Genomic DNA, 62874 nt, shown 5'->3' with positions numbered 1-62874 from the left:
TGTCTGGCGTTATTTTGATTATTTGGCTATATGGTTTAACATGTCGGCAAGATAAATTCGTTGTAGAAGCATCTCTCGGGGTATATGGCTTTTTATGTACCCTCTGTGTGCTCTTTTACCCCCTCGCCTTCGGCTCGGGGTAAAAGAACACACAGAGGGTACATAAAAAGCCATATACCCCTCGTGATGCTTCTACAACTTATATTGTTATGCTTATGTATATCGGATAAATAGCTACAGACTAATAGATACCACAAATAATCCTTACATGATTTCACGAATGGATGAACTAACGAATGATGAATGGATGAATAAACAAGTGAATAAACTGATGAGTAAACGAATGAAGGAGTGGATGAATGAACGAAAGTATGAATGAATGAACGAACAAACGATCGAATGAATGAATGAACGAACGAACGAATTAATGAATTAAAGGATGAATGAGAGAATGAATGAATGAATGAACGAACGAATTAATGAATGAAGGAATTAATTAATGGATGAATGAGTGAATGAATGAATGAATGAACGTATGAATTAATTAAAGGAGGAATGAATGATGCATGACTGGGTGAAATGTTATTGTTATTTTGTTGGTACTACCTGGATCCATTAATCAAGCGTCATACATTATGAATGATTATCGACTGGTTTGGCCTGCAGTAAGACGTTAGTAGCCGAGGTGAGTGAAGCATTGATTGATAGGCTAGACAATTGATTGTACACTCACATTGGTTCAATACCACGCGTGTTAAAGACACGGGGTGTCCGGGGGTCAAATTTGCAGATTTGAGAAGGTGAAAAAAAGTCGAAATATGTTCTGTTTAACAACTCCACTAGAGAACATTGATTAATTAATCATCGGTTATTGGTAACTGTGACCCGTAGTCCTCGGAGAAAACACGCTACGTGTTTCTATTAGTAGCAAGGGTTGGGTTTTTGTTTTATCTATGCACCATCTAACAGACCGGATAGCACACACCACGGCTTTTGATATACCAGTCGTGGTGCACTGGGTTCAACTAGAAATAGTCAAATGATCCCACTGACGACGCGTGATAAAGACACGGTATATCTACGGGTGGGGGGGGGGGGGGGGGGGTCGCTAGCGGCAGATTTGAGAAGGTAAAACAAGTTAATAATATTTTCTGTTTAACAACACCACTAGAGCACATTCGTCAATTAATCATCGGTTACTGGATGACAAACACTGGTAATATTTATTCGTACTCTTAGAAAACCCGCTACTTTTTTATTTTTCCATTAGCAGCAAGGGGTCTTTTGTATGCACTTTCCCACAGACAGGACAGCCAGTAAATTGCACAGCCTTTGATATGCCAGTCATGTTTAAGACATACGACTGCCTGCTCCTAAGTGATAACCAGGTCACCAATGCCATACGTCCAATAAAAAGCAAGCACGGTGGAAATCGATTAGACTCTGACGTATAGTTAACCTGACAATCATGTGTCTGTGATGCGTAAGTCAGCTACAAGTGCAACGGCTGTAAATAACGTTTAGCCAAAAAAAGATGTTAAAATTTGCTTAAAACCTGGTTTTTGAGGATATGTAACGAATAGAAGAATACATTCGTGTCCGTTAGATACCATTTATCTCGTTTTCGCTCGTTAAATACATTTTAAAACAACTCTTTGTGAGATAAATGGTATCTAACGGCCAATCATAGCCAGGAGTGACTGACACCAAAACCCTCAAGCCATAGTGAGGGCTGAACGTAGCTCAGTGGTAAAGTACTCGCTTGATGTGCGGTCGGTTTGGGATCGACCCCCGTCGGTGGGACCATTGTGCTATTTCTCGTTCCTGTCAGTGCACCACGACTGGTATATCAAAGGCCGTGGTATGTACCATCTTGTCCCTTGCTACTAATCGAAAAATGCAGCGGGTTTTCTCTCTAAGACTATATGTCAAAATTACCAAATGTTTGACATCCAATAGTCGATGATTAATAAATCACGGTGCTCTAGTGATGCCGTTAAACAAAACAAACTTTAAAGGCATACTGTCACAGATTTAAGGACCTTATTTCTCCAAAAGTAGACAACAAATGAAAATTACATAAATGTTTAAAAACCAAATCTGACTATTGAATCACCTTAACTAAACCATGATGGAGTGAAATCCGTGTCAATCCTCTTGACAATATTAATTTAAAAATTATGGACCATTGCCATAATTCAATAAAAATGTTTACGAAATAGCATTAATAAGTAGAGTATGGTGGTTACGTAGATTGTTGAATAAAGTACATTTAGGGACAAATCAAATACATATGTTTCACGTAATACTTTGTTAGGCCATTTAATAGGTCAGTGGTCTGCGACAATATGCCTTTAACAATCCAGAGTGTGAGATGTTGACGGTATTGCTGATGGCACTACTGACATTCAATCCACATAAGTTACAACTTTGTATGGAATAAAGGGCGAGATTTAGCTCAGTCAGTTGAATACTCGCTTGAGGTGATTGCGTCGCAGGATCGAACCACCTCGATGGATCCATTCAACTGATTGGGGATTTTTTTCTCGTTCCAACCAGTGCACCACAACTGGTCAAAGGCAGTGGTATGTGCTTTCCTGTCAGCACATATAAAAGATCCTTTGCTGCATTAAGAAAAATGTAACGGGTTTCCTCTGATGACTACTATTCAGAAATACCAAATGTTAGACATCCAATTATAGCCGATGATTAATTAATTAATGTGCTCTAGTGGTGCCGTTTAACAAATAAACCTTGTATGAAATACAGACATTATTATGCAAGTAGCTAGTACAGAATTCAATTTCTCTACAATTCTCTGTTCTCCTTTTCCCTTTCTATCGGTATATGTAAGCATTTGATAAATACTTTTTACTTGCAGTGCTATCTTGAAATATCACTACTCTTATCACAACATTTCGTGTTTCATCTAACCAGTTGCATGTTGATATAATGGAAAAGATCGCAAATGAAATATCGACTGTCTAATCAGGATATCATTTGATTTTGAAATGTGCAATGGACATGCAATATAAATTAAAGGGACATACCCTACACTAAGGCACATTTGTAAATTTACTATTAGAGCCGTTTTTAATAACTAAACTCATACTTTACTTAGATTTTATTCGTTAGATTATCCATTTCCGTACATTCGAAGTGTTTTTGGTCATCCTGGTGTTTTTAATATCACAAAATGCATGCCTCATATTTTTAAAAAACGCACGTTCGTCTGAGAAGTAACAGTTATGGAGTCGAGTTTTAGTCTATTTTTAGAGGGTATTTCACAATTTCAAAGTCATAGACTCATGTTTCACTCAGTTGTAACTTTATCTAAATGTGTTACAGGTTTGTAGATTAGCCAAACTTAGTGTGTATTTCAATGGGATGAAACTAAGATCTGTCCGTTTAAGAAATACCATCAGTGTTTAAGTTTTGCCACTTATTGTCTGTTCTTAAGTAATAATTAGCCAACCTTTGGACGACAAAACATGCAGCAGTACATTGTTTTTTTACGCTATACATTAAAACCGAAATACCACTTTGCGAACCAGTCAAAATAATTTGCACACGCGCCTAATAATAATAATAATAATAATAATAATAATAAATGGTGAGTTCATGGTTCGACTGTTTATTATTTAATTTCAGCGTATTTTCGTCATGAGATAATATACTTTTTATTAATAGCCGGCCCTCATTTGCGAAGTCTCATTTGCGATCGTTTATATAAAATCCAAAAATACATTATATGGTTGTCGTATATATAGCCTCATCACTACGAGTCTGTTTTTCCATATTTTTCATGTTTCATCACAAGAAGAGTTCCAAATTTTAAAAAAGAAGCGTATCATGGAATTCCCTCGATCGTAGATCAATTAAAATATTTGGATCATACAATAACTAGGTTTGATATTCCAAATGAATGTAGGTTTCATTTATAAGACATATTTAGAGAAACAGGGCCCACTAAATCCGTGATTGAGCTCCTTTAACGGCGCATATAGACTGGATACGGTCAGGCTAAACAAAAATCAAACTACATTAGTTTCAACGAAAGCGTCTAGACTGGATGCGTGCGATAGGTGCGTCTAAATAACGCATGCGGCCAGCAGCAATGAAATAATCGTTTATGGAAGGAAGGAAGGAAATGTTTTATTTAACGACGCACTCAACACATTTTATTTACGGTTATATGGCGTCAGACCGCATTCACTCTATATCAGCCTTTAAATGACTTTGCTCACGGTGTTGCGTCAAATTTTGAAACGACGGTGTTGAGTACCACATTTTATATTTTCTTACACTATTCGTGCAAATATTACTTAAAGGGACTTTCCTGAGTTTGTTGCATTGTCAGATGTTTCCGACTAATACAATATTTCTACGATTAAACATACATATTGAATAAATTTTTCTTGTTTAGAATATCAATGTCTGTATATTCAATGTGTTTCTGGTGATCTTAATATTTGTAAGAAGCCCAAACTGGATTTTATCTTCAAATAATTTCGTACGTACGAAAAAATATATTTTAGGAAATAAAATGAAATTTAACCAAGTACAAATATTAGAACGATGAGAAACACGTTTAATATACAGCCACTAATATTGTATGCAGAAACATATACAGTGAAACCTCTCAAAACCGGACCCTCTGTAAACCGTAATTCCCCCAAAACCGGACCCTCTGTAAACCGTAATTCCCCCAAAACCGGACATTTTTTTCAAGGTCCTTTTTTAAAACTCAGTACAGAAATTAACCTTTCTAAACTGGATACCTCTTAAAACCGGACATTTTACTTGATCCCGAGGGTGTCTGGTTTAGAGGGGTTTCACTGTATTTGATATGTAATTACAACCGTTAAAAAGTCTCTGTTAGTCAATAACATCTTAAACATTGTAACTAACTCAGAAATGTCCTTGGTTCAACCCGTGCCAATGAACACAGGAGTTCGGTTAATATAAAAAAAAATTTTTAATATATTTGGATACAGTTACAACAGAGTGAAACAAAAGTCTATGACGTTGAGACGGTGAAAACCACTTTTTAAAAAACAGACTAGAGCTCGTCTGCAAAACCGTTACTTCTCGGCGGTACGTGAGTTTTTAGAATTATGGGAGGCAGTTGAGATGAGAGGGACAATTTTGAAATTTTGATTGTAAGACCATGTCCTAGATATAAGTGGGGGGATAACAATTATTATTCTCAAAGCACCATATAAAATATAAGGATAACCAGGATATAGATTTTAGGCATTAATTTAGTTGGTGCTAATTTCAGTCGGGCTGGTCTAAATTATATTAATATAAAATGTCACTTTACTTATTACTGTATATTAATTCATTACTAATTGTAGCTCTGGAGGAAAGGGTTCACAAGGGGGTGGGGGGGGTGAGTACTAGATGTTCATGAAGTATACATCATTTATATAACAAAGAAATCAATGTGAGTACGAGATGTTCATGAAGTATACATCATCTATATATCAAAGAAATCAATGTGTAGGTACGAGATGTTCATGAAGTATACATCATCTATATAACAAAGAAATCAATGTGAGTACGAGATGTTCATGAAGTATACATCATCTATATAACAAAGAAATCAATGTGAGTAATAGATGTTCATGAAGTATACATCATCCATATAACAAAGAAATCGATATGAGTACTAGATGTTCACGAAGTATACATCATCTATATAACAAAGAAATCAATGTGAGTAATAGATGTTCACGAAGTATACATCATAATAGATGTTCACGAAGTATACATCATCTATATAACAAAGAAATCAATGTGAGTAGTAGATGTTCAAGAAGTATACATCATCTATATAACAAAGAAATCGATGTGAGTAGTAGATGTTCAAGAAGTATACATCATCTATATAACAAAGAAATCGATGTGAGTAGTAGATGTTCAAGAAATATACATCATCTATATAACAAAGAAATCAATGTGAGTACGAGATGTTCATGAAGTATACACCATCTATATAACAAAGAAATCAACGAGAAAGACGGTTGCCTGATATGCGAAATAAACCGTTATAGATACAATACTGAATTATTGATTTCCAAACTCAATAGCCACTGAGACAAGGCAAACTATGTACATAAAAGTGTCAGGATTACGATACAAGTTAATCTTGAATTACGTCGTGCAAGCACAGAGAAGATCAATAAACATTTTACATCGATATAAAATTTCAGGTTTGAAGTTCCGATTGTGATTAGCTACGTACAAAGATTACACACAAAAAAAGAAAAGAAAAAAAGATTATTTTCTGCCCGAAACTAAATTAGATTACTAAAAACGTCTATAAGCTGTTGGGAAAATGTATATAAATTTTATGTTCATTTAAATCAAAAGTCAATGAGAGCTGAATTTTACAGAGGGCAACGTGTACCTATCTATGTACAGGCATTCTGTACAATTAATAATTTATAATTATTCCTTACGTGACCACATCTAGATCCGAGTAGCCAGCCAACATTGAGTATCTATGTATATTTGGTGTATTTATATACATGTATATACTTAGGGTTATGCTAAAATTGAAGCCTTTAAAAAATTGCCTATTTTTTCTGACATTTTTGACGTTAGCAATGCCGTTTACAACGTCAATAAAAGAAGGAAAAAATGAAACGAAATACATTACGGTTTTGTCGTTCAGATTTCTGACATTGGAAACCATCTTTAAAATGCATTATATGTACGTCAGCAACATATTTTAATTGTCCATCCTCCATATATGCACCACTTGTCAAACGTTATTGATTTGTACATGAAATGTATACCTATGACCGGAAGGCTTAAAGCTAATAAACTATATACGATATAGATTGCTGTATTGATTCATCTATTTGATCTTTTAAAGATTTCTCTTTACAATTGGCTCGCTGGCTATTTTTATCAGCTCGTCTAAATATGCCATTATAATATTTAAATTCATTTTATATGAGCATTATCTACATTCATTTTAAATTATCTACATTCATTTTATATTATCTACATTAATTTGACATTATCTTCATTAATTTTACATTATCTACATTCATTTTACATTATCTTCATTCATTTTATATGAGCAGTTCTATTATTGTTGCAGACATGGACCGGGATGTCCAGTATCCGGATGCCTATACATAGATAGGTACATGTTGCCTTCTGTACAATTAATAATTTATAATTATTCCTTAAGTGACCACCTCTAGATCCGAGTATTCAGCCAACATTGAGTATCTATGTATATTTGGGGTATTTATATATACTTAGGGTTATGTTAAAAATGAAATAAAATAAAATATATATATAATTAAATAGTAAATAAATTATTAAATTATTAAATTAACTAATTAATTAATTAATTAATTAATTATTAAATAAATTGTTAAATGATAAATATATAAATAAATAAATAAATAAATATAAATAAATAAATATAAATAAATAAACAAACAAATAAATAAATAAATAAATAAATAAATAAATAAATAAATAAATAAATAAATAAATTATTAAATAATAAAATAATAAATTAATAAATACAAATAAATAAATACAAACTACACATGTATATAGATTGTCCCCTTTCCCGGTCCAGTTGCCGCCAGTGGTCGGGTGTGGTTAGGTTGTACGGGGCTGCCAACCATTTCTATTGGATAACGAGCTGTTTTCAAGACATCACGTACCATTGTCTTGATTTATTTGTTGTGACCATGCTGTACTGACAGACAGACGTGTTGCGGTGGTGGTGGTGATGGTGTGTGTGGGGGTCGGGGTTGGGGGGGGGGGGGGGTGGTGGTCTAGAGTATGGTGAGCGAAGTTTCTTGGATATCGAGTCATAATCGCCCGGAGAAAAAAAAAAATTTTTTTTAAAGAAGAAGAAAATAAAATTATCCATAACAGGGTGTTGACATCTACAATGTATACACAAAACACACTTTTTAAAAATTTCCTTTATACTTATTTTCAATGTAATATCCAATTATGGTTCAAGCACGCTGTTCAGGGCACACACCTCAGCTATCGGGGATGTCAGTCTCGGACAGTGGGTTAGTGTTCGTTGTTAGTGGTTAGTAAGAGAGAAGTTGGTGTAGTGGCCTTACACTTATCCGTTAAACTCGTTCTGGGTGGGAGCCGGTACCTGGATGAGAACCCAATACCTGCCAGCCTTAAAGTCCGATGTCTTAAAACCTACATCACCGAGACCGGTTAAAAGACAAACTGTGTACACGACCTACATATTACAGTGTATTCATAAATCAATGGTATGTGACAGACTTCTATTGGCCAACAAAAATGGGACAAAAATATCACAAAATTATAACACATTAAAAAGACAATCTTATAAAAAATCTTAACGTTAAAGTATCAATATCTTACCGTATGTTGCAGTAGCAAATAAAAATTAAATGTTTTACATCTTCGTAGGACTACACAAGTATACACTACTTATACATACATATATATATATACTTCTTTACGACATGGCCTTGTCGAATAATATCTTAATACGAACCACTAGGCTAAACAAACTCCAAGTTATTTTCCCGTATATTCAGAATGCTAACAAGGGCCGTAATGTCAGCGTGATATTGTTCGGTTGGTTTCGGCTGATCGCGTACACAGACGCCTTTTGAAAAGTGGTTAAGGAACTGTTGATCGGTAACCCAGCAAATAGTTGCCAGTACGGTAAAGCCTCCAGGTACATTACTAATCAATGGTCAGTGTTTCGGACGGTTTAACTCGCCTGTGTTGACATTGCGTAGCCTGTAGGCTACTTAAAATCTAAAGTGTCGTGGTAACCATGGATGGATCACAATATGTTTTCTGTAAATGACCAATCGATCAGTCTTTGTAAGAGAGTAAACAAAAACAAACGACGCACTCGACGGAGAAACGAAAGTTATGAATTAATCAAGACAACCCATTCATGTATGCTGGGCTATAAATAAATACACGCTTTTCTAGCCGAGTTATTTGTGGCTTAGAGACATTCTTGGGTTTGCTTCCATTGTAGGCCTAAGATGTTTTCGTCTAACAGAAGACTTTTAAAGGAATATTCCTGAGTTTGCTGCAACTTCTAATATGTTATCGACTAACAGAGTCTTTTAAACGATTGTAATTACATATCATCAAATATATTTTTCTGCATAACATATTAGTGGCTGTATATTAAACGTGTTTCTAGTCGTTCTAATATTTTTACTAGGTTAAATTTCATTTTATTTCCTAAAATATTATTTTTTTCGTACGTACAAAATTATTTGAAGACAGAATCCAGTTTGGGCTTCTTACAAATATTAAGACGACTAGAAACACATTGAATATACAAACACTGATATTCTAAACAAGAACATATATTTAATATGTAAGTTTAATCGTAGAAATATTTTATTAGTCGGAAACATCTTACAATGAAACAAACTCAGGAATGTCCCTTTAAGGGCTAGAATTAAATAGACAATACAGTTTCTTGTTTAAAATGGCAGTGTATGTTTATACAATGTGTTTCTTATTCACCTAATGTTTGTAGTAGCGAGAAACACATTTGATATACAGAAACTGATATTCTATATAATATTAAAAAGACAAGCGTACCCGACTGCCCTAACTGCACCCCAACTGCCCCCTCCCCTGACACCACACACTAGTGCTGAAGCAAATCCTCAAATTCGGAACAAAAACGATAGAGATATTCGGGCAAAATGTGCTAACCTGACACCTTTCTACCATGTATTTTCATCATTCCTCCACAATATTAGTTGTAATCCATGTAAAATGCGTAGTGATTCGTTTGGCAGTAATGATAATATGAAAGTAAAGTAAAGTTTGTTTTATTTAACGACGCCGCTAGAGCACATTTATTTTTTATCTTATCATCGGCTATTGGACGTCAAACATATGGTCATTCTGACACTGTTTTTAGAGGAAACCCGCTGTCGCCACATAGGCTACTCTTTTACGACAGGCAGCAAGGGATCTTTTATTTGCGCTTCCCACAGGCAGGATAGCACAAACCATGGCCTTTGTTGAACCAGTTATGGATCACTGGTCGGTGCAAGTGGTTTACACCTACCCATTGAGCCTTGCGGAGCACTCACTCAGGGTTTGGAGTCGGTATCTGGATTAAAAATTTCATGCCTCGACTGGGATCCGAACCCAGTACCTATCAGCCTGTAGACCGATGGCCTGCCACGACGCCACCAATAAATGTTGTTATCTAGATTCGGACTTTTTCGTTTAAGTAGGACAACAATTAGCTTGACCCCTTACAAAAATGGAGCCCGAACGTCTGTGAAAACAAAAATTATTTGAAAATATATTTCATTGATTGCAAGCCCAGGTTAGTCCCTTTGTAAGTGTTAAAGGGAGAATGAACTCAAACATGAGCCTTGTGTGTTGGAAAGATGCATACCCGGACCACCAATACATACTGACACTTTAAAGGGAGAGTAAACTCAAACATGAACATTATGTGTTGGAAAGATGCATACCCGGACCACCAATACATACTGACACTTTAAAGGGAGCGTAAACTCAAACTTTAACCTTATGTGTTGGAAAGATGCATACCCGGACCACCAATACATACTGACACTTTAAAGGGAGAGTAAACTCAAACATGAACCTTACGTGTTGGAAAGATGCATATCCGGACTACCAATACATACTGACACTTTAAGAAATGAAAAACGCCTAATTTTAGAGTTAATAAAAAAAATAGTGATTCTTCTTGTTAACTGGCGGCAGTCATTTTCTTTTGTTTTCGGTACGTCCGGGATTCTAGCTAACGTTACATCTTGGATACAGTTTATTGTTTACAATATTAGTTTCTGTATATCCTTTTTTTTTTTCATTTCAACTATTTTCGTGCTTATATCCAATTAAGGTTCAAGCACGTTGTCCTGGGAACACACCTCAGCTATCTGGGCTGTCTGTCTAGGACAGTGGGTTAGTTGATTAGTGAAAGAGGAAAGGGTGTAGTGTCCTTACACCTACCCAGTGAGCCCTTAAAAATTCGTTCTGGATTGGAGCCGGTACCGGGCTGCGAACCCTGTACCTACCAGCCTGTAGTCTAATGGCTTAACTACCGCGCCACCGAAGCTGATTTTCTGTACATCAAAAGGTATTAAGAAACAGAGGCAAACATACTGCGCAGGGTGGAATGTTTAGGGCTGTTGTTGTTGTTTTGTGTGGTTGTTGTTGTTGTCATCGTCGTTGTCGTCGTCGATGTTGTTGTTGTTTTTCTACTAAACTACGTACAAATTGTTTGAAGGCCTACATAGCTTCCTGCTCAGTTATCAGTTTTGACAAGTCTATCGAGTTTCTGGCCTGTGTTGTGTTTGTGTCACTGGGCCCATTGGGCTATTTCTCGCTCCAGCTAGTGCACCACGACTGGTACATCAAAAGCCGTGGTATGTGCTATCGTGGCTATAGGATGGTGCATTATAAAAAGTTTACTTGCTACTAATGGGGAAAAAAAAAATGTAGCGGGGTTCCTTGCTAAGACTACATGTCAAAATAGCCGATAATTAATAAATCAATGTGCTCTAGCGGTGTTGTTAAACGAAACAAACTCTTTTTTGGGTGTTTGTAATTATATAATAGCTGAAAATTCAATGGGCACCCATTGGCATAGCCATAAGTTTACAGGGCGGGGGCAGTTTTGGGGGGAAAACAAAAACGAAAGCAGAAAAAAAGAAACCCAACAACTGTGTTAGCAGTATCCAACTGGCATAACGTTACGCCTAATAGAGTATTTGCCTCAACTGAAAGCGCCCAATTATCTTGGTTGTTCACTGGTTATTTCTCTGGGCTGTCTGTCTGTCTGTCTGTCTGTCTGTCTATCTATCTGTCTGTCTGTCTGTCTGTCTGTCTTTCTGTCTGTCTGTCTGTCTGTCTGTCTGTCTGTCTCCTTCTCTGTCCTTCTCTGTCCCTCTCTGTCTGTCTGTCCCTGTCTGTCTGTCCCTGTCTGTCTGTCTGTCTGTCTGTCTGTCTGTCTGTCTGTCTGTCTGTCTGTCTGTCTGTCTGTCTGTCCGTCCGTCCGTCCCTCTCTCTCTCTCTCTCTCTCTCTCTCTCTCTCTCTCTCTCTCTCTCTCTCTCTCTCTCTCTCTCTCTCTCTCTCTCTCTCTCTCTCACAGTCTCTCTCTCTCTGTCTCTCTCTCTCTTCCCGTCTCTCTCTCTCTTCTTCGAGTCTCTGTCTGTCCCTGTCTGTCTGTCTGTCTGTCTGTCTGTCCCTGTCTGTCTGTCTGTCTGTCTGTCTGTCTGTCTGTCTGTCTGTCTGTCTGTCTGTCTGTCTGTCTATCTGTCTGTATGTCTGTATGTCTGTCTCTGTCCTTCTCTGTCCTTCTCTGTCCCTCTCTGTCTGTCTGTCCCTGTCTGTCTGTCTGTCTGTCCGTCCGTCTCTCTCTCTCTCTCTCTCTCTCTCTCTCTCTCTCTCTCTCACAGTCTCTCTCTCTCACAGTCTCTCTCTCTCTCTCTCTCTCTCTCTCTCTCTCTCTCTCTCTCTCTCTCTCTCTCTCTCTCTCTCTCTCTCTCACAGTCTGTCTGTCTGTCTGTCTGTCTGTCTCTCTCTCTCTCTCTCTCTCTCACAGTCTGTCTGTCTGTCTGTCTGTCTCTCTCTCTCTCTCTCTCTCTCTCTCTCTCTCTCTCTCTCTCTCTCTCTCTCTCTCTCTCTCTCTCTCTCTCTCTCTCTCTCTCTCTCCACTAGTAAATTTAATTATTTAGTCGTAATGTGTTATTGACATGTAATTGTTATATAGCGTGAAGCCACCATTATATAACATTAAATTTCCATTCATTGTGTGCACCTTCTTGAAATTATTCTATCTTCTAATGTAAATTAGATAAACTGAACCTGTCACCACATTTAACGAATATTAGGGTCCCTGGACGGCTCTAGGATGTATGTAATGCTCTATCGGCCTCGGTGACGTCGTGGTTAAGCCATCGGACATAAGGCTGGTAGGTACAGTGTTCCCAGCCCGCTACCGGCTCCCAGCGAGAGCGAGTTTTAACGACTCAGTGGGTAGGTGTAAGGTCACTACACCTTCCTGTCTCTCACTAAGCACTAACAATTAACAACTAACCCCCTGTCCTGGACAGACAACCCAGATAGCTGCACATGGTGTATGTACAGGACAGCGTGCTTGAACTTTAATTAGATAGCCTATATTAGCACGAAAATAAGTTGAAATGAAATGAAAAATGTAATGCTCTAGAGATGGCAACACGGTTTAGGGTTAAGATTACTACTGGCATGGGCGTCATTTGCAAGGAAAAAGTGGGGTGGACAATTGGGTTCTAATAATAGTTCGTGCGACTAATCGCGAGCGCCCTAGGCGTGAAGCGACTCTAGGGGGGTCTGGGGGCATGCCCCCCCCCCCCCCGAAAATTTTGAAAAATGAAGGTCATTGTGGCTGTCTGAGAACATTATTTAGAGTACAGTGGTGGGGACATCAGATATTCTGTCCCCCCCCCACTGCTAAAAATGTGTGTGTGGGGGGGGGGACATGTCCCCCCTGTCCCCCACCAAATGACGCCCATGACTACTGGCTTAGTCCTAAACATTTAATATTTATAGAGTTCAGTATAATATGTAGTGTGTTTAATTCATTAACATTTATAGAGTTCAGTATAATATGTATTGTGTTTAATTTATTAATATTTATAGACTTCAATATAATATGTATTGTGTTTAATTTATTAATATTTATAGAGTTCAGTATAATATGTAGTGTGTTTAATTCACTAATATTTCAAGAATTATATTTACGGCGTGACGTTTTAAAATCGGTTAGCCGCTTAAATAGTGGTTTCTGGTTGTCGAATTTCATTTCATTTACACTTAAATTTATTCCCTTGCTTATATTATTCAAGCACGCTTTCCTGGGCACACACGTCGACTACCCTCCTCCCCCCCCCCCCCCCCCCCCCCCTTCCTACGTCAGTGTCTTGTATACAATGGCCTACACACAGAAATGAATAAACTATAATATATTTCCTGGATGGGAGTCGGTACCGCGATGCGAACACAGTACCTTCCAGTCTTAAATCGGACGGGTTTTAAAACACTACACCACAAGCCAGTTGTCAATCATATTTTGTCAAGTCTCGTTTCGTCAAAAACTAGATTTGTAGGTGCTCGGAATCAGTGGGAGAAATTACAGCAGAAAAACAAAATCAACAGCGGTACGCATGCGCCACAGTAAGTAACATCCGGGTGAAAAATGGCTGGCGTTTGATTGCGTGTAACAAAGGATAGCTGTTTTGAGTGGTATTTTATTTGTTTTAATGTTTTTGTGAGATCTTTAAGACTAAATGCTTGTTTAATAGATATGTGGGTCGATATGTGCTTGTAATACGGGTCACCGCAGTCGAATACTGTAGCAAATATGATTACAACAGCGTTGACGGAGTCGGCGTCAGGACTCTGGCACGGCAGTCTGGGTCACCGTCATGTTTGAGATTATCATAAATATTTATCGTCTTGGGACCGCGGCTTGTATTTAGTGCGTGGTAGAATGTACGGAAAAATATCTGCCCCCAACCCTCACCTTAACCCTAACTAAAAATAATAAACTGAAAAAAGGAGGGGGGGGGGCGGGCGGATATTATAATAATTATACCGAATGTACATGGACTGACCTAGTCTGGAGGGACGTAATTAGTGTGGTTCTTACTACGTCCGGATCTTGTTACATACCATGATACCCTATATATAGCTGGTATTCAAAACTTGTGGCACCATGTAATGGCATGTTTCAACTGTTTTCTCAAACAAAATAGTGCAATCATCAATGAATGCACAAACAAAAAATATATATTATTATATCCTACCGTACTCACTAAATCCCGATTGCAGTACTTGCATCATTATTAAAAAAAAAAATCTTCCAATGAAAAGTGTCCAGCCATTTTAGATATGCTACACAGAGGGAAGCAACTCACCATGCATGTTAAGAAAAGTATCAACATAACTTGCCCCGTGCACTAGATCAGGTTGGAGATAATTGTCTTAAGACCGCGACTTGTATTTAGTGGTAGAATGCACATCGACTGACCAAGGTGCAATAGGTGAATGCTGCCTCACCATGCATGTTAAAGGAGGGGACAATTGAGGCATTTGGCCTGGTATGCATATTCAACGATATATAATGCACATTATTGCTTAATATCAACAAGTATAATCTTATAGTTAATTAATAAAACGGTTAAATGTGACGGCTATTATATATAACGGGCACAGCCATTTTGTACCATCCTAGTGAATACGCCCTCTGGCGAGCTGGTCAGGAATTAGTCTTCAAACTGAAAAAACAAAATACCTGATTTTTAAGGATGCATCGCAATGTTCTGTAATAATAGCCATCCCAGTAAGCCAGTAACAATTATATATTATTTTTCAATACAAAATAAACCACCATTGTCAAAGTGTTGAAATAACTATTATGTTGTGTACATAAATTAACCCATGTACTGAAATAATAATCGGAATGTTTTCTTGGTTAATTGGTATTTTCGTTCCATGACCTGTACCTGTGGTTCCTGAGTGACAGGTGTTTATTTAGACGGTCCCCAGACACTGTGTCTAGACACACCAAAAAGACGTGCCTCTTTTATTAAGATCACAGGGTATTGTGTTATAACTGCACGGATACCCCTCTATTCGTAACGGTATTGTGTAATATTACCTGTCGCTCCTAAAATGGTAATGGACATGGTTTATTACTGTAAATAGTTCTGTAAAACACTTGCTTAAGTAGATTTTCCCATCTAAAATCACAAAACTGGCCAATTACGTCGTCCCAAAGAAAAGAAAAGTATCACTTGGGTATCGTGAGTGGTCGTTTTTGCTCGAACGTACCCTACCAATAGGCCTAATAATATGCATTTTTTCTTTGGTTTAAAAAAAAAAGAGAAAAATACTATAACTTCATTTCGTTCTATTGATGCAAATTGAAATATATTTAGTTAAATAGTTTATTATACAATCAAGTCCTTTATGTTGTTTTACAAGTCAGGTTGATGAAAGCGAATCGCCTTGTCATAAATTAGAGCGTTTGTTTACACTGTGCATAGAGGAGATGGACGGAGCTGGCGTCACTTTGCCCCAAGCTATACCACCGGACGTCACAAAAACGAAACAAAATGGCTGCCCCCAGTTAGCAGGAATAATCATGGGTTTTTTTATTAACTCTAAAATTACGTGTTTTTCATTTGTTAAAGTGTCAGTATGTATTGGTGGTCCGTGTATGCATCTTTCCAACACATAAGGCTCTTTTTTGAGTTGACCCTACCTTTAAGAAAAGTATCAACATAACTTGCCCTGTGCACTAGATCAGGTTTGAGATAATCGTCTTAAGACCGCGACTTGTATTTAGTGGTAGAATGCACATCGACTTAACAAGGTGCAATAGGTGAATGCTGCCCCAATTCTCAGTCGGCTAACGTTCGCAAACTACTTGATTAGTTACCGGCAGGGGACGGGATGTAGTCCAGTGGTAAAGCCTCCGTCTGATGCATGATTGGCTTGAGATCGATCCCATCGGTAGGTCCATTGGGCTATTTCTGGTCTTGAGCCAGTGCACCATAATTATATCAAAGGCAGGGGTATGTGCTATCCTGTCTGGGATGATGCATACAAATTATACCTTTCTATAATTAATGGAAAAATGTAGCAGGTTTCCTCTCTATTGCTGGGCGATATTGAAATTTGAGATTCGGTATCTATCAGTAATTTTGGGGTGTTTCATATCTGTATCGGTACGCTATTCGGTATGTCTTATACACCTGTTGGTGAGAACATCATTCATTATTTTTGTTAACACATATGTTTGTTAACAATTTCAAGACATATGACCTGGATATGCTAATTAGGTGTATTCTGTTTCGATATGTACAGTCTATTGTATCGTAGTTTTAGCAATATGCCTACATAACTTGTTAACAGGTCGTCATTTTTATTTTTCATAATTTTTCTCAAAATAAAAAACATAAAAGAAATAAAAAGTACTGTGTTTCAAATGTATCATATAAAACAAAATTACTGTTTGATTGATATGTTATATTTATTGTGTACAAAGCCAAAATAAGGCTGTGATGACCGACTATTGTTGACTTTTGTCAAGTCCCCCAAAAGAAGTTAGCATCTGGCCCCAGTGTGATAGACTGCACACTAAATAAAGTACTTGCTCATCAGATTCAGGTAAATTTACTTTGTTTTTTACTTTCAGGTGCTGTGCAGACTATCGTCTCTGAAACATGGCACTTCCAAATTTTAAGAGTTTGTCATCTCCAGTAGCCCGTAAGTGAAAATAAGACATGGCAGTTTTGAACGTTGGTTTTAGTAATCAGGCTTCATATAAGAAAGAATTTTGGTTTAGTCAGTTTTCAGATATATGAAGGGTATCTTCTTGAATATTAATAAAAAGTTGTCAATTTATAGACAATTTTGGTATTTTAAATATGTGTAATTTCCAAATTTATGTTTTTGCATTTCTTGTCAGTTTTGAATGAACACCAAAGCTATAATATTTTCATGTACATGTATGTATCTTTGAGCATTGTATACAAAATTAAATGTAAAAAAAAAAATCGAAATTATCTTCGAGTATCTTATTAAAAACAAAATTTGTCTTGTCTTTATAAAATCATTACTATAAGTCTGACTCTCTCCCTACTCCGTCCCTCCCTCTCTGTGCTACATTCATTGTGAATGGATAAGTTAAGTAAATGAATAATTGGTTGTGATGATACAAGTTGTTTGCTTTGTTTTCAGCGCGATCCCGGTCCGGTCCAGGAACTCCGAAAGATTCTGATAAGGTTTGTTTAAATTTTGCCTCGATGTAGTCAGATCCTGAGTTATGGGATTTATATCTCACATTTAGCAGGATTCAACGTAGTCTGATCCTGAGTTATGGGATTTATTTATATCTCACATTTAGGCAGGGTTCAACATAGTCAGATCCTGAGTTATGGATGTTATTTATATCTCACATTTAGACAGGATTCAACGTAGTCAGATCCTGATTTATGGATGCTATATATATCTCACATTTAGGCAGGGTTCAACGTAGTTAGATCCTGAGTTCTGGATGTTATATATATCTCACATTTAGGCAGGGTTCAACGTAGTCAGATCCTGAGTTATGGATGTTATTTATATCTCACATTTAGGCAGGATTCAACGTAGTCAGATCCTGAGTTATGGATGTTATATATATCTCACATTTAGGCAGGGATCAGCAAATCCAGAAGCCCTCTGTTCCGGCTAGGGAATGTTTGGTCTGGTCTAGTGGATATTATCAACTGCATTACTATAATATATATACATACGGCACTAGCCAAAGCTTCTGATGGCTAGAGACTTTCTCAAACACTTGTTGAACACTGATTTAAGATTTTTTTTCTTGTAAACCAATCACACTAGAACATATTTATTGTTTAGCCAATTTTCAGATTGTAGTGTAAAAATGTACTGTGGTGTCATTGAATGAACATTCCTTTTCTTTCCCTGTGGTCCGGTTTAAAAATAAACACGAGACACCAAATAACTATAGTATGGTTTGTGCAAGAGGGTACGGAGGGTGAAATTACCTACCCTAAAATCTTCGAAATTAATGGATATATTTGTTATAATGTATAAAAGCCACCTATATGAAGTGCAGTGCAAAAATCTCAAAACATATTAAACCCATAATAACCTAATTGGGGCATGTTTGGTCTGTATTGGTTTTATTAAGTACCCTCAAATTATTTTCTGGCAAAAGCGTCTGTGTAGTCAGGATATTAGTGTCCTGAGGCTTTGTTAAACCTACATTCCTTTCCTTTCTCTCACTATCTAGACCTAGTGTTTATATAACTATATGTTAAACCTACATTCCTTTCCTTTCACTCACTATCTAGACCTACTGTTTATGTAACTACATGTTAAACCTCGGTCGTAGTTTGAAATGTCCTGAGGTGTTGTTAAACCCACAGTCCTTTCCTTTACTGTTTCTCCATTGATGTGTTTTACAGGGTTCGTCCAACAGTCCGTTCGTCCAGTCAGCCCATGGCCACCCAGCATTCGTTCCAACTAAAGTTGGCTCAAAATCGGCACCTGTAAGTATTCAATACATCAGAGATCATAGATGCTTTTAGTTCCCTACTGGTCCAACCGGAGGGCACTATAGGTTTCATCTCTGTCTATCTGCTCGTCTATCCCACACATGGTTTTTCACAGTTTGATTTCCATAAGGATTGGCACATTTTTGACAAGAGTTATGGCCCTTGAACTTGAGAGATACCAACACGTTTTGTGCCCAGTAGGGGGGACATCTACTGCTTTAGAAGTTGCTTGTTTTACTTTCTTCTAGCCTATGAGGGAAGATTATTTGTTTAATGACACCTCTAGAGCACATTGATTTATTAATCATTGGATATTGGATGTCAACATTAGGTAATTTTGATATACAGTCTTAGAAAGAAAACCCGCTACTTTTTTCCATTAGTAGCAAGGGATCTTTTATATGCACCATTCCACAGACAGGATAGCACATACCACAGTCTTTGATATGCCAGTCGTGGTGCACTGGCTGGAACGAGAAATAGCCCAATTGGCCCACCAACAGGGCCTTTGATGGATTCAGGCAACATTTGGTTTTCAAATGTAATTATTAATGTTTGCTAGTGACGGTTTAAAAGTTGATCAGTAACTAGTATTTAAAATTTTACAATTGATGAGCTGTCTTTGAAACTTGTATTAAATCCAAATGTTGCATTTTTTATAATGGTATGTTAAAACAACCTGTAGGGAATGGAAGTACTTGAAATAAAGCATAATATTCCAATGTTTGGCCATTGTGAAAAGAGATGAATGTTGTGTCATTACCGGTATTTGTAGTAACTATTATATTTTATCCAATTCTGGTAGCAATAAGGTTTTATTTGGTACTTTTAATATTCTAACACATACTGTTTCAGCAAATATTTCATCAAAAGTAATTAGCATAATTAGTTTTTGGCACTCAATGTTTTGTAGATGGTATTTTTAAGTGAACTTTAGCAACCGCCAAGGATTGGTTTCTGTTTTGTTAAGAGTGTCAGAAAAAAACATCTACAAAAGGACAAGTACCAGAATCGTTTTATAATGTTAGTGTAATTATTGTAAAATTAACTACATTTTATTGCTTTACCATGATGTCAGCTGGTGTATGTTACGTCACAAGAAGACAACCCTGCAATTAAGAAAATGTCCACGGCAAAAAAACGATGCCTTGAATTTTTTTTCTAATATAGTCCAAAATAACAAAAAGTGCATTGGAGAATGAAAAACTCCACCTGCATTGCCGATTGCCGTGGCTAATTGCAGGGGTTGGAAGAAATGCATGCAATATTACATATGACGTGATGTGACATACAGCCTTTCTTACAGACTGACATATCTTCACTTAAAAGGTTTTATATAAAAATAAAATAATAATAATGTTCGTGTGTTGAAAGGTAAGTATTATTTTTGTGAGTTTTTCTAATTTTTGTAATGTTCTACAGCAAGTTAATGCTGTTTAAAATTATGCAAAATTTATGCTAAAGTCAGGTTTACTTACGCACATTTGTGGCCAGATGTTCAATATTTATGCCCATTATTACCAATCACTGTTTCTATGATTCATATCCCAATATTTCCTTATTGTTGTTGTTGGTAAAACTGTCAAATGTATTATCAAATTACCTGCAAATTACAATCAGCTATGAGTTCCTCAAAATAATTGCGATGCACCACCATTTTGTCAAGTGGAAATACTCGCCAAAAACCACTTTTTCAACTAAAAATTCCAAGGTATTTCTCACAAAAACTACAAATAATTTTTGGTGTGCCAATTGGGCTATTTCTCATCCTAGGATCGATCCTCATCGGTGTGCCCATTGGGCTATTTCTCATCCTAGGATCGATCCTCATCGGTGTGCCAATCGGGCTATTTCTCATCCTAGGATCGATCCTCATCGGTGTGCCCATTGGGCTATTTCTCGTCCTAGGATCGGTGTGCCCATTGGGCTATTTCTCGTCCTAGGATCGATCCTCATCGGTGTGCCCATTGGGCTATTTCTCGTCCTAGGATTGATCCTCATCGGTGTGCCCATTGGGCTATTTCTCGTCCTAGTTAATGCACCTCAACTTGTATATCAAAGACTGGTATGTGCTACTTGATGTGCAGTCGGTCTGGGATCGATCCCAGAGTATGACAAATATTTTGAAAAGTCACTAGCCACAGGGCTAGTGGCTTTGTAAAAACCACTAGCCCACCAAGATAAAGCACTAGCCCAAATTCCTGATCAATTATAACTGGATTTTTATATAATTTTGGTAACATTACACATTTACAAGTATAACGGTAAAATATGACAAACACTTAAATCATGTTGTAACTTTCAGTTTTTTGTCGTGTCGTACATTTGGTCTTTTGTCAAGTGTGATCCATCGTCGTCGTCCCATTTTCGCTTTTGCCTTCCCCCCTCCCTGGAAAAATAATTGAGCAAATTCATGGTTGGTATCTAAACCCACTGTCAAAATAATTAAATTTAAATGAGGGTACGACAGTGTGACACACAGTAATAGATGGTTATGTGTATTTGGTAGTGGGTTATACATTTACTAAATGATTTACTAAATGTCGTCAGGAACACTGTGTAACAGTGATGTCAATTGCTCAAATATAGGGCATCATCTCCTGTCAGACCAATATCAAAAGAATATAACGGCGACATCTAATCCGTTGTTTAAATGATGAACAAAAAAGGTATTATCTTGTGTCGGTAGCTGTAACATATTATCCAAACCGCTACACGTAATAGGCCAAGCCGAGTCGTTGCATGTGCGGTTTTCATTAAAGAAAATTGTTTTACTGATTGCCGATATCCACCTGTAAGCGAAGTTTTAAATTAGAAAACAATAGGTAAATAAAATAAACACTGAAATTCAAAGCATGACTGGGGTTTACTTGATTGAGATTAACCTGTTATCGCGATTGGTGATTTCCAAGTTCTTAGCCTAAAACATATGTGCGGGATTAACCACCACGTGACGTGTCCAACCAATCAAAACACACGTGTCATTAGACTTACTTCCTGTGCCAGAAACTTGAAAGGGAAAAGTAAACAATGCATGCTGTAACTGTGACGATGTAGAGATAGCATGTTACTGCAGTTTGCAGACCTAGTTCAAGTGGATTATTATTATATACTGACTGCATTGTTGATATTATTCGATGACAAATGTCACAATCAAATGTATTAAACGAAATTTCAGCTGAGAGAAAAAGAAAAGAGAAGAGAAAAAAAAACACGAGCGATAAGGATGGTGGGCTAGTGGTTTTACATTTCTCACTAGCCCGAACCTAAAAGCCACGGGCGTCGGGCTAGCGGATTTGTCGAACTCTGGATCCTCATCGGTGTGTCCATTGGGTTATTTCTCGTCCTAGCTAATACACCTCAGCTTGTATATCAGAGGCTATGGTATGTGCTGTCCTGTCATTAGTATGATGCATATAAAAGATCCTCTGCTATTAATGATAAAATGTAGCGGGTTTCCTCTCTTAAGACTAAACTTCAGAATTACCGAATGTTTGACATCCAATAGCCAATGATGAATAAATCAGTGATCCCTTGTGGTTTCGTTACAACAAGAACAAACTTGTAACATTGATTACCCATTAATGCCCACAGCTTGACCCGTGCGTGCTGAAGTCCGTGGACAAGCCTCTGAGTGGTTTCGTTACAACAAGAACAAACTTGTAGCTTTGATTACCCATTAATGTCCACAGGTTGACCCGTGCGTGCCGAAGTCCCTGGACAAGCCTCTGAGTGGTTTCGTTACAACAAGAACAAACTTGTAACTTTGTAACATTAATGCCCACAGGTTGACCCGTGCGTGCCGAAGTCCCTGGACAAGCCTCTGAGTAGTTATGCTACTTTTTGTTTGCCCAGTAAATGTAGAAATCCAAGGCAGTTCGCCCCATGTACCAGTTCGCCCCCAGTTTGACCTGTTCGCCCCCAACTGTTTGCCTGGTCGCCCCCCAACTATTTGTTAGTTCGCCCCAAACTTTTAGTCAGTATCTACAAACTATCACAATTAAAACGAAATAAACCTCCACCTTATTTGATTTTAAAACAATGGTTAATCAGTTACATAACCTTTATACTGATTATGCATCTTCGGTAACCCCTTTGTGGGGGCAAACTGGTTCATGCACGTGGGGGTGAACTGACATCCTATTAGGCGGCGAACAGACATGGGGGGGCGCGAAACGTCTGGTACCCTAAATGTAGGATCCCTCTCTAAGACTTGATGTCGAAATTATCAAATGTTTGACATCCTATAGCCGATGGCTAATAAATTAGTGTGACCTAGTTGGTGTTGTTAAAACAAAAACAAATTTGGAACTTTTATTCCCGGCAGGTTGACCCGCGCGTGCCGAAGCCACCCAAACCCCCGGACAAGCCCCTGATGCCGTACATGCGGTATAGCCGAAAGGTGAGTAGGAAGGTGAGCTCGATCGCGATATCGAAAAACTATTTTTTCAGTTCCGTAGCCACGTTCGTAGAGCTGTTTGTCTGTAGTCGTCGCCAGTCTGTCTGATGTCGTCGCTCGCGCTGTGTTAGATGTAGAAGGCTTTCTAGATGGTGTGTCTCAGCAGTCTGTCAGAAAAGAAAAATTCACTTCAAGTATTTCAGTTTTTGCTGGGCAAGTATTCATCATTTTTGTTAATATCAATTCATTATTATTTTTTTTTTAAAGTTCTGTGATAGGGTTCATAAGCAGAGTTTCTGCCAGAATGTAACAAGGGTAAAATTACGTATCCTAAAATATTGGAATTTATATAAAGATTATAGCGAGAAAACTGCTGTCAAAGTACGTGAAATGCAGTTAACAATTTTAAAATATTTCAAACCTTTAACCACCTAGAAGGTTTTTTTTCATTTCGCACCCACAAATTATTTTCTGGCAGAAAACCTGGTAATGGTCATGGGAATCATACAACATCATGGAAGTTTGAGTTGGTTTATAGATCGTTCTCAAAAATAAAAAGAGGGTGATGATAGTTTTTGTTTTTCTCATTTAAAATGACATAAAGAGACATAGGCAAGGCTAGCTCTGCCATTCACCAAATGCGAATTTTAAACACAACTGGCAAATTTTATTTTAACGTGGCGAACAAATTTCATGCTATGGTTGATATTTTGTTGAAAATAATGGTGGGGTTTTGCAAATGTTTTAGTTTAATAGATAATTTGGCGAAATGTTCTGCACACTCAGAGCTAGCCCTGATAGGCTATTCAAGTGAAACCATTGTACATTTTATTACATCATATTGATGATGGCAGAACACTTGTTGGAAGGCATTTTTAAAAAAGGTCATTAAATGTTTATTCCAAATATATTTTTTAAAAGTCATGGAAACTTATAGCATGTGGTTGAAAAACAGAGTTTATGAACCGTGCTCAAGACGGTGAACATATCTCGTCAAAGTCTGTCCTAAAACCTTTCACTTCAAGTGTTTAACTGTTAAGGGGTAAGTGGGCTTCATTTAGATGTCTATGAGAATTTACGTTAATTGAAATATATATACATGTATATATTTCACAGGATCAGTATTTTTTTGTTTTGAATTTTCTGCATTAGGCCTACTTTTATGAATGTAATATTTTCATATGCTTACCATTTATGACACCCAATAGCCGATGTGTATTTTTGTGCTGGGGTGTCATTAAAAATTCATTCATTCATTCATTTTATTTGACTTTTTACGTAACGATTTTGTTTGCCTGTTATATACATGAAGACCCTGTGTTCACTTTCTGAGACTTTCAGTTGTCACCAAGCCCGACAAGCAAGTTGTATTGTGAACTGACTGGAGTGTGTTCTGTATTGTGATTGGTTAATTACATTCTTTTTTCGGGATCAAATGAAAATAACACCTGGAAAGCTAATGACGTCATTAGACGATTCAAGGGTCTACAGTTAGATTGTAGCCAGGTATTTTTTTTCAAGAAATGTCAATTATACAGTTAGTTCTGTAGAAAAACAATTCAGTTTACAATGGACATAACCATATGGAGTTTTTAGATTTGCTGGTGTTATTGTCTATTTGATGCGCGCAAACAGACCATAACACTCGCAAGTCTGAAAACTCCATATGGTTATCTCCTAATTCTGTGATCTTTCTGAAATTGTTCCCATGTTTATGTATTTGAGTAATTTGAAAAAACCCACAAAATGTCAAAAGTGTGTTTGTTATCACCTGCAAGAATATGTGATGTAATTTCAAAATATATGAAATATTGTTGCTTTAACATGTGTTATTATCTATTTGTTTTACATTGTAAACTTGGGCAAATGTTATCTCTTTCACAGTAATGTCTTCAATATACGTTTAGTCTGTCTGTCTCCTTTTCATTATACCGAGGTAAAACGTTAGTTGAGTAACTCTGGGATTCTAGAATGTTTATAAAATCCACTAGCCATGGGATCAGTGGTTTTTAAAATCCACTAGCCATGGGATCAGTGGTTTTTAAAATCCACTAGCCATGGGATCAGTGGTTTTTAAAATCCACTAGCCATGGGATCAGTGGTTTTTAAAATCCACTAGCCATGGGATCAGTGGTTTTTAAAATCCACTAGCCATGGGATCAGTGGTTTTTAAAATTTACTACTCATGATTGAAAAATCACTAGCCCAACTTTACTTTAAGTTAATACAAGTTTACTAAATAATAGTAATAATTGGATATGTCCCCTAAAGAAGGAGATAGTTTAAAAACACTAACAATGGGGTGGGGGCAGGATATTCATATTTACAAAATAGACTTAACTGCAACATTTGACCAAATATTTTCACTAGCCTTTGGGCATGGCAGTACTTATTTACTAGCCCAACACTGAATGGCACTAGCCATGGGAGTGGTGCTACCATAATCTAGAAGCTTTGGTAACTGTACATATCATTTGTAGTGTGCATGGCTCCAGGACTCACATCGGTGCTAGTGTTGTGGTTAGTGTCTGTCGATGGTGAGGATTACACACACTAGTGACACCTGCAGTAGTTACTTTGTCTTAATCTGCTGTATCTTGGGTATCCACATCCAGTCACGTGACATCATGTGGTCTTGTAGGGAGTAGGACCTAGCTCAGTGGTACAGTGCTCGTCTGATGCGTAATCGAAATCCCGTCGGTGGGCCCATTGGGCTATTTCTCATTCCAGCCAGAGCTCCACAACTGGTGTAACAAAGGCCCGTGGTATATACTATCCTCTTTGTGGGATAGTGCATATAAAAGATCCCTTGCTGTTTATTGAAAAGAGTAGCCCATGAATGGGCGACAGCGGGTTTCCTCTCTCATTATCTGTGTGTGGTCCTTAACGACATGTCCAACGCCATATAACCATAAATAAAATGTGTTGAGTGTGTCGTTAAATAAAACATTTCCTTCCATATGTTTTCGGTGGACCAGCGGTAGGAATATAGGAGTAAGGCAGCAGGGTGGCTGAAACTTAATAGATAATAGAGGTCAGAATACGTATTACACACACTCAGTTTCGTTCATCAGTTCTTATTTCTGTATCTCACGTACATTTGACACCCAGTGGACAATGTCTTGTACATACTTTGCTGTCATTAAATATTCATTCATTCATTTATTCATTCATTCATTCATTCATTACCATTCCCAATGGTCAATATTTTTGTTCTAGTCAAGTGTCAAGAATTAGTTCATTTGTTCATGTATTGTGCTTGATAACAGTTCATTCATTAATCCTTTGAAAGTTTGAACTGCTTCTCTATAGAATTTATATTACATGTGAGAACGCTAGGATTGAAAGGGTTAACTTACATGTACATGTATGTGTAGATCTTGGCTGTTACTGTTGTGTTATGTGTAGATATTCTAACGTAGTTAGATGTAGTGTTAAAGAGTGTCATTGCAAACCCAGGCTGCCTCTACATATTCCCTATATGTATCCTATAACTTGCCCACACGATCCATTCAATAAACCCATTGGTTACTTGGGTGTATTAAAAACTGTTTAATGTACCGAATTGTTGTCAATGGGTCATATGTTTACAAGGTATATTATTAGCATTCGTGTTCGAGATGGAGGATTAGCTACCTCCTTCCCCCCCCCCCCCCCCCCCTCAATTTTTTTTTGGAACAAACCTTTATATTCTGTCAAAAATTATGGACATATTTGGGAAAATGAGCTGGCCTGAAAATGTTTCACCATGTATACTACTCAAAAGAATTTAAGGGTCAGACGATATTTTCGACATTACTTTCTGAATGTCAATTATATTAGCTAGACCATAATGTCACGCATGGTATTGTTCCATTCTGACGAAAGTGGGTCTAAGCAACCCATAAATGAATTAAAATCCACTGTCATTGACACTGCTGACTAGTTCTAATGGCGAAAACATGCTTACATTTGCACATAAATTAGGGCGAAAGCGAAAGGTCTGCTAAGTGCCCATAACTTGCTTTTTCACAAAGCGCTTCATTTGCACGCTTTGCATGTGTATTCCATGTTCCCAATGCTGAATTTCCGTATAATTGGAGCTTGCGTTCGTGTACGGTGCACACTCCAAATTCGACAATAGTACGACTTCAACTGACTATCGAAGATCGAGGAAGGGCTATTGCTTGGCTTCAGGATGGCAATACGCAAAGAAATGTTGCTCTGAGACTTGGTGTCAGTCGGAGTGTCGTTGGCTGACTGTGGCAACGGTACCAAGCAACGAATTCTGTTCGAAATCGTCCACGTTCGGGAAGACCCCGAAGCACTACAAATAGAGAGGACCGCTACATCACCAATATGGCTCTACGTCAACGCACAACCACTGCATGCCGATTACGTGACAATCTGCGGACTGCGACTGGAACTCGAGTGTCTGATCAAACCATACGCAATCGTCTGAGAGCCAATAATCTACGCTGCCATCGCCAGGCTGTTCGACCACCACTCCTACCATGTCACAGAACGGCCAGACGTCACTGGTGCACGCTTCATCTGAGGTGGCAACGTGTTCAGTGGGGTCGAGTGATGTTCACTGATGAGTCCAGGTTTAGTCTCCAGTTCAACGACGGTCGGGTTCGTGTCTACAGACGTCCTGGGGAGCGCTTCGCTGACGTTAACGTTAGACAACATCACCGGTTCGGTGGTGGCAGCGTCATGGTGTGGGGCGGCATCTCTATCCACCACAGGACCCCCCTCTATGTGGTGGATGGCAATCTGAATGGAATCCGCTATCTGAATGAGATTATCCGGCCGTTGTTTCTCCCAGGCCTTCAGCAGATTGGCGGCGGGGCAGTTCTGCAGGATGACAATGCCAGACCCCACCGCGCCAGGGTGGTAACGGACTTTCTCAGACAACAAGGTATCGCCAGGATGGATTGGCCAGCATATTCGCCTGACTTGGCCCCAATAGAGGACGCCTGGGACGAATTAGGCAGGAGAGTTCGGGATAAACATGCCCCTCCGGCCAACCTTCATGATCTGGGTCAACTTCTTATGGCAGAGTGGCAGGCCATTCCCCAAGAGTTCTTCAGACGTCTGATCAACAGCATGAGGCAACGATGTGTCGAGTGTATTCGCGCCAGGGGTGGATTCACACACTATTAAACGAATGTTCTAATGTGTAAAATCCGTGTTTGACAACCTTCAACTTTGACAGCATGTCATGTGATTTTCTTGTATACAGTGACGTTTATTTGTGGTTTTTTGTAAATATGGAACAATAAATAAAAAAATTGGTGTAGTTTACATCATCAATCTAATACACTCTGAAACTTATTTGGTTATAAATTTTTGACCCTTAAATTCTTTTGAGTAGTATATTTCCAACATTTTACTCACAATATTAGTTATAACCCATATCAAATGCTTACAGAACCCTACATAGCTGTTGGTAACAATGCAAATATGAATAAACATTCTGTTATTGGCATTTCCCTTTAATTCTAACATAATATTAAAAAACAAAAGATGGGACGCGTACGCCTGAGGGCACCGAGATAATGTATGGTCAAATTTTCTAAACTGTGGGCCTGTACCGCCTTGTTCCCCCTTTATTAAGATGAGACAAACACGAAAGTATGTCATTATAAGACTGCAGTCTATGATAGACGTTTATTGCTTTGATACCGGTGGTAACCGGTCAACTTTCATTACTAGTACTTCCTGTTTTCGTGCAGTTCATACACCATGAAGAAAATGTTTATTTTTACTAATTTAATAAATAACTATATTTATTACCCCCAGTGACCACTCATAATAGGGAAAATATTTTCCGTGTTTTCTCAATGAGAAATATTATGCAGTGTTGTAACATACAATATTACTGGATGATTTGACGCTTACAAACCAGTGACTTTGTCGGTACTAAATACAGCATTATCGCGATTTGGCAAACACACAAAATGACGTCATGTACTTTAATGACTTTGCATTCACGACTGTTTTAATATTAAATTTATAACAAAATGTCATTTTAACGCAAATAATTATTTATATTTTTAGCAGAATAACGATAATTTTGTTTGTGAAAATTATCTGTGAACGTGATTAAAATGCAAAGTTATAGCAATACCCAGAACAGTGTGTAAAGTGGTTTACATTGTTTCTATAGCCTACATGTACGTGCATGTGCGCCTAAAATAAAGGTGTATAGAGAAAACATAGCTGGAGTAATAAATAGAATAGTAAACTCAGTACCAGTTATTATCAATGTATGTCCCAAGTGAAATACTTTTCATTTGTCACATGCTAAAGCTCACGACAACTAAAAATGATTTGATTCGGGATATAACTTTGATAATAACTAGTATCTCGTTTATTATCCTCTATATAACTCAGGCGCTTTGATTGTGTGCTTCATGTCCATTAGATACCCCAAAAAACCAAGCCCCTACCCCAAAACCCCCTCTTCTGATAAATGGGACGTACTGACCAATCGTATGGTAGTGTCGGTGTGTGTCACACCTCTGTGGTGTACACTGTAGAATACGACTTGTGGTTTGTAGAGATGTCGTATTTAACGTTGATTAGTTCATTGTTGTAATTATATTAACTGCATGCTTGATAGTTCTGCATGATTTGCTGTTGTAGGACCAGTATTTATGCCAACATGGTCTAAATTAACATGGATGTGGTTTAACATAAAATGTTGAAGAAATGATATTTAGTAAAAAAACTACATCAGATTTGTTTAACATTTACAGCATCAAGGAATTTTTCATTTTTAAACTTCCTATTTTGTTGTTGTCATTTTGTTTGTTACATTTTTCTCGAGTAATAAAGAATTAGTATGCATGTGCACATAGTAAATCACTTTACATTTTGTAGCATTTTTTAGTTGTGTATTTAACATTTTCGGTTATTTTGTGCACACTTGAACTTAACATTAAACCAGCATACTTTTAATGTATAATGTTGAATACTCTGATAATAATGTTACAACTGACAATCATTTAAGAATGCTCAGTAATACATTGTAGTAATGATACCATTACAAATAATATTTAATAAAATATTTAATGAGATATTTAACACTATATTTAATATTCATTAACATATTTAATTCAGTGTATGAGAAATATTTAGTAATGATACTTAACAAATGTATCTTTGAAGTTGGAAAAACTTTTAACAAATGAATGTATTTGATGAAGATAGATGTAAAGAAATATATAACAGTCTATTTAATAAATATACAAACTATTTAATAAATGAATATACATGTATTTATTAAAGTTAAAAAATATATATAATAGTTACTATAATTTATATTGAATAAAAATAGTAAATTAGCTTATTTAACAAATGATTATATTTAATAAGGATTAAACATGTATTTAGTAAGATAAAATATATTTCACTGACATTTGTGTGTTCTGTGTTTTGTGTCTGTGTTTTGACAAGAGGTTCTGTTTAAGGTGTGGGAGCAGGTGAAGGCCACGAACCCTGACCTCAAGCTGTGGGAGATCGGGAAGATCATCGGAGGAATGTGGCGTGACCTCAACGAATCGCAGAAACAGGAGTTCATTGATGAGTACGAGTCCGAGAAGGTGCGTATCCATTTAAAGATGGGGGTGGAGGGTAGCTCAGTACGAGTTCGAGAAGGTGCGTATCCATTTAAAGATTAGGGGGAGGGGTAGCTCAGTTATAGTCTGAGAAGGTGCATATCCATTTAAAGATGGGGGGGGAGGTTTGATATTTTGATGTTTTTGTTTTGATGTTTTGTTGTCTTGCAGGCCCTGTACACCGAGGCTCTGAAAGCGTACCACAACTCGCCAGCGTACCAGGCATATGTCGCAGCCAAAAGTAAAGGTACGCAGTGTTAAAAGAATCCCTAGTCATCATTCATGTTTTATTATATAACATTTAGTGAAATATCTTAAAATATCAGTGAAATAAAAGTATTATCAGTCACTCAGTGACGATAACACATTTTAGAGTGAAAATTTCACTATTTCACTCCCATATGTGTTATCGTCACTGTAGAAAGGGTTATTTTCACTGCAAGAAAGCCAAAACTATTTTACTGCTGGCATTTTAAAAATAAAGGTATATTGCCAAAAGTTATATAATAAAGAGAAAATTTCGTGTTTTTTGTCAAATATGATTTATATCTCATCTTGTGAAGTTTGCAATAACTTGTCGCGCGATAACTGGGTTATTAAATTTTGGTATCCCCGGGATATCGGGATACCATTAATCTCGAACACTGTATTGCTTTAGCAGTACTCAGAATGGTTGTTAGCTGTTAATGCTTAAATAGGTGCTTTGCCACTAATGAAGTCAGAGGATTTCAAATTGCATGTAAAACATTTTTTTGTTATCTTAGCCTGTGATCAGCAGAAACCATGGGAGACTGTCAGTAATTGTGGTAATGGTGGATTCTGTTACATGCTAATAGATAACAGACATTCAATTCTGTGATGATGTCAATACGGTGCTGACCGGTTCTGGAAGTGATGGTTTTCATACTGTCCTCTGGCTTGTGGCAGAGAAAAGAAAGATGAACTCAGTGTGAAAACTGTCGGTGTAATTTTGACAGTATGTCACATTTTGGTGGAATGCAATCATCTAGAGCAAACTAGAAAAGATATATTTGGTAGAAGAAATGTTATGTGAGATTCAGGCCTCATTTCGATTCCATCCTGAACTATTGTGGAAATTTCTTCTTGATATTGAATTTTATTCTAAATTTTACTTTCATCTTTCTGTGATATTAGGAAATGAACTGTGTTACTCACACTCAATCCCAGGCCTTTGAACATTGCAAGAACGATTGTTTCGTTTACTCATTGCTCATGCATATCTAATTTTGTGTAACCTGTTTTGTGTTCTCGCAGAAATTTGGAGCACCATTTATAATGGACATATAACGGGTTATGCAAAAATGAAATGATTGTTTACATGGATTTATTTTTGCATAACCGACAAATGGGTCACACAGATTTTCAGTCCTCAGAGGTCTGAATCCCACATTACATTTTTCTTCTATACAGAGACCAGGGCTTCGAGGTTATGGTAGCCCCACTCCCAGGGTTTGGAATATTCAATGTTGGGCTAGTAAATAATGACTATCTACATGCCCGATGGCTAGTGAAAAAAGTCAAGTTGTCAAATGCTGCATTAAAGTCTTATTTTGTAAATAAGAATATCTTACATACACCACCACCTCCAAATCTAAGGGTTTTTAACTTATCTCTCTCTCTCTCTCTCTCTCTCTCTCTCTCTCTCTCTCTCTCTCTCTCTCTCTCTCTCTCTCTCTCTCTCTCTCTCTCTCTCTCTCTCTCTCTCTCTCTCTCTCTCTCTCTCTCTTTCTCTCTTTATGTTATACATCCAGTTATTTCTATTGGTAAACTTGTATGTACTTACAAGTAGGGCTAGTGAATTTTTAATCATGGCTAATACATTTTGAAAATCACTCATCCCATGGCTAGTTGATCTTTATAAAAAAAATCTCGGAAGCCCTGGAGACACTGTTGTGCAATACCAAGTGTTCCTTACATGATTCTGTCAGTAGGGTTTTAATGGATGAGTTGTGATTTGTTTCAGCTTCGTCGGACGCGGCCATCGAAGAGGAGGAAGAGCGTGAGCGATCTCGACAGTCGAGCCGATCCGCAGCGCAGGTAGTCACACAGTCTTACAGATTAAAATTAGTTCTACTGGTCTACCAGTAGATCTAACAGCATTGCATAGACTCCCATGTCCAGGTGACATTTCATCTATAAAAATTTTAATATTGACCAATTACACTTCACCTTTTGTAGCGTTATTCGGGAGCATAGTAATTCTAAAAATATTGGGCGAGACTATTTATGCAATAGGCAAACATTTAAAAAAAAGAGGGAAAAGTGTAGTAATAAACTGGATTGTATACTAGTATAAACAGATTTTTATGGGGATACCATCACATTATTTTTTTCATCTTGAAACAAATTTTATATAAAATTTTATATTGGAATTACTTCGTAATTCACCCGAATCATTTAGTATACCCTCGGCATAATCCCAAATGTTTTCAAATCACTGGCATGATTTCGAATGAAAGTTCAACTGGACATGGACGGGGTGATGTTAAATCCACAGGTAATAGTAATTAACCAGTGGAGCTAATTTTAATTAGATTGCGATTAGTAGTACCGACTTGTCGCATGCAATCAAATCATGTGGTGACAACACCTAAATCGGAGTGACTTCAGTCTTATACAACAAGTCGTGTTGGAATCGTACCGATTAGAACATGTCCTATTTCTCGCAACAAATCGTAAGCTCTCAACCAATCAAATCACATTAAAGTTCAGCTGTTCAGTTTTGTCACCTCTGGTAGAGCACTCACCTGATGCACAGTCGGTCAGGTACCGCTCCCTGTTAGTGGGCCCATTGGGCTATTTCTCGTTCTAACCTGTGCACCACGACTGGTATATCAAAGGCCGTGGTATGTGCTTTCCTCTCTGTGGGATGGTGCATATAAAAGATCCCTTGCTACTAAGGGAAAAATGTAACGGGTTTCCTTTCGAAAACTATGTCACAATTACCAAATGTTTGACATCCAACAGCCGATGGTTAGGTGGTGTCGTTAAAAAAGCATCAGGTTTGACTTTCATGTTGGTTTACCCATTTGTGAAAAAAGGTATGGCCCTTGAATTTAAGAGATATGAAACTTTGTTTTGCAGACTTTATTTTTGGAACACCTCAAAATATTGAGTTGAAATTTTGTGTGTAGCTTTACCATGTACTTTTACAGAACCTCTTACATTCATGGCCATTTACTCATTTTTCTCAGTTATGGCCCTTGGGGTCCTGTAAGGGACATGTAAATGATGTACTGCCTTAGTAGTACTCTCAGAATGCTTGTTTGTCTGTTTTGAGCACAAGAAAGCCTATTTTGTGCATCGTTATTAACAGTTGTTGAAGGGTTTCGGATGTTTATAAATGTACTTCAATTATTTTAATGTATTCAAAGCTTAACATTTCAGTGTTTCTAATTAATGTGGGCATAATTGTTTTTTGCATATGTATTTTGAGCAAAACTTTTACAGGGCTTCTAGATTAAGGTAGTCCCATTCCCATGGCTACTAATATTCAATGTTGGGCTCGTAAATAACTACTATTGACATGCCCGATAGCTAGTGGAAAAAAAAAGTCAAATGTTGCAGTTACATCTATTTTGTAAATATGAATATCTTGACACCACCCCATGTTAGTGTTTTTAAGCACTATCTCCTTCTTTAGGTGACTTCTAATTATTACTATTAGTCAGTAAACTTTTATTAACTTACAGTAAAGTAGGTCTAGTGGATTTTTAATCGAGGCTAGTACATTTTTAAAATCAATGATCCCATGGCTAGTGGATTTTATAAAAATTCTAGAAGCCCTGCTTTTATCACTTCGACTTTGGTGGAATCTAATTGTCTGCAAGTGTTGTTTGTGGATATTAATTTTGTTTGTTTGTTTGTTTGTTTTCGGTCAGGCTAAGATGGAGATTCCAAGAATCAGTATCCAACCTGCGGAAGATGAAGATGGTACGTTGTATTTCTTTATCTCATGTGTTTTATAAGGACGAGGCGTAGCCCAGTGGTAAAACCGGCCTTGGTGGCGTCGTGGTTAGGCCATTGGTCTACAGGCTGGTAGGTACTGGGTTCGGATCCCAGTCGAGGCATGGGATTTTTAACACAGATACCGACTCCAAACCCTGAGTGAGTGCTCCGCAAGGCTCAATGGGTAGGTGTAAACCACTTGCACCGACCAGTGATCCATAACTGGTTCAACAAAGGCCATGGTTTGTGCTATCCTGCCTGTGGGAAGCGCAAATAAAAGATCCCTTGCTGCTAATCGGAAAGAGTAGCCCATGTAGTGGCGACAGCGGGTTTCCTCTCAAAATCTGTGTGGTCCTTAACCATATGTCTGACGCCATATAACCGTAAATATAATGTGTTGAGTGCGTCGTTAAATAAAACATTTCTTTCTTTCTTTCCCAGTGGTAAAACGCTCACTTGATGTGCGGTCGGCAGGGTATGCATTTTGGATTTTTTTTGACTGGCCATTCGGACCACTCACAGCAACACTTTGACTCGCCCGTACAATTTTTGAATGGCCCACGACCGAATTTCATGAAAAAAAACAAAATACAACCTTACTTAAATTGCACTATAAAATCAAACATAAAAACAATAATAACAACACAAAAGAATGAAACAGAACTTGTTTTAGTTTTATTACAAACTGTTGTAATTAAATTATAATTATTATGTTGTCACGGGACCCACACAATAAAACATCTTGAACGTTTTTACCAAGGCTCGGTCTTGGAATGAATAAGGAGCTTTTATAGCCGTATGACGAGGAATAAAAAAAAAAACTAAGCTGAGGAATAAAAAAAAAAACTAAGCTGACAGCAATCTGTACAAACAATAATCACATCTACCAGAGAAATAAACACACAACACAATTTAAGGCATAATCACTATTTAATTATGAAACTGATAACAACAATATTTCTATAGTAGACTCAGTATATTCCGTAAGAAACTCAAAAACTAGATTTTGCATTTAATTCAGTTGATGAAAGGAAATTGTTGTAAAGACTATACTAGTTTTTTGCACCTAAGAAAGATGGTGGCACATCGCAGTCATTTTCGATAGCTGATTGTGACAGCTAATTTGATCATAAATTTGATCGTTTTACCAACAACGGAAATCACCAAATATCGGGATATGCATTGTAGTTCGTTTTAAAAAAAGAAATTCTTGTAAGAAAATCTCTGTTATTGAGAATAATGGACAGTTGACCACAAACACCTGTAAGTAAATGCAACTTTTTCGGGGGTTTTGTTTTTTTGTTAATTTTAATCAACATTAACTGATCAAAAATATCTTTAAAATTAGAAAAACCCACAAAAATAATACTTAACAATTCAAATATGAAATATATTTTATGTATTTATAAAACATTTTAAGTGAATATATATATATATATATATATATATATATATGAGTAAAAATTATAAACTTGTACCCACTCAACGTGGTTTTTGTCAAAAATTAATCCAGTAGTCTAAAGGTTAAAATACTAAATCTGCACATGCTATGTGTTTACTTTAAAAAAAAAAAATCTCCTTGTAAGATATCATAAGTAAGGACTAGCTTATGTGGGATTTGAAACCGGATTCTGTACGAATCTCAGACGTTGGGTCAGAAGCTTGCGGTTGTAAGATGGCATCACAAAATATCTATACTACCAGGGCTTCTAGGTTATGGTAGCCCCACTCCCATGGCTAGTGATATTCAATTTTGGGCTAGTAAATAACTACTATTGTCATGCCCGACGGCTAGTTCCAGTTAAGTAAATTTTGTAAATATCTGAATATTCTGCTCCCACCCCAACCCCCCAATGTTAATGTTTTTAAGCTTTATCTCCCCCTTTAGGTGACATATCTGTTTATTACTATTATTTACTCAATTGTATTAACTTAAAGTTTAGTAGGGCTAGTGAATTTTTAATCGTGGCAAGTAAAGTTTTTAAATCACTGATCCCATGGCTAGTGGATTTTATAAAAATTCTAGAAGTCCTGCATTACATCGCTTTTACGATTGTGGTGGAATGAAAACAAAAACAAATTCAATGTTTATCAACTAATACATGTAGCCCAAATTTCTAGATTTGTAATTGCAAAATTATTTACTGTACTGTGATTATAAATTACAATAATGAGGCCAAATTTACAAAGCTTCTTTTTGTCTTTCATGTGTGTAACTACACACATTTACATTGCTTAAACACCTGCACTGAAGAAAAAGAGGCTTCTTAAATTTGGCCCTTGATGTCTTCATACATACCGGTCACGCTGTATTTTTCACAAATGTCTCAGTTTTTCCTCTTTCTTTCAGACCCTGACGATGGGTTCTCGGTAAAACACATTTCTCATGCGCGGTACAGCCGCAACCACCGCCTCATCCACGAGATATTCAGCGAGTACGTCGTCCCCGACGTCAGGACCGTGGTGACTGCTGGCCGAATGAGTGTCTTGAAGAGACAGGTCCAGTCTCTGACCATGCACCAGGTACTGTTTCACGATGCACCAGGTACTGTGTCACCATGCACCAGGTTCTGTGTCACCATGCACCAGGTACTGTGTCATGAATGAGTGTCTTGAAGAGACAGGTCCAGTCTCTGACCATGCACCAGGTACTGTGTCACTAATGAGTGTCTTGAAGAGACAGGTACTGTGTCACCATGCACCAGGTACTGTGTCACCATGCACTGTGTCACCATGCACCAGGTATTGTGTCACTAATGAGTGTCTTGAAGAGACAGGTCCAGTCTCTTGACCATGCACCAGGTACTGTGTCACCATGCACTGTGTCACCATGCACCAGGTATTGTGTCACTAATGAGTGTCTTGAAGAGACAGGTCCAGTCTCTTGACCATGCACCAGGTACTGTGTCACCATGCACTGTGTCACCATGCACCAGGTATTGTGTCACTAATGAGTGTCTTGAAGAGACAGGTCCAGTCTCTTGACCATGCACCAGGTACTGTACTGTGTCACCATGCACTGTGTCACCATGCACCAGGTATTGTGTCACTAATGAGTGTCTTGAAGAGACAGGTCCAGTCTCTTGACCATGCACCAGGTACTGTGTCAACCATGCACTGTGTCACCATGCACCAGGTATTGTGTCACTAATGAGTGTCTTGAAGAGACAGGTCCAGTCTCTTGACCATGCACCAGGTACTGTGTCACCATGCACTGTGTCACCATGCACCAGGTATTGTGTCACTAATGAGTGTCTTGAAGAGACAGGTCCAGTCTCTTGACCATGCACCAGGTACTGTGTCACCATGCACTGTGTCACCATGCACCAGGTATTGTGTCACTAATGAGTGTCTTGAAGAGACAGGTCCAGTCTCTTGACCATGCACCAGGTACTGTGTCACCATGCACTGTGTCACCATGCACCAGGTATTGTGTCACTAATGAGTGTCTTGAAGAGACAGGTCCAGTCTCTTGACCATGCACCAGGTACTGTGTCACCATGCACTGTGTCACCATGCACCAGGTATTGTGTCACTAATGAGTGTCTTGAAGAGACAGGTCCAGTCTCTTGACCATGCACCAGGTACTGTGTCACCATGCACTGTGTCACCATGCACCAGGTATTGTGTCACTAATGAGTGTCTTGAAGAGACATGTCCAGTCTCTTGACCATGCACCATGTACTGTGTCACCATGTACCAGGTACTGTGTCACCATGCACCAGGTATGTCCAGTCTCTTGACCATGCACCATGTACTGTGTCACCATGTACCAGGTACTGTGTCACAATGTTTGTGTGTGGAGGTTCTTGAGTAGTGGTGGAAGGAGGTTTGTGTGGCAGGGGAGGTTCATGAGTAGTGGTGGAGGGAGGTTTGTGTGGCAGGGGAGGTTTGTGTGTGGCAGATGAAGTTCTTGAGTAGTGGGGGAGGGAGATTTGTGTGGCGGACGAGGTTTGTGTGTGGCAGGTGAGGTTCTTGAGTAGTGGTGGAGTGAGGTTTGTGTGGCAGGGGAAGTTCTTGAGTAGTGGGGGAGGGAGGTTTGTGTGGCAGGGGAGGTTTGTGTGTGGCAGGGGAGGCTCTTGAGTAGTGGTGGAGGGAGGTTTGTGTGGCAGGGGAGGTTCTTGAGTAGTGGTGGAGGAGGTTTGTGTGGCAGGGGAAGTTCTTGAGTAGTGGTGGAGGGAGGTTTGTGTGTGGCAGGGGAAGTTCTTGAGTAGTGGTGGAGGAAGGTTTGTGTGGCAGGGGAGGTTCTTGAGTAGTGGTGGAGGGAGGTTTGTGTGGCAGGGGAGGTGGGAGGTTCTTGAGTAGTAGGGGAGGGAGGTTTGTGTGGCAGGGGAGGTTCTTGAGTAGTGGGGAGGGAGGTTTGTGTGGCGGGCGAGGTTTGTGTGTGGCAGGGGAAGTTCTTGAGTAGGGGAGAGGTTCTTGAGTAGTGGTGGAGGGAGGTTTGTGTGTGGCAGGGGAAGTTCTTGAATAGGGGGGAAGTTCTTGAGTAGGGTCTAATGTTCATCCACCAATTTGCTTTTATAGTAGGCGAGACGTTTGATTCTGCAGAATTCTTGTTTTGTTTCTGCAGAATTTTTGTTTTGTTTCTGCTAAAGTGAATGTAACGGAAATTACAGACAATCGTTACATGCATATGTGAAACAGAAAATGGTACATTCGTCGGTTTGTTCCTGCTAAAGTGAATCTTAAAGGGACAGACCCTAGTTTCAGCCCATGAAAATGCACACTAAGCTTAGTTAATCTACAAACAAGTAATACATTTGAATAAAGTTACAATAGAGTGAAACATGCGTCTGTGACTTTGAAATGGTAATATAGCCTCTAAAAATAGACTTAAACTCGGCTCCATAACTTTTACTTCTCAGATGCACGTGCGTTTTTAAAAATGTGAGAAATGCTTTTTGTGATATTAAAAACACCAGGATGACAAAAAACACTTCGAATGTACAGAAATGGATAATCTAAACAATAAAATCTAAGTAAAGTATGATTTCAGTTATCAAAAATGGCTCTAATAGTAAAAAATATGCCTTAGTGTTTAAAAACAAGGGTAAGGCCCTTTAAACAGAAATTACAGACAAACTTTACATGTATATGTGAAACAGAAAATGGTACTTTGGTGAACCATGTTAGTGACTCTGCCAAGGAGCTGTGATGGTTGTGGGTTTACGGGAACTGTTCTCTTTGTTTTAGAAAAAACTGGAGGAGGAGCTACAGACGATAGAGGAGCGACACGAGGTCAAGAAACGAAAGTTCATCGAGTCGAGCGAGCTCTTCCACAAACAACTCAAGAAGGTAGATTTCCACGGTCTCATGGCCGTTTGCTTTTCTCTGTTTGTTTGTTTGTTTGTTTTCTTTTTAATGACACCACTAGAGCACATTGATGGACTAATCATCGGCTGTTGGATGTCAAACATTTGGTAATTCTGACCTGTAGTCATCAGAAGAAACCCGCTACATGTTTCCATTAGTAGTGGGCGGGACGTAGCCCTGTGGTACAGCGCACAGTCTTACTGACTACAGACTGATCTAACAGAGTTTGTTTCTGACAGTTATGTGAGATTGATAGAAGACATGTTCACTGTTACAGTCTGACTATTAGTGGTTTTACGGACTACAGACTGATCTAACAGAGTTTGTTTCTGACAGTTATGTGAGATTGATAGAAGACATGTTTACTGTTACAGTCTGACTATTAGTGGTTTTACGGACTACAGACTGATCTAACAGAGTTTGTTTTTGACAGTTATGCGAGAGTAAGCCTCAGGTGACGGAGGACATGTTCAACGTAATGGTCCAGAAGGCGAAGGACGACCTCAAGCAGCGACATCAGCAGCTACTACAGCAGCAGGAGGAGGAGAGGAAGAAACAGAGTGAGAAGGAGGAGGAAGGAAGGAAGAAGCTGGAGGAGGCGAGGAAGAATGAAGTGCCAACAGAGATTTCGGAACAACCGATGGAGGAAGACGTAACACAGCATAATTCTGTGGTATGTATAGTGATTTTAATCCTGCAATTACCGTTTATATTGACAGATTATGATGACGGATAAAGCATGGTCATATCCATATAGTAGCAGGATAGGACTTTTGAATTGCTCATTTATCCTCTAGGTCATCGTACAATGTAGCTGAAATAACAGAAGTAATAGCTTATCCCCTTAGTTTTTATGGTCTGCAGGATAAAGATAATAACTAGTTAATGATGTCGGACATTGGTTTTATTCTATTCAGGCCAAATGAGAAATTCTGATCGGCAGAGCGTCACGGATTTCCCATTCTTACCTTCACAGGATAATGCCGATGTCCGACGTCATTAACTAGTTATTCTCTATAAAATCGCAGACTCTAGAATTGTATTTTAATTCGGCAAAATATTTTTTACAAATAATTATATTTAATTTTTAGAAAACTCGGCGGTGCTTGAAGTTTGATAGATAATTTGGTGACGTTATTTTCTGTTCACCTGGAGTTAGTTCCTGCTCATTCAAACTATCAGACTCCAGGTTTTAAACGCTGCGACATATTGTTTTCACTGTTAGAGCCGGTTTTGATAATTGGAACCAGACATCACTTACATTTGATTGTTTATAATCGTTCCCAGCCACCATGAATATTGTTTTTGTAAATAATTTCAATTTGACATAAGAAGACAAGTAAAAGTGTTTAAGAAATAACCAAAAACCCACTATTTTTTATGTGCAATTAAAACAACAATTGGTTAATAATTAAATTTTCTTTGCGTCTATACACTTTACGGCAATCTGATTGGTCCAGAGGTGCTTACTTTTTTTCGTTCATATCTCGATGAACTGAAAAAATTTAAGCCACGCCTACTACTGCCCCCTCCCCCTCTCTCTCTCTCTCCCCCCCCCCCCCCCCCCCCCCCCCCCACTGACTCGCACTAGTTTTGTGCAACAAGCCAGATTATTCAGGCAACCATATTTAGATATTTTGAAGAAAATACACGTGAAAGCTACAAAATCAATAATAATTTTTTTTAATGCATACGATAAATTGATGGAAAATGCTATAGCAGAGTAGACATGTAAATCTATACGCATTGATAAAAGAAAAACAAAAAAATCTTCGCAAATCATGACATGAGACTCGGTCAGTGGCCAAAAAAATCATGTAGGAAACTTCACTCAGGCCTGCAACTTACTTGTAAGCGATGTTCCAAACGGTTCCATCGACAGCATAAATGTTAGACACGTTCCCTTCATTCACTTTTATAAAATATAAACTAAATACGAATAGGACAATTCCTTCCAATATAACGAAATGATCCGTAAAAATGCACAGCAGCTAGATGAAATAGCGTCGCTTATCAAAATTACATCATTTACCAAATGACGTCATTTACAAAAAAATCACCTAATTCAAATAATAGTGAATGAATGTTTGCATTCTTACGCGATATAAGTATCAATGATGTTTACACAAACAATACTACAGGCGTATTTAAAGCTAAATAAAATAGATTCAATTATGTATTGTTAAAATATGCATATAAATTTAATTATAAGATTTGACCGCAATTATTTTTGGTTCATGCAAGTATGAACCAGAAAAACAATGTGCACACTTTTGTATGACCCGCTATGCGGAGTCATACAGTGTGCACCGTTTTTTCGGTTCATACTTCCATGAACCAAAAAATAATTGCGGTCAATTCATAAATAAATAAATAAAATTGTAGTAGTACATTCCATAGTAAGAAATTATGTTGGCTGATGGGAAGGGCTATAAGTTATATGTTCATACATCCGAAGTGTTTATGGTCGTCTTGGTATTTCTGTTACTACGGAATAGATTTTTCTTATTTTTAAAAACACACTTACTTCTGAGAAAAAAATTGTTATGGAGACAAGATGAAATATTTGTTTTAACCTTTAGACTACTGGATTAATTTGTGACAAAAACCACGTTGAGTGTGTCCAAGTTTAAAAATTTTACTCCCATATATTCACTTAAATGTTTTATAAATATATAAAATAAAGTTGATATTTGAATTTGTAAGTATTATTTTCATGGATTTTTCAAATTTTAATAATATTTTAGATCAGTTAATGTGGATTAAAATTAGGCAAAAAATCGAAAAAATTATATTTACTTTCAGGCATTTGTAGCCAACTGTCCAGTATTTATGTCCATTATTCCCAACAACAGTGGTTTTCTGACCAGAAATTTTAAAAAAAGAAAAAAGATTCATGTCCCAATATTTGGTGATTTTTGTTGTTGGTAAAACGACCAAATGTATTAACAAATTAGCTGTTACAATCAGCTATCGATCCCTGAAAATGACCACGAGGTGCCGACATTTCTCGTTACCGAAAACACTTGCCGAAAACCACTTTTTCAACTCAATATTCCAAAGCATTTTGCAGTGAAAAATCTAAATTTGAAGACATAGCAAGCTGAGTTGTCTTCTGTTTCCTGTTAATAAATCGATTCCAGTGAGTGTTATGTGCAAAACTGTGGGAAATATGAATTGGGGATTGCACTGTATACAGTGTACAGTATGTCGACTGGCGTGACGTCGGGCGAGATATCTCGCCTGCAGTAGTCAGGTTAAAAGCGTATGTCCATGTCTTAACATCACAGACTATTGTTTAACTCTGCTGTAACTTTATCCAGATGTATTACAGATTTGTTTATATTAAGTACACTTAGTGTCCATTTTTAGGTGTGAACTTAACGACGACACCAATGGCAATTGCTCTCATTGAGATATAAATTACCATAGGTAGAGAGCATCACCAATGGCACTTTTGTGCTGTCGGTAAAACTCCTCAACAATGGCAAAATGTATACACCTGGTGTACATTATCTCTCAGTATTTAACATTTGCTCATTTGGAATATGTTTATATACAGTAAAATAACCTTTCAGTCATGTTTATAATTTTTTGCAAAGACCACTTTTAAAAACACCATAGGCAGGCTCAAAATTGCTGTCGGTGGGCTGCTTCCCCCATGGCAATTTTCTTTTCAAAATTGCTCAGGGAGACAAATTCTTCAGTTCAGGCACTGCATTTTTAGGGGTTGAATTTATGGTCTGCAACTTTTAATGTACTGGCTCTGAGCCAGGCCTGTGTCACTCAGCAAATTTTAAAAACAACTGAAGAATAGTATTTTAATTTAGCAAAACAATTTTTACAAATACATTATAAAATCTGTGGTCATTGCAGTTCCATAGATAATTTGGTAAAGTTATTTTCTGTTCACCTGGAGTTCATTCCTGCTCATCTATGTACACATTAGTCATACTTTAAACTTGTCATTTCCAAAGTGTAAATTGAAGTCTAATTTGGGGAATTTATTTTCTTATTAAAGAGCCGCGGAAGTACGTAAGAAATCAATTCCTGAAGGAGCATAAATTAATTGTTTGATGCACGGTTGGTAGAGGATCAGGATCGATCTCTGGTGGTGGGCTCATTCAGCTATTTCCCGTTCCAGCCAGTGCACCACAACTGGTATATCAAAGGTCATGGTATGTGCTATCCTGTGTGGGAAGGTGCATATAAAAGATCCCCTATTTGACATCCAAAAGCCGATGATTAATAAATCAGTGTTCTAATAGTGTCGTGAAACAAAACAAGCTTTAACTGAAATTTGTCATTGGCTATAGAATTTGGATGGGTGTATGTGTGTGTTGGGGGATGTTCCAGCTTATATGACCTGATGTTGGTTTGTACAAACAATATGCACATTCTTTATATGTATAGTATTGTTCGTACAGTATTATATTGATATTAACCTCAGTGTTGAATTGTCTTTTGCAGCCGACTCAGGAAGTGACAGATTCTGAGACTCCCACCACAAAGATGGATGTAGAGCAAGGGCAGACAAGCGAGACACCTAAACCAGATGACAGCGAATCACAGGACACGATTATTGAGGTACGATATCAGAAATCAACATAGTTCTGTAACACCTAAACCAGATGATATTAGAGATCAACATAGTTCTGTAACACCTAAACCAGATGGCAGCGAATCACAGGACACAATTAATGAGGTACGATAGAGATCAACATAGTTCTGTAACACCTAAACCAGATGACAGCGAATCACAAGACACGATTATTGAGGTACATATCAGAGATCAACATAGTTATGTAACACCTAAACCAGATGACGGCGAATCACAGGACACGATTATTGAGGTACGATATCAGAGATCAACATAGTTCTGTAACACCTAAACCAGATGACGGCGAATCACAGGACACGATTATTGAGGTACGATATCAGAGATCAACATAGTTCTGTAACACCTAAACCAGATGACGGCGAATCACAGGACACGATTATTGAGGTACGATATCAGAGATCAACATAGTTCTGCAACACCTAAACCAGATGACAGCGAATCACAGGTCACGATTATTGTGGAGAAGATTGAGACAAAGAGAGAAGGAGAAGCAGAGGAGAGAATCACAGTAGAAATTGGAGAAGAGAGAAAAAGAGAGAGGAGGGAAGCAGGGAGGGGTAGGGGGGAGAAAAATGGAGGGGGGCGGGGGGGGGGGGGGGGAGGAGAGGGGAGGGGATAGACAGAGAGACAAACAGACACGGCTTGATTTGAACAAGAATTTGGTTTAGCCAGCTTTCAGAATTTTAGAGGATTTCTTTGAAAATTATTAAAATGTGGTTAATTTAATGAATAATTTATTAGCCAAAAACTAAATGCTGTAGCCACTTTGTATAGAAGTTAGCAATTGGCTAATGTGGCAGTGTACAGGGTGAGCCCTGATACTGATAAAAGAACCAATCTTGTGTTATTTTTTCCATCATCATTTTCCAAAGTTGTTTTCTGCAGGATTCCAGCAGTAAGCCGGATTCGGACGATGCAGAGAAAGCCGACACTCCTGCAGCTCCTGACCTGACGGCCGCACCAACACTGCAGCAGGACGGGAAACAACCGTCGTCCGAGGAGATGTTGCAGAACCAGAAAGATAACAGTCCACCAGCTTTAGAGAGGATCAAGATGGACCAGACGCCAGACGAACGTTAGTCAATAACAGACAGACGTTAGTGTCAATATCGGACAGATGTTTGTTAATAACACATTAGTTAACAACAGACAGATAACCGTCCCCAAGCTTTAGAGAGGATCAGGATGGGCCAGACGCCAGACGAACATTAGTCAATAACAGACAGATGTTAGTTTTAATAACAAGACACATGTTAAGTTTAATAACAGACAAATATTAGTTAATAACAGGCAGACGTCAATTGTTAATAACAGACGTACGTAACAGACAGACATCGGTGTTAATAACAGACAAACGTTAGTGTTAATAACAGACGTTAGTTAATATCACATTAGATAATAACAGACATATGTTAGTTTTAATAACAGACAGACGTTAGTTTTAATAACATATGAACATTAAGTTTTAACAACAGACAGATATTAGTTTTAATAACATATGAACATTAAGTTTTAATAACAGACGGACGTTAGTTTATAACAGACAAATGTTACTTTTAATAACAGACGTTAGTGTTAATAACAGACGTTAGTTAATATCACATTAGATAATAACAGACATGTTAGTTTTAATAACAGACAGACGTTAGTTTTAATAACATGAACATTAAGTTTTAACAACAGACAGATATTAGTTTTAATAACATATGAACATTAAGTTTTAATAACAGACGGACGTTAGTTTATAACATACAAATGTTACTTTTAATAACAGATGAATGTTAGTTGTAATAACAGACAAATGTTACTTTTAATAACACAGATGTTAGGTTTAACAACAAATGTTATTTATGTTAGTTTTAATAACCGACTAATGTTAGTTACAACAGTTTTAATAACATGTTAGTTACATTAGTTTTACTAACAGACAAACATTAGTTTTAACAGAAATATTAGTTATGTTAGTTTTATTAATAGACAAACGTTATTTTGAATAAAAAGATGTTAGTTACATTAGTTTTAATAACCGATGTTAGTTATTTTAGTTTAAGAACATTTAATCGTCAGTTACATTAGTTTTAATATCGTATGTTAGTTATTTTAGTTTAAGAACATTTAATTGTTAGTTACATTAGTTTTAATAACAGATGTTGGTTATTTTAGTTTAAGAACATTTAATCGTTAGTTACATTAGTTTTAATAACAGATGTTAGTTATTTTAGTTTAAGAATATTTAATCATTAGTTACATTAGTTTTAATAACATTTAATTGTTACATTAGTTTTAATAACAGATGTTAGTTATTTTAGTTTAAGAACATTTAATCGTTAGTTACATTAGTTTTAATAACAGATGTTAGTTATTTTAGTTTTAAAACATTTAATCGTTAGTTACATTAGTTTTAATAACAGATGTTAGTTATTTTAGTTTAAAGGTAGGGTCAACTCAAACAAGAGCCTTATGTGTTGGAAAGATGCATACCCGGACCACCAACACATACTGACACTTTAGCAAATGAAAAACACGTAATTTTAGAGTTATTAAAAAACCATGATTATTCCTGCTAACTGGGGGCAGCCATTTTGTTTAGTTTTTGTGATGTCCGGTGGGATAGCTTGGGGCGAAGTGACGTCAGCTCCTGACCATCTCCTGTATGTACAGTGTAAACAAAAGCAGTAATTTTCGACAAGGCACTTCTCTTTAATCAACCTGACTTGTAAAACAGCATAAATGACGTAATAATATAATAAACTATTAAACTAAATATATTTCAAGTTGCATTAACGGAACAAAATGTGGTTATAGTATTTTTCTCTGTTAAATAATCCAAAGGAAAAATGTACACTATTAGGCCTATTGATATGCTACATTTGGAGCAAAAACGACAACCCACGATACCCAAGTAATAAGTTTTTCTTTGGGACTACGTAATTGGTCAGTTCTGTGGTTTTAGATGGAAAATTCTACTTAAAATAGTTTTACAGAACTATTTACAGTAGTAAACCATGTCCATTACCATTTTAGGGGCGACAGGTAATATTCCACAATACCGGCATGTATTTTTGTGTCTAGACGGCGTCAATTAATTGGCTCGTCTGGTTACCAATCAAATACACACCTGCCAATCAAGAATCACAGGTAGAAGCAACTAACAGCATAGACCAATTAACTAAGAAAACACTCTGTGTATCATTTCAGTACGTAGGTTAATGCATGGACAAAACATTGTTAATTATTTCGACTTGTTGTGTAGCCACTTTGACAATGGTATTTTATTTTGTATTGAAAAATAATATATATAGAGCTAGATGTACTTACTGCTGGCTTACTGGGATGTGTATTATTGCAGAACATTGCAATGTATGACTATTTATCATCCCGCAAAAAACAGGTAGATTGTGTTTCTCTAGTTCTTAGGCTAATTCCTGACGTTAAGCGTTAAGTATTACGTAACCACCAGCTCACCAGAGGGCGTACTCACTGAGATGGTACAAAATGGCTGCGCCGGTTACATATAATAGCCGTCACATTTAACCGTTTTATTAATTAACTATACGATTATACTTGTTAATATTAAGCAATAATGTGCATTATATATCGTTGAATATGCATTCCAGGCCAAATGCCTTAATTGTCCCTTCCTTTAAGAACATTTAATCATTAGTTACGTTAGTTTTAATAACAGATGTTAGTTATTTTAGTTTAAGAAAATTTAAAAGTAATTTGTAATTCTCAGAGGTTGGTTATTCCATTGTGTTTCCCTCTGGTTTTTGTATAGCAAATTGTGTTTATTTTGGCGGGTTTTATTTTAGAAAATAAATTTACATAAAAATAATCAACAATTGTGGCTTTATTTATTTTCAGAAGAGCAGATATCGGAGAAACCCTGCCCACCATCTTCAGAGACATCAAGTGTCAGTGATCAGAGTCAGGAGAAGACAACTCTGTCTGAAGAGACAACGGAAGATGAAGCTAAAGAAACTGAGAAATCTGATGTGTGAACAAGATGAATTTGTAGTTGATCTGGACGGCTTTCAGCTAAATGAATAAAACTCATGGATTTATAATTGCTCTGAGTCACCAAGGTGGTCGAGTGACAGAGCTCAGCGGAGTAACTAACGGGAATTCATGTCAACGAGTTCTAAGAAATGTTAAATTCATCTGAATGAGATAAGCCTACAATCTTTGAATTCAGCTGAATTAACGAGTTTTTTAAATAACCATATTCAACTGAATTAACGAGTTTTTTAAATAACCAAATTCAACTGAATAACTGCATGTAATGAATGACCCGAGTTTAGTTGAAGGACTGCATTTAGTTGAAGGACTCAGTTTAGTTGAATGACTGAATTTTATTGAATGACCAATTGCATATGATATTTCAAAGGCCATCTCATGTCCTGTCCATTACTTCTAATGCCAAATGTAGCTGGTTTCATCTGCAGACTATGTTGGAATTATCAAATGTTTGACATCCAATAGCAGATTGTTATATTGTGTCTTGCCATTACATATGTACATACATCACATGAAGACATCTTTTCTCTTGCAACTTTATTTCGCATCCGAATTTTACGACACTTCATATATAGCAACAGAATCAGGACATCTTGAATGGCGAGATCATTTACAGCTTGTATATTAATCAATGTGCTCTAGTGGTATCATTAAGTAAAACAAACTTTAACTTTATGTTGTGTCCTCCTCCTAGATCTAATTGGTCAGTGTGGCATAAAGTGCATATAGAAAATCTAATGAAAGAATGCAGCAGTGGTCACTATTACATTGTATAACTATTTCAGTCATCACTGTATTACATTGTATGACTATTTCAGTCATCACTATATTACATTGTATTAACAATACATATGAGTGAATATTTCAGTCATCACTATTACATTGTATGACTATTTCAGTCATCACTATATTACATTGTATTAACAATACATATGAGTGAATATTTCAGTCATCACTGTATTACATTGTATGACTATTTCATTCAATCACTGTATTACATTGTATGAATATTTCAGTCAGCACAGTATTACATTGTATGAATATTTTAGTCATTGCTATATTACATTGAATGAATATTTCAGTCAGCACAATATTACATTGTATGAATATTTCAGTCAGCACAATATTACATTGTATGAATATTTTAGTCATCACAGAATGACACTGTATGAATAATACATTATCAGCGGTCAAAATTGGCTACAAATTCTGCCGGACCGAATGAAAACCTGTGGGTCCAAACATGATACCAAAGAATAAGTATAAAATAATTGACCAGCGGGACAGCAGGCAAAACGATCTCCAGGCCTGTGGTGATGTTAACCGGCAAAACGATCTCTAGGTCTGTGGTGATTTTAACTGGCAAAACGATCTCCAGGTCTGTGGTGATGTTAACCGCAATATTTCGACCACTGATTATGTGAATAAATGAGGTCATCACATTTTATTGTGAGGTTTTTATTTATTTTATGAACTTGTATTTATGAGCATGCAGACACCTATTTATGAGTATACAGACACCTATTTATGAGTATACACACACCTATTTATGAGAATACACACACCTATTTATGAGAATACACACCTATTTATGAGTATACAGACACCTATGTATGAGCATACAGACACCTATTTATGAGTATACAGACACCTATTTATGAGTATACAGACACTTATTTATGAGCGTAGTCACCTATTTATGAGTTTACAGATGCCTATTTATGAACACCTATTTATAAGCATACAGGCACCTATTTATGAGTATACAGACACCTATTTATGAGTATTCTTGTATTTACGAGTATACAGACACCTATTTATGAGTATACAGATACCTATATATGAACATACAGACACCTGTTTATGAGTATACAGACACCTATTTATGAGCATACAGACACCTATTTATGACATACAGGCAACTATTTATGAGCATGCATTTGCCTATTTATGAGCATGCAGTCTCCTATTTATGAGTATACAGGCACCTATTTATGAGTATACAGGAGTGTCTAGACAGCATGTGCAGAAATGTTGCAAAGGGTGGGGTTGGTAGGTCTTGATTCAGGCAAGCGAAACACACATTGGCAAAAAAAAAAAAAGTTTACTTGGTGGGGTGCTGGTAAATACCAATATGGGCATGTCAGCATAATTCAAAAAATATATATATATATATGACTGAATTAGCCTTCTGCAACTGTGCCAGACAGCTGGTTAAATACGGATGATTAAATTTACAACTCTGTACCAAGCCTAAAACAAGTCTTTAAGTGGTCGCAGTAAAAGAAAGAAGTAAAATAATAATTGGGCATAGTAATGGGTCATCACCAGGTACCGTAGTTTTAAAAACAAAACAAAAAACACTGATTCCATATTTTTCTGAGGGTGTAAATGCCACCCCTCCACTGTTGCATTAGTTAAACTATATATATTGTTTTTAGCAATTTGATGTTGCAAATCAGTACCGGATCCTGGGGTCCGACCCCCCCCCCCCCCCCCCCCCCCCCTTTTTTTAAAATTTATTTTAAAACCGACCATAACTTTTATGGGGAAACGTGATTATATTAACTGTTCTGTTTAAAAGGAGAGATCAGTCATCACATTTGGACACACACCCCCCCCCCCCCCCCACACACCCCCTTTCAGAAATCCTGCTAATGGCAATTGGATTGAGTTACCTAGGTCCAAAACTTTTACTTTTTAAATTTGTCATATTAAAATAAAAGTAAAACAAATAAAATTCAAATCCACTCCCATCACACACATCGTCCTTGCAGGCCTACGAAATATTTGTTTATACTTATTTTCGTTCTTATATTCAGGTAAGTTTCAAGCACGTGTTCCTGGGCACACACCTGTCTTGTATAGTGGTTAGTGAGAGGTCGGTTTGGTGGCCTTAGACCTTCCCTTTAAGTTATGAGGGCAGGACGTACCCCAGTGGTAAAGCGTTGGCTTGATGCGCGGTCAGTTTAGGACCGATCCCCGTCGGTGACTTCATTTGGTTATTTCTCGTTCCAGCCAGTTCTCCATAAATGTCTGGGGGATGGTGCATATAAAAGCTCCCATGTTGCTAATAGTAATGAGTAGCCCATGAAGTGGCGACAGCGGGTTTCCTCTGTCAATATCTCTGTGGTCCTTAACCATATATCTGACGCCATATAACCGTAAAGAAAATGTGTTGAGTGCGTCGTTAAATAAAACATTTGCTTCCTTCCCATTAAGTTATTAAACTCGCTCTGAGTGGCAGCCATTTAAAAATAAGTCAAAAATAATAAGGGAATGTAAACTATTTTAAGAAATATGTTGGACCTGTAAACAAGAACTGTCACTGTTGTGTACGTAGGACCATTCAACCAAGCCGTTTTTAAAGAACTATATATTTTTTTTAATCCTAAAACGCGAAGGTATAATAGTGTTATTTGTTGTACCCAAAAAGGGTGCATATCAACTGAGATTTTCCTTTCCAGTGTAAAACCACTACTGTGGTTGGTACGAGTATATACGTTACAGTATTATAAGATCGTGAAATCCCTGAACATTTCAGTAATTTCGTGAAAACCTTGTTTTGGTCAGGGATTTCATACAATCCCTACACTATTCAGTGTTTTCGTGAATTCACTGAATATAATAGCCAATGATTTCAAGAAATCCCTGAATTACTTTTGACAGCATGTTCAATGACAGTTTGTGCAGTTCATCTCATACATAACTATGATTAAACAATATAATGGAAGGAAGGAAGGCAATGTTTTATTTAACAACGCACTCAACACATTTGGTTAAGGACCACACAGATATTGAGAGAGGAAATGTGCTAATTTGCATAATTTCAAAATGGCCGCCATAACTCATGTATGCAAACACAATGGCAAACTATTCTTAAGATTCAGTAGACAAATATATGTAATTATCAGTGCTATGACTTAAATGTATTATTACATATTCTTTAAAATTAATTCAGAAATTTATGGATCAACCAGGATGAAAAGTAAAATTTAAGATGGCCGCCTTTGTTCAAAATAGTAACAAATATTCCACCAAATCGCACATAAATGTAGATATATACAAACAATGTTCTTTTGATAGTGTTACTAATATTGTCAAACAAAGTCTGTAAATATAAACGAATTATTTAGTAACAAAAATGACATAAATGATATATTAATAATTAAGCCCACCGTTAATTTTGGATTGTATTGATTTAAGTTGGCCAACTGATGAACAGTTTGGGAAAAAAAAAAAATTCGACTTTAGATAATTATACCTTGTCACTTTTATGGCACTTCTGGTCAACAAACACTAATCTGGTGGAATGTGTTTGTTTACGGCCACTTTTTAAAACCGGAACTTTAATTTATTAAAAATGTATTTAATTTAATTTATTCAATGTATGGGTCTTGTTGGGCACACAGGACAAAAATGACACTTTTATATAGTATAGACGTCATAAAAAGGTCTTTGCTACATTTTGTGCTCTTACAATATGATTTTTCCGATATAGGTTATTATGGTATTTCACTATTTTGTCAGCATTCAGCTTGTATGAACAATTTGTAACTAGATCACATTTAATATCGAAACACGACTCTACCTCTTTACTGTTGAAAAGTGATGACATAATCTTATAAACCATCATCTTAGCCTAAATTCAATGATTGGCCATTAACACATACAATATATAAACCAAGAATTAAAATGAGAGTAAGCATGACTAAACATGATAAAGACATTTACTTGAATACCTGTCATCTATTATATAATTCAACATTACTCCCTTTGTTCTTAAACCTTCTGATCCTTTAATCGGCATAGGAAGAAAATGTGTGAACTAACAAGACAAATATCGGCATAGAAGATATTACAAGTGAATGCCATCAGAACTGTCTATAAATATACCCAAGAAGTTCTGTCTTGTGCAGGTTTAAAGGCATACTGTCACAGACCACTGACCTATTTAATGGTCTAACAAAGTATTAACTGAACAAATATAATTTGATTTGTCCCTAAATGTACTTTATTCAACCATCTTCATAACCACCATATTCCATTCATTAATGACATTTTGTAAAAATAATTGAATTATGGCAATGGTCCATAATTCAAAAACTAAAATTGCCGAGATGGTTGAGATGGATTTCACTCCATCATGGTTCAGTTAAGGTGATGCAATAGCTAGATTTGGTTTCCAGCAATAATATAATGTAATTTTTAATTATCCATTTTTAGAGAAATAAGATCCTTAAATCCGTGACAGTATGCCTTTAACCAGTCAAGAGGAATACATCGTCCTCGTGAATGGCAGACTACATACAGACAAAGCACATGACTGTTTGTGGTAGCAGTATGACCATGTCCAATGTCCTTTCGACTGCTTTATTATGGTAACAGTTTTGTTTTTTCAGATTGTAGTACACTTGTCTACTACAATCTGAAAGACAAAACTGTTAAAGGAAATTAATGGGGTGGCTAGGGTGGGTGGGGTGGGTGTAGGTTATAGGAAGCCATCAGGAGGTCGATATATGTCCTAGCCGCAACAAACAATAGTCATGTCTGTGCCAGCATGTGCAACTTTGAATGGTGTAATACAAAAAAAAAAGACGGAAAAAGCAAAGCATTAATCAATCTAATTAAAATTAGCTCCATTATTACATGTTGATCTAACAGCAGCCCGTTGGAGCTCATGTTCAGTTGACCTTTCATTCGACCAATCAAAACCTTACTTGCAAAATCATCGGGTAAATTACGAAGTATGCCGGAAACTAATTACAATATATAATTTTATGTAAAATTCGTTTCAAGAAGAAAAAACCCGTGATGGTATAACCATAAAATCTGTTTATACTAGTATACAATCCAGAGTTTATTACTGCACTTTTCCCCCATTTTTTTTAAATGTTGAAATAGACCAACAAGTTCGCCTATTTCATAAATAGTCTCGCCCGATATTTTTAGAATTTATATGCTTCCGAATAACGCTATAAAAGGCGAAGTGTAATTGGTCGATATTTAAATTGTTATTTATAGATGAAATGTCACCTGGACATGGGAGTCCACGCAATGCTGGTAGATCTACTGGTATACCCAGTAGAGCTAATTTTTATCAGATTGGGCATTGATACCAAGATTCATGCAGACAAACACACAGACAGGAACATGTGATATTTCTCAAATATCTTCGAGACAAAATGCATCACTAAAAATGTCAAATTATGTCAGGAAGCCCTTTTGGTCATGGTCATTTGTGATAGAAATAATGAATAGTGACAGGGCCCACCATCATATTTAAACACTATTATATAAAACGAATTTGATGTTTTCTGATCTCTTTGTGTTTGTATCCCACGAAGCTTTGATGAAGATTTAAAAACAAAACAAAATAATATTTATCTCACAAGGTGTACCCGACAGTTGAAAACTATTAGATTCTGTTGTGCAATGCCGATTATAACTTATACTATGTAGCAAAGAGTATCTGTGATATAAAGAAGATCAATGCAGTCATTAAAACACCCAAAATACCACATACAAGTTTTAAAGGAAGCTTAAACCCTTTGTGAATAGGCAGTACGATATTGCGTCTACATTATTATGGAACATTCATTGTCGTAAAATTCCTGATATGGAGAACTAACAATAAATTATCACGATCAAGAACTATTCTTCACACACAAATATTCTCTTAAAAAAATACCAATTGATAGGAGTCCTTTTGCAACACCTATTGTAATTTCAACCCATATTTTAATCGGCTTAATCAGTTACACTATGTGGTGCACTTGGCTTTTCTAATTCATTATTTTTATTCACAAAACTTACTTCAATTATTACAAATGATATCACTGGATACTATAGCAACAAGCAGATGGTGAAAAGCAGACGGAGACATACACAAATAGAGAAAGAGAGAGAGAGTGTGAGAGATAGATAGACAGACAGACAGACAGACAGAAACAGACACAGATATATACGGATACACACAAAGTAAATGGAGGGGAGATATAATCAAAGGAACAGGCTCACAGAGAGAGAGAGAGAGAGAGAGAGAGAGAGAGAGAGAGAGAGAGAGAGAGAGAGAGAGAGAGAGAGACTGAAATACAGAATACCCGGTAATTGATTGAAAGAAAGGGAGACAGACATGTGTGCAATGAGGGCCCCGATAGATGGCACAAACCATTGGTTTAGTGCACAGATTGTTGGGGAACCTCTTGGGATGACTTGAACCGCACCGGAAACAAGTTGGATGCTCCCTAGTGCTCCTACAACGCTTGATAGTATGCCCACATCTCATGACCCCTAGTGCTCTTAAACGCTTGACAGTATGTCCCCATCTCATGCTCCCTTGTACTCCTACAACGCTTGACAGTATGCCCCATCTCATGCTCCATTGTGCTCCTACAACGCTTGACAGTATGCCCCCATCTCATGCTGCCTAGTGTGTTTACAACGCTTGGCAGTATGTCCCCATCTCATGCTGCCTAGTGCTACTACAACGCTTGACAGTACGTCCCCATCTCATGCTGCCTAGTGCTTCTACAACGCTTGACAGTACGTCCCCATCTCATGCTGCCTAGTGTTTCTACAACGCTTGCCAGTACGTCCCCATCTCATGCTGCCTAGTGTTTCTACAACGCTTGCCAGTACGTCCCCATCTCATGCTGCCTAGTGTTTCTACAACGCTTGCCAGTACGTCCCCATCTCATGCTGCCTAGTGTTTCTACAACGCTTGACAGTACGTCCCCATCTCATGCTGCCTAGTGCTTCTACAACGCTTGCCAGTACGTCCCCATCTCATGCTGCCTAGTGTTTCTACAACGCTTGCCAGTACGTCCCCATCTCATGCTGCCTAGTGCTTCTACAACGCTTGCCAGTACGTCCCCATCTCATGCTGCCTAGTGTTTCTACAACGCTTGCCAGTACGTCCCCATCTCATGCTGCCTAGTGCTACTACAACGCTTGCCAGTATGTCCCCATCTCATGCTGCCTAGTGCTTCTACAACGCTTGGCAGTATGTCCCCATCTCATGCTGCCTAGTGCTTCTACAACGCTTGGCAGTATGTCCCCATCTCATGCTGCCTAGTGCTTCTACAACGCTTGGCAGTATGTCCCCATCTCATGCTGCCTAGTGTTTCTACAACGCTTGGTAGTATGTCCCCATCTCATGCTGCCTAGTGCTCCTACAACGCTTGACAGTATGTCCCCATCTCATGCTGCCTAGTGCTACTACAACGCTTGACAGTATGTCCCCATCTCATGCTGCCTAGTGCTACTACAACGCTTGACAGTATGTCCCCATCTCATGCTGCCTAGTGCTTCTACAACGCTTGACAGTATGTCCCCATCTCATGCTGCCTAGTGTTTCTACAACGCTTGGCAGTATGTCCCCATCTCATGCTGCCTAGTGCTCCTACAACGCTTGACAGTATGTCCCCATCTCATGCTGCCTAGTGCTACTACAACGCTTGACAGTATGTCCCCATCTCATGCTGCCTAGTGCTACTACAACGCTTGACAGTATGTCCCCATCTCATGCTGCCTAGTGCTTCTACAACGCTTGACAGTATGTCCCCATCTCATGCTGCCTAGTGCTACTACAACGCTTGACAGTACGTCCCCATCTCATGCTGCCTAGTGTTTCTACAACGCTTGCCAGTACGTCCCCATCTCATGCTGCCTAGTGTTTCTACAACGCTTGACAGTACGTCCCCATCTCATGCTGCCTAGTGCTACTACAACGCTTGACAGTATGTCCCCATCTCATGCTGCCTAGTGTTTCTACAAAGCTTGCCAGTATGTCCCCATCTCATGCTGCCTAGTGCTCCTACAACGCTTGACAATATGCCCCCAACCTCGTGCTCCCTAGTGCTCCTACAGCGCTTGACAGTATCTCCCCACCTCTAGCATTTCACACATTTAATTGGCTTTGATTGGTAGTCATGTAATTTGTATGCCACACTGTTGACCTAGATTGTTTCACCCTGATAGGGGCCTAAAAGCAAGATATCTAAATATCCGGTGTTCTATACCGAGATATTATATATCTCGATATTGGGGTTTGCTTTTCTTATAGCACTCAAGATGTTTACTCCATGGGTTCCAGCCAGATTTGTTTTCACAATTCTTCTCAGGTTAGCTCCAGTCGGGCCATTTGACTTATCCAGTTGATTTACCCTCCCCCCCCCCCCCCCCCCCCCCCCCCCCCCCCCCCCCCCCCATTCATTAATTAATACTACTACTACTACTACTACTACTAATAATAATAATAATAATTTTGTTTGTTGATTTTCAATATTTTTTTCTGGATTTTACGTTAGGATTTTTTTTAAATTAAATTAATTAGTAAAGGGTACATACTGTTCAGTTGTAAAGTAAAAGTAAAGTTTGTTTTATTTAACGACGCCACTAAAGCACATTGATTTTTTTATCTTATCACTGGCTATTGGACGTCAAACATATGATCATTCTGACACTGGTTTTTTTTAGAGGAAACCCGCTGTCGCCACATAGGCTACTCTTTTATGACAGGCAGCAAGGGATCTTTTATTTGTGCTTCCCACAGGCAGAATAGCACAAACCATGGCCTTTGTTGAACCAGTTATGGATCACTGGTCGGTGCAAGTGGTTTACACTTACCCATTGAGCCTTGTGGAGCACTCACTCAGGGTTTGGAGTTGGTATCTGGATTAAAAATCCCATGCCTCGACTGGGATCCGAACCCAGTACCTACCAGCCTGTAGACCGATGGCCTAACCACAACGCCAATTTGTAATTGTGTATATTACCATATATATGTATATATATATATATATATATATATATATATATATATATATATATATATATATATATATGTGTGTGTGTGTGTGTGTGTGTGTGTGTGTGCTCCTGAATACGTAAGGCGAAGTGTAATTGATCGATATTTAAATTGTTATTTATAGATGAAATGTCACTTGGACATGGGGAGTCCACGCAATGCTGTTAGATCTACTAGTAGACCAGTAGAGATAATTTTAATCAGATTGCACGTGACTCTGGCTAGTTGGCAAAGTCTTGCTGTCGTTCACCACGACTGGTATATCAAAGGTCGTGGTATGTGCTATCTTCTCTGTGGGTTGGTGCATATAAAAGACCCCTTGCTACTAATGGGGAAAAAATGTAGAGGGTTTTTCTTTATGACTGTGTTAAAATGACCTTATGTTTGACATCCAATAGCCGATGATTAATAAATCAATGGGCTCTAGTGGTGTCGTTAAACAAAACGAACAAACTTGCTTAACCACGTGACTGCCATGTGACGTGCTACATGCCACTTTTTTCTCAATTTTAAAAAATAAAAATAAACAAAAAAATAGAAAGAAAGATGAAAAAAAAAGAAAAAAAAAAGAAAGAAAATTAAAAGAGGAAAAAAAGAGACAGTTGTATTGGTCACTGTAGAAAATCTACAGTAGAGTGAGTTTTAACACTCGGGCCACCAAGTTGTAATCAAGCGATTCCGATGGCAAGTGAACAGAACACAAATCCTGACTTCTATGAAGCACTTTGATAAAACTATATAAAATTATTTCACCACCAGAAATTGTGTGACCATAAGTGATATTAATATACCCACCGGTGTAAAAGCCTAATTACACTGGAGAGCGGTAATGGACAACCGCGCGTTAAGAAAAACAAATAGAACTAGTGGATCCAAATACACTGAACGCTGAACGGCCCAGCAGTATAGCGTTAAACCGCTTCCGATAGAACTCGAAGCGATGTTTCTAAAATGTCGCACAACAAATTTATGATTTCAGAGAATCGGGGCAAGTGCTGTAGCCTATATAGTGCTCCAAAAAAGTCAGTGTTTGTCATAGGAATACCAGAAATATATTTATTGTTAATGTTAATGTTGGTGGTGGTTGGTGGCATGTAATATCTTGGTCGACTTGGTGTTTCTGAAACGATGCACCCATTCCCAAGACAAGACCGTCCCTGCAGTACAGCCATGCATATGCGTACACACACACAAATATCAGGTCATACACATTATTTCTCCAAGGGAAGGGGGCTTCTTTTTTTGAGGACCTAATATGGTGCATTATTTTGTTTATCAATACGTTTATATAGACCTACGAAACATACTGCAAGCCTTTCAGTGTCGCTTATTGGTTTTCTCCAATTTGTGGTCTTTTTTATGATGTCATTCTTCACTAGCTCCAAAACCTGTACAAACTGACCATGGGACATTCGGAAGCAGGTGGACAAACTATTTTCATGTGAACTCAGTTCACGTACTATTTTATGGAATTCACCTAGTTCATTCCTTTTTTTTTTTTTTTTTTTGTAACATCTCGTGAACCCAAAGTGTCAAAAATGAAACGCAAAGGCGAAATATTCGTGGAATTATCTCTAATACAAAGTGACATAATTTCGTTATTTATGATCGTATCAAAGTCAAATTTGACAGGAGTATGTGACAATGTTCTTGCTATGGGCTGACGGCAGTGGAGGCGTTTTAGTCACCAAACAGCGTCGCACGAGGGCGCTGAAATCAGTACATTGTGTGGCCACCACCAGCAGCAATCACTGCACGACATTTCCTTGGCACAGGCTGAACGAGTATCTGAATCCAAGCACGTGGAATCCTAGCCCATTCTTCCTGCAGTGCATGTGACAGTTGCGGAAGTGTCTGAGGCTCCGGGTCACGATCGCGTACACATCTGTCCAGTTCGTCCCATAGATGTTCAATGGGGTTGAGATCTGGCGACCTTGATGACCATGGCAGCACATTAATGTTCTCATTCTGCAGGAAATCCATTGTTACACGTGCCGTATGCGGCCTGGCATTGTCCTGTTGAAAGAGTTCTCTCTGTCGATCCAAAATGGGAAGCATGTGATGGTGAAGAATTTCATCTCGGTAGCGTACAGCTGTCAGGTTGCCTTGTACAAACACGAGTTCACTTCTGCCGGTGTATGAGGTGGCTCCCTCCACCGAATCTGTCAACTTGGGCGACGCAGTTGTTGGCAAAACGTTCATTGCGGCGTCTGTAAACACGTTGTCGTCTATCACGTCGCTGTAGAAGGAAACGTGACTCGTCGCTGCCATACTCGCCGCCAGTTTCCCCAAGTTCCACCCCTGTACATTCGCGCACCAGCGAACACGTAAATGTCGATGTTGACGTCGCAGGACGGGGCTAACATACGGTCTCCTAGCCCGTAAACCATTGCGAGCATTGCAGCTTTAAATACCCATAACTACCCCAGTCTTTTCCCAGAGTTTTATGTGCATTCGCCAAATTCTGACCATTTCACGCTAATTTCCTGCAATTGTCGCACAACGTGCCACGTGCGTTAGATTTGTTTTAGGGTGCATTTGGGCATGCTGTCCCATTCCAGGAACATTAACAAATATGGTCATTCAGCAACATTGTACAAAAAAACTATATTTTGTAAATTCAAACACTTTTCTTCTTTCCCTATCACCTATGGATTTCTTTTTTGACCCCCCCCCACTTCAGATATTGTTCCTATCATTAGGTACCCCCCCCCCTCAACTAGTCTGTAACCGCCACTTCAGTATTCACATATCGTTGGTATCGGCATGTAACGTCCCCCCCCCCACACACACACAACTATTAACTGTGATACCCCCCACTTCAGATATCGTTGATATCGACTTGTAAACCCTCGCAAATAGACTGACCTCTCACTTTAGATGTCATTCCTATCCTGTATACAACCCCCAGTTCCATCACTGTAGATGTTCGATGGGTCATAGGATCAAATCCCCCAGCAAACCTATCGGTGCAGGATACCCCTCTAAATCCGACCTGCGTATAAAGTCAGTGATATGGTGCCTACGGGCCATCTCAACGTCTATGCGTGAGGGGTTAGTGCAAAGTCTATAGCGACCTGAGTCGCCGTTACTCGATTACTTTGCAAGTTGGTTTTTTTTTTTTTTTTTTTTTTTTTTTTTTTTCTTCTTCTTTTTTTGGTGGGGCATACTTTTAACATATAGTTAGAGAGGAAACCTGCTACATTTTTTTTTCTATTAGTAGCAGGGGATCTTTTATATGCACCATCCCACAGAAAGGGTAGTACATGTCACAGTTCTATCGCTGTACATACGGGGGGGGGGGGGGGGGGGGATTCGGAGGACCCCCCCCCGTTGAAGCAGATGTTCTCCTTTCAGAACATTATTATTATTATTATTATTATTATTATTATTTATTATTATTATTATTATTATTAACACAGTGCCCGTATGTGGCTCTATATTCATATAGGCGTCCATGCATATCATGCGCTTGTTATTACACAGTTTTAGCTTGTTGTAAATGTATTACACCGAGCTCATGTTAAGCTTTCGAAATGTTTGGTCATGAAAATATTATACAAAGGCCCTCTGCTCAGTGGCTCAGGAAGGTGATTTCCAAACGTAAGTACAAGCTGCAAGTGATATAACCCAATTACCTATATGCACTAGTAGCGGTAGTATACTTATTTCAGTTGTTTTTCACACTAGTAACATGTTTTGTTCAAGCATAAGGAGCCTAGCGCACTCGTTTTCAATATTTGACATGCAAGCCAAAATTAAAGCCGCAGTATCGCCTACCCATATTACCCTTTAAATAGAGGATATTTCATGTTTTTTTTGTCAAATATGATTTAGAATTGCAGACTTCACAACATGAGATATAAATCATTAAAAAAACCCACAAAACAAAAAAAACAAAAAAAAACAAAACAAAACAAACAAACCATGAAAAAAAATGTATTACATAAATTTTGGCAATTTACGTCTCGACATAAGTTTCTTGTTCTTCATAAAATCTCAGCGCTAAACAGAC

At 37.7% G+C, this 62874-nt stretch overlaps 2 protein-coding genes across 4 annotated transcripts in view; one reads left to right on the top strand and one right to left on the bottom strand.

The window, feature by feature from the left end:
* Positions 1-8460, bottom strand: part of LOC121384979 — a 23020-nt gene extending 14560 nt beyond the window's left edge. Inside the window, exon 1 of the mRNA XM_041515487.1 lies at positions 8395-8460. The gene's annotated coding sequence lies outside the window, so the exon portion shown is untranslated. The remainder of the gene's footprint in view (positions 1-8394) is intronic.
* A 5751-nt stretch (positions 8461-14211) lies between these two features.
* LOC121385213 (SWI/SNF-related matrix-associated actin-dependent regulator of chromatin subfamily E member 1-like) lies at positions 14212-50490 on the top strand. 3 transcript variants are annotated; one of them, XM_041515786.1, is made up of 15 exons: positions 14212-14290; positions 17250-17320; positions 17795-17838; positions 19036-19119; positions 23453-23527; positions 30982-31113; positions 31300-31375; positions 33113-33186; positions 35031-35082; positions 37448-37620; positions 40291-40392; positions 40844-41083; positions 44881-44997; positions 45917-46106; positions 48896-50490. In XM_041515786.1, the coding sequence occupies exons 2-15, from the start codon at positions 17278-17280 to the stop codon at positions 49030-49032; spliced, it is 1539 nt and encodes a 512-aa protein (XP_041371720.1). In that variant the 5' UTR covers positions 14212-14290; positions 17250-17277; the 3' UTR covers positions 49033-50490. The 3 variants fall into 3 exon arrangements, with proteins under 3 accessions (XP_041371720.1, XP_041371719.1, XP_041371721.1); XM_041515785.1 differs by having other exon boundaries at positions 23453-23539; XM_041515787.1 differs by having other exon boundaries at positions 23453-23539; positions 45917-46127; positions 48896-49034.
* Positions 50491-62874: the final 12384 nt, after the last annotated feature.

This window comes from Gigantopelta aegis, chromosome 11 (genome assembly GCF_016097555.1).
Source record: "Gigantopelta aegis isolate Gae_Host chromosome 11, Gae_host_genome, whole genome shotgun sequence".
NCBI classification, from domain to species: domain Eukaryota; kingdom Metazoa; phylum Mollusca; class Gastropoda; order Neomphalida; family Peltospiridae; genus Gigantopelta; species Gigantopelta aegis.
The sequence above is the reverse complement of the archived record's forward strand: the minus strand, read 5'-3'. Positions and strand labels throughout refer to the sequence as shown.

Bases quoted from the DNA above. Each gene is read 5' to 3' on its own strand.
- LOC121385213 (XM_041515785.1), top strand. From the start codon at position 17,278: ATGGCACTTCCAAATTTTAAGAGTTTGTCATCTCCAGTAGCCC. The intron at 17,839-19,035 runs GTTTGTTTAAAT...TGTGTTTTACAG, and splicing joins CTCCGAAAGATTCTGATAAG to GGTTCGTCCAACAGTCCGTT. The intron at 31,114-31,299 runs GTGCGTATCCAT...GTTGTCTTGCAG, and splicing joins ATGAGTACGAGTCCGAGAAG to GCCCTGTACACCGAGGCTCT.